The sequence below is a fragment of the Meleagris gallopavo genome, chromosome 2 (genome assembly GCF_905368555.1).
Source record: "Meleagris gallopavo chromosome 2, MGAL_WU_HG_1.1, whole genome shotgun sequence".
Classification (NCBI taxonomy): Eukaryota; Metazoa; Chordata; class Aves; order Galliformes; family Phasianidae; genus Meleagris; species Meleagris gallopavo.
In genome coordinates, this window is record NC_139405.1 from 86,765,527 (window position 1) to 86,825,738 (window position 60,212).

At 36.7% G+C, this 60,212-nt stretch overlaps 1 protein-coding gene across 1 annotated transcript; it reads right to left on the minus strand.

The window, feature by feature from the left end:
* Positions 1 to 3,876: 3,876 nt before the first annotated feature.
* On the minus strand, positions 3,877 to 36,265 carry HCRTR2 (hypocretin receptor 2). Its single transcript, XM_010707821.3, has 8 exons — positions 36,037 to 36,265; positions 23,349 to 23,527; positions 21,456 to 21,699; positions 14,816 to 14,931; positions 9,124 to 9,344; positions 7,452 to 7,573; positions 6,140 to 6,340; positions 3,877 to 4,070 (listed from the first exon to the last, which is right to left on the minus strand). The coding sequence occupies exons 1-8, from the start codon at positions 36,263 to 36,265 to the stop codon at positions 3,877 to 3,879; spliced, it is 1,506 nt and encodes a 501-aa protein (XP_010706123.2).
* Positions 36,266 to 60,212: the final 23,947 nt, after the last annotated feature.

Consider the following 60,212-nt stretch of genomic DNA (forward strand, 5'->3'; position numbering starts at 1 on the left):
CTCACAAGTGATATCACCTGATACAGATATCACAAAATCACAGAATTGCAGGGGTTGGAAGGGACCTCAAGAGATTGCTTAGTCCAACGCCCCTGCTGAAGCAGGTTCCCTACAGGTCACACAAGTAGGCCTCCAGACAAGCCTTGAATATCTACTCACAAGAAGAACCTGCAACCTTTTTGGGCAACCTGTTCCTTTGTTCAAAATTTTAGGCCATTAGTCCTTGTCCTAATGCTACACACCACCAAGAAGAGCCTGGCCTCATCCATTTGCCTCCTGCTTCCCTTCAGATATTAATAAACATTAATCAGATCTTCTCCTTCCCAGGCCGAATGAACCCAGGTTACTCAGGCTTTTCACATACAGGAGATGCTCCAGGCCCTCAATCGTCTTTGTGGTCCTCTGCTGGACTCCTTATAGGAGATCCTTGTCTTTTCTGAACTGGTGAGCTCAGAAATGGATGCAATAGTATAAATGTGGCCTCAACAGACCAGAGTAGAGGGGGAGGATCACCTCCACACTCTTTTTAATGCATTCCAAGGTATCACTGGCCTTCTTGGCCACAAGGGCACACTGCTGACTCGTGGCCAACCTGTTGTCCACCAGGACCCCCAGGTCTTTCTCTACAGAGCTCCCCTAACCTGTACTGATGCATGCAGTTATTCCTCCCCAGGTGCAAGCTACACTTGCTTTTATTAAACCTCAGGTGTGTCTGCCAATCTTCCCAGCTTTGTAACATCAGCAAACTTGCTGAGGGTGGATTCTATCCCTTCATCCAGGTCATTGATGATGATGTTGAACAAGACTGTCTGTTGACTGGGCCAAGAACTGACACCTGGGAAACATTGCTAGTAACACGTCTCCAAACAGACTCTGCTCTGCTAATCACTACTCTCTGAGCTCTACCACTCAGACAGTTCTCAATCCACCTCACTATCCATCCTATTCATCTATTCTATTCCGCATTTTCTAAGTCTCATCACAAAGACGTTGTCAAAAAAAAACAAAAAACAAACAAAACAAAACAAAAAAACCAACAACAAAAAAACAGTGTCACACTCTTTGCTGAAGCCCAAGTACACAGCATCCACTGCTCTTCTCCTATCCAGCCAGTAATGACAACTTAAAAGGCTATCAGGTTGGTCAAGCATGACTTCCCCTTGGTGAATGTATGTTGACTACTCCTGATAATCTTCTTCTCTTTCAATTGCTTGGAGATGGCGTGCAGGACAAGTTGTTCCATCACCTTTCCAGGGATGTAGGTGAGGTTGACTGGCCTAGTTTCCCGGATCCACATTCTTCCCCTTTTTGAAGACTGGAGTGACATTGGCTATCCTTCAGCCTACAGGCACTTCTTGCGTTTGCCAAGTCCTTTCAAAAATGAGACAGCAGTTCAGTAGTCACCTCTGCCAGTTCTCTCAGCACATGTGGGTGCACCCCATGGGAGCCCATGGATTTGTTTGTGTTGATTTTGGATAGATGCTCTCTGACCAGATCCTCCTCAACCACAGGAAAGGCTACCTTTACCTCTTTCTCTTACCTCCAGGGTCTGGGATTCCTGAGTGCTAGTCTTATCATCAGAGACTGAAGAAAAGGTAGCATTCAGAATCTCTGCTATCTCAGTGTCTCCTATTACCAAAGCACCCAACTCGTTTATTAGGGGACTCACATTTTCCCTAATCTTCCTTTTACTGTTGACATACTTAAAAAAACCTTTTTTGTAATTCTTTACCTCCTTTGCAAGGAATAATTCCAAGAGGACCTTAGTCTTCCTTCCTCGTTGCATCCCCACAGGCCCTGACAACATTCCTATATTCTTCCCAGTTTTAAGTTCTTTTTCCACGTTTAATGGATTCTCTTCTTTCCTTTTAATTTATCCAAGTTCTTTGCTCATCCGCACAGGCCTTTTTCCACCTTTCTTTGATTTCTTGCTCTTGGGGATGCTCCAAGCTTGGAAGAAGTGGTGTTTAAGCACCAACCAGTTCTCACGGAGCCCCTTAGCTTAAAATGCTCTAATTTTGTAAAGTTGATGTAATAGTCAGCCTACTTCTCTTCCAGTTCTCTCAAAATTTAATTATAAGTATTAATTCACATGTCAGGAGAAGTCCAGATGCTTAAGATGCTTTTAGTTTTTGCCACATACAAAAGGCATTAAATTCTGTATCACTCACAAAATCTTGCACTCTTTTCTCAGCTATTTCTTTTTATTAATATCCACTGCTCTCTTCTTCAGTATGTTCCATTATCAGTGTAGGGTTTATCTTCAAAGAAAAATTCCAGAAAAAGGTATCTAAGTAGTTCTAAAATTTTATAAAATATAATAAAATGAATAAAGAACTAAAAATATTTGCCTCAAAAAATTTCTTTCAGAAAACCCCATGTTTTGGATGCACATTTTTTTTTCATGAAGATAATAAAGTATTTAGCTGGGTAACCATATTTTATGTACTGGCAAGAATTAGTTAACACTACACCCAACTTTACAATTTCAAACCTTAGATAAGTTTTTATTGTATCACTTGTGTCTGAAAGATATGCCTTTCACTCTGGCTAGAAAAAAAAAAAAGAAGAATTTTGTCAGTGAATAAATTTCATCTCATACTGTTCACACAAAAGAATATGAAGTTCTAACTATTAATAAAATAAGTTCTTAGTAGTGTCATAATATTTTGAGGATATAAGTAAAAGTCAGAAAAGAGAACAAAGAGGAGAAAAAATAATTGTTTTTTCTTACAAAAAAAAAAAAAAAATTAAGGCCAGATCCTCAATTTCCAGCATGTCAAAGGGTTGCAGGAGTCAAGAACTGCCAATGGCCTTTACCCCAAGTACACTAAAGCTCCAGTGATGTATCAGCTTCATTCACCAAGGAAAAATACTACATTATGTGGTAGGGAGCCCCAGGCCAAAGAGTTTCTCCCATAAATGAAAAGTAGATGAGTGAGTACTTCATCTGCTAGAGCAATGAAATATCTCCTCTAAATTTCCAGAGAGAAATACTTTATTTTAGTTGTTCAAAAATCAACATTTTCTTGGCACATAAAATTGTTAAATGTTTGTATCATTGATGCTAAATGGCAGATGAAAGATAAACTGTGAGAGCAAGCAAAATAACCAGTGTTTTCTATTTTAAGAGTATTTGGAGATCTTCTGGAGTAGCACTTGCAGACATTATGGACTAAAAGGAGTTACCAAAGCTAAAATGTCCAGTTCTTCAGAAGTGCTGATACTTGTTATTCCTAGTGGCCTGAGTAGGAATAGCACCTTTGAACGTCATGCAAGTTTTTTTTTAAGTAATTACCTTTTAGGCACTCACCTGAAGAAAAAGAGACTGGCTATTTAGTGTAACCTTTGAAAATATATGTGACTTTCAGCACTTTGAATTCATGTCTCAGAAGCATGTCTGTGCTTAGAAAAGTAGTCTGGAATCTCCCAAAATCAATCTGAAGTGAAACTTCCTTAATACAGAATTTACTACAAGTGGAATAGCAGAAAAAGAAGTGCAAAGTAATTCCAGAATACCACTAGTGCATAAGTATTCCTTGTAAATAAGTCATTAATTAATAGAAACAGGATATAAATAAATATTTGAGACTTCTTTCAAATACGTAGTATTCTTTATATGGTACATTTTAGAACATTCCACAGCATCTAAAATATATAAAAATAAATATCTACAGTATTTACAAAGTATGATACAATCCACTCTTTAAAAAGACTTGTAAAGACGTTGCTTAGCTCATACTGAGGTAAGTAGGTTTCCATAAGACTGAGAAGAAGTAGAAGAGGCAGTCGTTTTGCAGGAATCCTTTTGTCCAGTTGTTCTAGTCTGTAACACAGCTAAAAACAAATGCCATTCTCAGCTGTATTGAGCCAAAGTCATCCTTGCTGTAATTCCATTGAGGTAAGTTTAGTTACACTAGGGACAAATTTATCCCATTCTGCATTCTCTGTGTTGCCAGTGCATCCTGCAGAAATTCTCACTGTTTCATCTAAATTTGAAGACATGTTCACTCCTGGTATGTGGAGATGCAGTTCCATTGACTTCAAAGGGCTGAATGTAGCTGTAATTCCTGTAAGATAAGAATTTTAAGATGAATTTACTGCTTGTAACATGTAGTTGGCTGGCTCACTCTGCAACTGGCATTTTCTCTGAATGGTATAGAGGTGTTGATTTACTAACAAAGTAATCTGCCAGAAAACATTTCAAATTTCACTGTAAATTTTAAAAGACTTCTTGCCTGAAGCCTTAGGGGATTTCTGATGTATTAAACTTCTAAACATTTTAAATATGTTCAATTTATTAAACATGCATTTTTTGGTAAATTGCCCTGTTCCTTATCCATGTGACACTAAACAGCAGAGCACTACAGGTTCCTGTGTCAGTACAAAAGAATGATGACAAATAATAGACTAAAACATCACCTACAGTCCCACTGCCATCTGGGTTTCACTGCTGTGATCTTGCTTACGCCATACATATAGAAATGACAGCACTAAAGGAGAAGGGCAAATCTGGCTAACCTGGTCACAACATGGAAAGTAGACAGTAGTTAATGACCAACCATCAGCTGTCTATTTTGGAGAGTGCTGAAAAGCTTTTTAGGCACTATTGACTGTGTTTATAGGGTGCCAGTACAGCTAGCAAAGCACTAGTGTCCATATCAGGTTTACATGTAGAGATGGGAAGTATTACATGCTTCTGGACCAGCAACATTATGCCTAAAAATCAGGAAAAATTTCAATAGGTAGTTTCTGATACCCGTGTTTACATAACCTAATTGAATCTAGATCTCTTTTGGTTGCTTAAACATCTAGACCACTTATTTGTATGTATATATAAGCACTGAATAAAAATCCCATCCTACAATCCTAGTGGAAGAAAGTCCTCTCTTTAATATCATCATATAGAAGGAATTTATTTCTGGATTTGATTTCCAGCATTATAGTATAAAATCCTTTATACTCTTAAATGTGGAGTATGCTAATCAGCCTCTAGCTGATGCTCCAGAAAAGCATCCAGCAGAAACCTATTTCTGGGTAATCAACACTGATGGATTGAAATTGAACTAAGTAAGTCACCTGGTGAATCTTCTACAGTAGTGAAAGGCACACACCTTCAGATGTAATTAATTCCATTCCTTTTAGATACCTGTATTAAGAATTGATTACCTGTCCTTGGACATACCAAGTTCTCTGTTATTGGTATACAGCTATATAGTCCTAACCTAAGATAACTTTTAGACAAATAGTGCTCATATATCTAGGAGAGCAGGGATGAATTCCATCTCTTGTAAAATCCCACTAGAATATAACATATAATGTATATATATGTAATAAGAAATATAAAATCATAATTTATATGTCATTTTCCACTTATACACAAGACTAGAGAATTGCACAGTCATTTTAGTGTCTACATGAAACTAGCGAAGTTTGAACAAGTTCAGCCTTTCATTTTTAACTATGCTCACCAACCTGTATTGGAGAAAAATCAAGAGTGTCTTCTCCACTGATTCTGAATACATATAAAAACCTATCCAATATGGAAAAGAACATAAAATGTGAGACTAGAAGTTCATGCCAATTTCTTATTTGATCAGCTCAACTCACATCAGAACTCTTGGTGAGCAGATCATTTGAAATAGCCAAGGACACTTGGGTATTTCAAGCTGCACTTTTTTTTTTTTTTTTGGCTAATACAGGTATCTGTTACAAAATGTCCTAAAGCTTCATCTAGTTAGCTCTAATTAAAATATATCTGTTTATAAACAGATTGTAACATCACAGAAAATTATTTTCACATCTTCAGCTATCTGTTCTGTGTTTACTTAGGAAATTAAAGAACGCAGAGGTCCAAAGAAAATATTTAAATGAAATATTTTTACTCTATGCCTTCTCTAATTGCAGCTCAGATTTTGAACGAGATTAAATGAAATTTTGATTCATAAATATATTATCAAATTTGCAGCATACTCTGTAAAATATATTTTGTAACTTACTTTTCTTACTGTAAGTTCTTAATTGTGAACACTTTTTCTCATTATACTCAAAGACTGTTCTATGCACAATTAGATTTTACTAGCACAGCATCAGAAGACATGGGAACAATGATACTGTCAGTGGGTAATTAATGCATTACCATTTGCCGTAAGTGTGTTTATGTTGGTCAGTACAACATGTTCTGAATGTTTTGAAACATTGTCAAAATTGCTGATCTGGGTGGTCAAAGATTTTCGACTCTCTGTACTGGCACGACCTCTTGTGAGTCGTTCATCATGGTGACTGTGAATACCAAAGACGCAACAAGAAAACGCTGCTTTAAATTCTTCTCTAAACTTCCCTGTCAAACAGAAGAAAAGAGTAATGACAAAAAATTATACTGTAAACCATATTTCAATCAACTTTATAGCTTAGAAAAAAAAGGACTTATCTAATGCAAAATTAATCCAGAACATTAACATGTTTTTCTATCACTACTGAAGCAGCAAATGACATTTTAAACAGCTTGGAGAAAGACAAAATACAATCTTCATAAGAAGATATGTGAGGTACAGTATGAGGTCTAAATAATTATTCGCAAGACAGGATGGACAAAGTAGAATGACCTATGAAATTAAGGTATGGATAATTTGTTGATTAACAACACATTAAAAAAACAAACAAACAACTAATTGAGCAATAGTAGGCTTAAATGACTGCATCATTACTTTACATGTGAAATGAGAGAGTTTATTCTGTATTTCAATTTCAATAAATTTTTAAAAATGTATTCAACAGCCTATTAGTCTGCTTTCAGAGCTTGGGATAAATTATTTAGATCATCCTCACACTAGACACCACACACACATATACACACACACACACACAAACCAACACAGAAGGAATATGTGTAGTGAGGACTACCAAATTTTTTTCTCCCTGCTGTAATATCACCAGTTTTGGTCATGATTCTGCAGCTCATAGCCGAATAAGATGAATAACAAACTAAGACAAGCATATACTAGTAAGTAAACAGCATCCTGTCTGGTTCTTTAATGTTGAAACTAATTGGCACAGTCTGGCCCTACAAGTATTATTAAATACTTGCAAACTCCAAAACCTGAGAGCTGCATACAAAATGCCAACTGGGGACAGCGCTTGGGCTGTGCTAATTCAAACATTACCCAGTGATTTAGGAGAATGGTAATTGTTTCAGTCCGAAGTCATGCCAGTCACTTCTCCAACAGACTAATGGCATGGACAGTTGAATTCAAGCATTTGTACTTGGGCCCTGGCACTCTTTTGATTGGTTATAGGTAGATAGTCTGAAGATAATGGGATTCATCAGGGAACAGGATCTAGCTCTCACTGGAGGAGTGCAGCTGATGTTATGCAGTCATTATTCTTATTTACTATGGCTTATTACATTTAAACTATACATTAAATTTGAATTCTAGATAACTGCAACTTACCGCTGAGGAAGTTATAAATAATAGGATTGGCTGCACTGTTTGCATATACAAGCCAGTGTGAAAATGTGAACCAGGCATATACGGTTTCTCTGTCATCAGCATGATTAAACATCCCAAAAACCCTAAGGAAAAAGAAAATCAAACCTGAAAGATGGCAAAATTAGAAATCATATAAAAAGGAGTAATTGCCAAATTCTAGCCTATTTTTTCCTTTGATGACTTATTTGCAGTATCACTGAAAAGCTGATTCAATGCTGTTGTTTGCTTGAGAGTATAAAGTCCTCTCCCTATGGCTCAGCATCTATACTTGGTGGTTTTGCACAATATAAAGCAGAAACACTTCGGAAAAGTGCAGATACATGACTTTTCTGCTATGTAGCAACATCAGTGGGTGCTAGATAAGATGGGAAATGTTGTTTTTGACCCATTTGTATAACTGGAGTTTTCAGCTCTTGGACCGTTATTCAACAGGATCTCTGTGGAATGACTTTTCTGCTATGTAGCAACATCAGTGGGTGCTAGATAAGATGGGAAATGTTGTTTTTGACCCATCTGTATAACTGGAGTTTTCAGCTCTTGGACCATTATTCAACAGGATCTCTGTGGAACTGGCCAAGAACTGAGGTATGGAGGCCACAATAGCAGCTTTCGTACTCCAGAGTAGTGTGCCCTGATTCCTTATGCGCAATGTTTTCATTTTAAACATACATCTACCTGCAGGCCTACTCTACCAGTGTAGTGGAAGGAGCCTCTGTAGTTCCTCTATGGTTTAGACCACATGGGGCCTGAGTTGGAAATATTTCTTTATTTCTGTATTGCCTACTAAGTGATCTGAGCATGAAAAGTGCTTAAATCAGATCTCAGAAATATGTCAGAATTCAGTGAGATGTATTCTAGCCTCCATATCCAACTTTAAAAATCAAATATTTCTCAAGCACCGACAAAACAATGTTTTTTTTTAAGGATCCTTTGCCTCTTGAAGACAGCTGATAGCTTCAAGATCAAACCTTCTGCTATATGTCATTATTTATCAATATGTCAGTGGTCTCAAGAGATGTAATTGTATCAAAACTTATCAAGCTCTGCACAAAAACAGAGTGTAAACAATTACATTTCAAATGAGAGGGAGAGAAGAGGGTAAAAAGTTATAAAAAAAAAAAAAAACACAAAAAAACAACAAAAGCAAAACCCCAAAAACAACAGCTTAATGGAAAAACTGAAGGATTATCCTAAAAATAGATTCAAAACTGGGTTTCAAAACAGTACTTGATGAAGCTTGGGTAAAAGTCCTTGGGGCTAAGCCATTACACTATTTTCTCCTGGCAGCTTTCAGCTGCTGTTTTAGGGAAGTGCACTTCCAGGGTTCATTTACAGAAAACAAGCTGTACTCCCATGTAAATGGCAAGTTTTAATGAGAATTTAAGATAGATCACTTTCATGAGGAAGAGATTACTAATAAGGCTTGTACAATCTGTCCAAGATTTTCAGTACTGTAGATAAGTCAGGTTCATTTTTTTCTTGCAAATATATGCTTATTTTCAATCTCTTTATCATGAAATAAGTAGGCTTTGTCCTTCAAAAGTATCTGTCAGAATATTAAGATTCTCATAACAGAGGATTGATTTTAGACAGAAAACTTTACCAAGTGTTTACATTTTGGGATAAACTTTACCTTTTCAAGATATTGAGGATGCTAATTGGCAGATAGCAAAGTGCAAAAACCAGGAGGACAACCATTAGCATACGTGCTGTTTTCCTTCTTGCACGAATCTGTTTTATTTCAGCTGCCACAGCACTGATCTTTGACTTTGTTGACTGTCCCAGCCCTCGTTGCTGTGCTGAGGACTGCAGAGACTTCCATTTTTTTTGAACAACAGAAGAAGTTCCAGGGATCTAAAAAGGACAGAATAAGGGGCATCCTTATCATTGGCACTTGAAAAACGAGCAATGTAAGTAGTTTTAACAAGAAAAATAGACATATTGACATGTCAAGATAAGCTTGTATGGAGAAGTATTCTGTTTTATCATATTAATTTACACAGCTGGGAGAAACAAATCAGATTTTAGACAAATTTGAAGGAATGCCATTTGTCCAATATACCAACTTAAGCACTAAAATTATCCTTAGTTACCACTTGATTTGCCTTGTTATCTTCAGATTCTCATAATTAACAGCCCTACTTCTACACTTATTTTGCTATGAAGGTCTATGTTAACTGTTATCTCATATGACCGTATTTTATTCTATTAAATATATTGCTAATTTAGGCCATGACACAGATTTCAGTGATTAAAAACAGGGATATAAAACCTACATTAGCCATAAAAATTTCAAACATGAAATCTTGATGACAGTGAAGCAGTTAAAGAGGTTATAGCTAAAATGTGGATCTTGTTGCTGGATATGCAGTAATGAAGGAGGATCACAGAAGAGTGTCAAAACATAGGAAGAGTTAAACTGATTATAGACAACACTCAAGGGCTAGATGTAGCACTGACCTACTAAAAAGATGTCTGTCTTTGCTTTTTGTCCTTGTACAAGCCTTGTACAAGTGAAATAAAGCAATTTTGTTTCAGTTGTTCAAAATTACTTTGTGTATGCAGCCACATGTGCAAGACTATGGATGGCAAGGATTTTCTCAGAGAAATCAATGCCATTTATAATATTTTCAATATTATGCGTTGTAAAAACTTCTTGGGTAGAAGCATAATTCTATAATGAGTAATGCAATTGTCTACAGGATGATGAGTCCCACGAGTGTAAAATGGTTCTCGTTTAAAATTATCTGAAGAATTCACATCCTCTATTATAGAATTTTAAAATTAGATCTTATCCACTAACCAGAAGGGAATGAAATTTTGGATACATTTTTCAGGAAAAAAAAACAAAAACAAAACAAACAAAAAAAAAAAAAACAAAGAAACCAAACAAACAAAGAAACCAAGTTAAAATGGAAACACTTATTCTAAACTAAAAATATGCACATGCAGAATTGTTCTAGAATAGCTATTATGTATTTTTCCATGAATAGCTTCTTTGCATAGAGAAGCCCTTAACTGAGCATCTATGTGCACCATCAAAACTGATTTATAACTATTGGATTATCTGGCAGTGTTGTGTTAACACGAACAAGAAAACAGCAAAGCAAAACAGAGAGAGATACATAACCGTTTTGTTTTGTTGTTGGTAGTTTTTTTCTTTAAACAAAAGTCTGTATGAACACAAAGCAAAAAGGGAAGGGAGGGAAGGGAAGGGAAGGGAAGGGAAGGGAAGGGAAGGGAAGGGAAGGGAAGGGAAGGGAAGGGAAGGGAAGGGAAGGGAAGGAAGGGAAGGGAAGGGAAGGGAAGGGAAGGGAAGGGAAGGGAAGGGAAGGGAAGGGAAGGGAAGGGAAGGGAAGGGAAGGGAAGGGAAGGGAACAAGCCTTGCACTTATTCACTTTCTTCTATTCATTAAGTTAAATGAGGATTCCTACTCATTCAGTTAAACCAGAAATGCTAGTTTCATACCTGGACATATCTTGTTCTATTTAAAGGGATTTAATCTATTTAGCTGTGAGGTGTAGTACTGCAATGTGTACTTGCCATGCACTACAGAGATGGCATACTAAGATTCTGATTCTGGTTTATAGGGGGTATTCTGTATTCCTGTTCTTTTAACTTTGAAGATTTTCCTTCCTTTTACCTTTTACCTTTTTTTTTTTTTTTTTTTTTTTATATAGCAAGAACTCATCAGATAATGGAGATGTAAGCACTAAAAATTCAGCTAAATCTCTACTCACCCCTCCCTCCTGATGATGCTGAAGATTCACAGGAAGAGTTCTGTGACCATCTTTCTTAATAGATGCAATTTCAAAGAAGATAAAGAGTAGCTTGTCTCAGAATAGTGAATGGCTATTTCTACAGAAGTGTTAGATATGAGTGTGTACATGGCTTGTTCAGTTTATGTATGGTCTGCTCAGGTAGAAGCAGCTTTTCTGCTCTGTAAGCAGTCTTCAATAGCAAGATATGATCAAAAGTAGGGACTGTATACAATGTACAGTGCCACTGTACATCAAAGTGACAAATCTTCAGAAGTTTGCATTGAGAGCCTTTCCACATTTTCTACCTATCTACCCTTTATCTTTGTCTTTATTTTGCAAAGAAGTGGGCCTTGCTACTTATAGTCCAATAACGAATGATAAAGTAAGAATTTTATCAGAAAAAAATACCATCTACCCATAGATGAATAGTTGAACTAGGACCATCTAAGGGACAGAACACTTCAGAGAGGTCTACATATACAGAAAGATTTACAAATCAGTATTTAGGTAAACACACACATGTCTTATGTATGTACAAGTATAAACACATTAGTGAAATACATGTATTTTCTTTGGTTACTGAATCAGTTATACAGTTAGTTGTATAGTATACAAGTACAAGGTGTGCTGTTATTCTCAGATGCACCTTTCCTCTATCTCCTCAAATTATTACCAAGGGATTTACAAGTAAACTCAGTCTCCCCAAATGTAAGAACAGCTTGCAAAGAGTTGGAAGGTGTATTTCAGCTGCCAAAATAAAAATGGGCAGGACTCTTGGTTGTTAATATAAAGACTTTAGTGTCAATGCATTTGGACATCAATAAAACCAAGTTTACAGGACTTGATAATATGAATTATGTATCAACTCATTTACCATAAGCCACTCAGTCCTATTTATTTGTTTAGATGTCACTTCTTATCCACTTAAAATCCACAAGAGAACACTGTCACTAAGACACTACTTCCTTTCTAATAAATAAAATAAATTACTCAAAATCCTGGTGTTTGTGGCATGATTGTTCTTCCCTTTGCACAGATGAATCATTGAATCAAAGACTGCAAAGTTTATATGTGAAGATCTGCCTGAAAGGCACAGTCAGTAATTTTAAGATCTCTTGCACAAAGTACAGAAAAGATACTTTGTAAATTTCTCTTATCTTTAGTCATCTGAATGTTAATATGCACAAAACACTCCACTTAAAAGACAAACAAGCAAACAAACAAAAATAACAAAGAAAAACATCAATGAACCTTTAGAAAAACTGTAAGGCACAGAAGGAATTTACTGTTTGTGGTGTTTTTTTCTGTCACATACACCTGGGAGGCATTGCACCTTGCAACAAGATCATCATATTTAACTAAAGTTCTCGTAAACAGCATCATTACTTAACTGAAGATACTATCAAATAATAAACTTACAGTGCTGCATTGATTTGCTCTACATGACTGATTATGGCACACTTTTTGCATCTAGTAAAATGCCTGATGTCTGCAGCCAACTTGCAGTTGGTAATAGATATGAAGTGGTTTTAATTTTACTTACTGCAGACTGTTGTACATACTGCTACCATGTAAGCTAGGAAACAAGGTGTCTGCAGTGTCACATTATTGATAGTCGTAGATGTATAACAGTATTTGTCCTTTTGCCACCAAAAAAACCCTAAATCCCTGTACACTTTTTAGTGGACAAGATGTATAGGGAGAAGAAATACTGAAACAGAACAACTAGAATAACTGAGGAAAAAAAAAAAAAAAAAAAAAAACAGAAAGAAAACCAACCAGAAACACCAAAATGGTTTGTTTCTAGTAACTTATCTTCTGTTTTTAACTTTAATTAGCATTTTCAAACTAAGTTTGAAACTTAGTTTCAAAAAAAAACTTTTCTAAGTTTTCAAACTTTAAGTTAAGAACAATTGCTCACATTAACTAAACTAACAAATAGTTTTGGATTACAGGAGGATTGTAAAGAAAATACAGAAGAGAAGGTTAAGGAATACAGTGGTAAGTTCTTTAAGCACCACAGGACAGAAAAATTCACAGATAATTATTAAGCAATAAAGAACATCTTAGGGCTATGTTAGACTAAACTTCATTTAAAAAGTAACCCAGCAAAGACTTGAAGATTCTTATCTTGAAACTATCTTATTATTTAAACTTATTATTTAAATTTCTAAATGTAAGAAATTAAAAGTAAAAATGATAAACAGTTAGATTATACTCTAGTTTAACCAATAAGTATTTTAAATGAGAATAATTCCTATTCCAATTAGATATCAAAATGCCTTAAAGACAGTTTTGTTTTTTTTTTAAATATATTTTTAATATATTTTAGTTACTTGAAAGAGATATTTTTTGTCACTATATGGTTTGATTTTAATTTTTAAGCATATATATCTTTAGAAATCTGAAATTCACTAGAGATTTTCACAATGACTCCATCTGATCCAATGAGAATATGCTCTTGATATGGTAGATAATATACACTGGCCAGGACAGCCTCAAATTCAGACAGTGTAAGACATGGTTGTGAAAGAGAAAGGGTTCATGTCCATGTCCTGATAGCCACTGTCCAGCCCATTTGAGAGGGAGTATCTTGCATTATCTCTTTAATAGCATGAACTGATTGCCTTTCATAGAATGATGGGGCAGGGGATGGTGGGAGGCTAGAGCTATAGATACATCCTGGACAAAGCAGAAGACAGCAGAGGGAACTGCAGATAGATGTATGATAGATTACGGCACTGTTCACATCCAAAAAATTATTCTCAAGCAACCTGACACCAATTCAAAATGTTGGAGGGGGAAAAGCATTTCTGAAAAAATTTACATGATTTGTACCACTTCGGTTTGCATGTTGTATGCTTGTTTATTTGATATTATTTTGTTCTATATTTTTGTTTACTTTTCTATATTTTTAAAATGAAAATTGAAAAACTAGATGTTCATGTTATAGATTATGCCAATTATTTCTCAGTAATTCACGTCTATCATTACTGATGCTAGCCAGGTTAACATGGCTCACATCAGACAATTCCACTCTCACAATTCTGATAGATGAACTTTCTTGTTCAACTTATGTTCAGACTGGACCTGCTCTGAAACTGAGACTTTACAGAATGAAAAATACAAAAGCAACTGTACAAACTATTAACAAAATGAGGAACTGATTATTCTAACTTTTGGCTGTTACAGAAGAATTCAGCAGTACACAACCACCATATACAATCACCTATGATTTTTCAATATTTCAATATAACATACGAGATCTTTCTACGTTCTAAGTCTTTCAGTTGACTTTTCCTCTCCTTCTGTCCCTCACAGAAGTCCTTCACAGACACAAAAAAGAAGAGTTTTACATTCAGCCTGATTGCCTTCATTTTTGAATTCTCATTTTTTATCCAAAGTAGCTGTAAGCTAGCAATGTTGTTGGACCTGGTGAGAATGTAAAAATCCATGTAAATCAGATCCTACATGACAACATGGAACATATATGGAAAAAGGGTTCATATGAGAATCAGCCATGGTCATAAAAGCAAGCAAAGAGAATTAATGCAAGTGACTTACCTGGCGACACCACAGCTTTCGAAATATTTGCAAATAGGCCAAAACCATAAGACACAGTGGTGCCATGTATGTCACCAGGAAAAAGCATGTGTGATACATTTTGGGGTAAACCTCAGCTGAAAAGATAGTTAAAAAAAAAAGTGTATTTAAATATAAGTACAAGTCAAAATAACTTTGTGCCATTATTCATACAGATATCCATGTCTATTTCAGACACAATACGTACTAATGGAAGATGCATCCAGTAATCTTATTATCAAGATTTATTTTTTAATTGCTTCCATTCCCACTGCCTTCATATGACATGATTTCTTTACATTCTCTACATGATTCTGAAGATTTGCTTTTATTAAAACAGTGAGCATTATCTAAACAGTAACTAACTCACTTTAAGTTGCCTCATCTTTGACACTTTTAACAAGCTGTCTTTAGTTTTAGAATCAGAGATGACCATTATGGAGAGTGACAATATGTTGCAAAACTTTGCACTGTATGAGCAGTTAAATTGCATGATAATTAATGCGTTACATTTTGAACTAGAAGGAAAAAAATAAGTGATTATATTAATTTCTGAAATTTCCCAATTTCAAAATTATGAGATCTCTCACTGAAACTCTGTTGACTGTAGTTCTAACTTCAGAAATATATATCATGGAAGTAGAAAATTGCTATGTAATTGGAACTATATACCATACCAATGAGCAAAATCTTGCTTTTGTTCACTGCTAGTGAAGGCAGTAAAAATATTGCCATCGATATTTCACAGCATTGATGGATATGTGTTCAAACAATTCAGATGAGAAGTGTTTGGCTCCTTACTTGTTTTAAGACTCTGTAGCAAATCATCTTACTAACTTTCACCTGAACAGCTGCAACTATGAGCTCTTGTGAATATCCCTGTGGGAGGCAGTCCATTTGGGTCTTTTTAAAAATTATTTTATTGATTGATTGATTGATAATTAGCAGTAACTTGAGTTTGTATATTTTCTGATGATCTCAAAATTGTTAAATTGTTTTTGTATTTCAGAAAAAGCAACCTCACCACGGACCAAACAGACAGGGAAATATTAACATCCAGGCTCCACAAGCAGAGAGATTAAGGAGAAACTGAAGGCACGTGGCTTACTGGGATCACAGGAGGTCAGAGCTGAAAGCACATTCCTGCTATTCAGGAGGTGCCACCCGCTTTCTCAGTGCTCTGCAGGCAGCCAGGCCCCATTCAGGTGGAAGGACAGTGCATATTTAAAAGGACATCTGGAGTTTATGGCTTCCAATTTACCATTCCAAGTAAAGTGAAACATTAAATGAGCCTAGCTATCTACAAAGGACTGATGAACCAGGTTGGAGGAAAATCCTAAGACTTGCCTTTGAAGTTTAGCCACCTGGAAAGTGCCAGCTGCAGAACATCAAAGGAAAACTGTCCCTCCTCCACCCACAGCAAAGCTCTTTGTAGAACTTTTCTCTAAGAAGCATGACTCTGTTTAGCTTCTCAAGCCAACAAAAAGCTTTAAAGCTGTTCGACAATCACAGCAGAAAGGAGGAGGAAGGGCGTGTTTGGGGTGCTGTTCATTTATCAAGCAAGTGAGTTGCAGGCTCCTTGAATGAGAGCATCAATCAGTCTGTGGGACCTGGCAATACATCAGCTGTCTGATTGGAACCACTGATCCTCTTACTCTAATGCAGAAAGCTGTTTTTGCCATCCACAACTGACTTAATGGACTGTGGGACAGGGCAAAGATAATTCTTTGCCAGAGTAATCATCACTTTAATAAGAAATTAATGATTCTCACATCACTGGCTACTGTTCTGCCGAAAAGAGAGAATGGGACAAAAAGAAAACAAATAGTCACAGGGACTGGAATTGAGGTGGGACTGGCATTCCTATATAGCATGCTTATTCCACCAAATAAATGGCCAGTATCCTACAGTTTTTTTTTGTCTGTTGCAGGGGTTACTAAACAAACTTCAGACTTTATTCTGGTTTCCTTCTCAGATCTGCGTTGCAGTCCCAGATTTTAGTAAGTAGGTAATTTAAGTAAGTAGGCATAAATTTGAAACTACATCTTCCAGTTTTGCCAGAATTTTATATGTGAATATATGTATACATATAAACTGAAAACAACCCAGACTCAAAAGGTTTTATTATAGCTAGCAAAAAAAATATTCCTGTCAGTCATAAATGCACAATTAAATTTGTACCCATATCAACTTATCAATTATTATTTGTACCCATATCAACCATATCACAGAATAGGGAAAAATAGCAATTTTTTAGAGCATCCATGGAATATTTCCATATTTTCTAATCTCAGGAAGATGCTGATGCATTTTTGGACTTACAAATATGCAGAAGCAAAACAGCTTAAAAAGTACACTTTTAGAATAAAGCTCAATAAGTAAAAATGTTAGAAAGTACCTGCACATAGTAGAGAAAATTATATTACACAACACAGTTGCTTTCAAAGTGTGTTCCTGTGTCAGAGTACTTACAACTAGTTAAATGCTAAAATAACATTTCAAAGCAGTTATATTATTCTTGCAGTATCAATCCATCACAATGCCAAGCATGATTTCAGTATTCACAGTAATCTGGCTTCCTGCTGCATTAAAACATTCCTTACGTTTTGCTTTAAATTCTGCATATTTAAACCACTTAATATAGTTCAAAAATTCTCACTACTTGCATTTATTTTGGACATAATAACAAAGTTCGTTTGCGTTTTTAGTATCACTCACACGGTGTTCCAGGTCATATCTAACTCAAGTAGCTTCTAACACTATGCAACAGAGTTGTGCCTGTTCAATAGCTGCACAGTGCTCTTAAATAACTTACAGCATTGATCAACATTCAGGGTCTGTTTGTTCTTTTCTACACTCCAGGTAGCAATACAGGATGTACAAACCTTCATGTAACGATGCAATTTCCAGCTATGTTATTTTCCAGAATTAAGACAGTATGTTTTTCTACTATTTTATGAGTAATCTAGGAGGAAATGGAACACAAAGTCTTCCTCTTGTCTCCATTCAATCATATAGTATTTGGAAAGGATTATCTCCATATCATATGCAAAGAGGTTGGCTAGTGCACTTTGGCTAACACCCTTTTCACGAACAGCTCTAAGAGAATGTGTTTAGCTGGCTTGGACACATTATGAGCTCATTTTAATATATGTTTCTTTTATTTTGGCACTTTATCATCAAATTCAGCACACAGCAATTACAGACTATTATAGAACTGTGGCCAACGCTGGCTCCTTAAGTGAGTTGGATCCTTCTGCACTCCCAAATAAAATATTGTTATTAGACAGTACTCAAAATGAAAAACCCTCAGCCTAGAATTGGCAATGAATTTTATATTCAGGAATGCCAGAAGCAATTAAAAAGGAATTGCGTCTTGTTTTAGATTGAACTATTACACCATTTGCAGTCACTGGCATCTGTCCAACCACATGTTTGAAATCTTTTTATTAGTCAGAGTGGCTACTATTTGTTCTCCATTTAGGAGCCCAAGTGTCACAGTATGGTTCAGACTTCCAGACACTCACCAGACTAGTACAGTTTTTAGCAGCTGAACCTAAGTCTGGGTACAGTGCTGTCTCCTGCTTTGGCATTTCTGACATTTTCCTGGACTGTTCCAGACATCCTCCTGTCTGTTAGTCCCCCATAGCACCTCATGTTTCAACGGTCCTAAGTTCCCAGATCTAGTATAGAATTCTGAAATACTTTGGAAAGTGTCATCAAGCACCTCCTGTTAAAATTTCAGTCTTGACAATTCGCAGTTTAACATCCTTGGGATATAAGGTGCACATGATACTCTGAAAAGATTTCATTAGATGTATCTTAATTTTAGACAACATAAATTATTTCCAGTTCTAAATGAAGCAGTTAGCATTCAAATATAAGCATTTTCCTCTTCACGCAATTTCATTCTCCTGTAGAATTTGCTCTTGAGTGCCTGCAGTTTCAAGCACATGTACTCTCTCTTTGCAAGTATGACTTCTTAGGAACAAATTTCCTTCTTCTTCAACCTCCTCCTGGTTAGATCTCTTTCACCTTAGATACTCTATAGTCAAAAAAGGCAAAATAAAACTCAAGGAAAAATGCAAGTGTTCTCATGGAAAATATTAGCTCTTTAATCATTCTTCTGTCTGCAGTGCTCATCCATCTTTTCTAATTGATGTCCTCTTATGCACGTTTTGTTTTTCTATTTGGGGGTCTTTGTGATTTCAAACCCAGATTCTCAGTAGAAAAGTTACATCTTCTATGCAGTGGCCCAGATAACTGTCTTTAGACAATTCAAATTGTATCAAAATTATTTATGACTAATGATACTCCATTCTGCATGATTAGAAAGAGATGTATTATATTTTATCATCATGGCTAATATATAGTTAACTCTACATTTACTAAGACATATCATGATTTGAGCAACCTACTTGTATCTTAATAAGCAGAAAGGTCATCTTCTCAAGTTACTAAGGTAAGCTATTATTACGAGGTGATTAGAGGATTATTTTTTAAGGGCATAAGAAATGCACTAGAAGAATAACTAGCAATAATGGCACTTTATCACTAGAAGAAGAATTAATTGAAAAGGCATCAGGATAAAAATAGAATTGTTATCTTAAGTAAAATGAAAAGCTTTCCCATTTCAGAAAACTTTAATGGATTTCTAATGTGAAATTATTTTATGCTCAACATCAATTAAAAAAAAATATTTGGAGTGTTGACTCTTCAATCCTGAATCCAAGCACAAAAATACCTCAATTCTGCATGCAAGAGCTTGCCTTTACTGTTCCCATTTCATCTCTCCTGATGTCTGAGTAAAGGCTAACAGCATCACCTGAAGATAAATAGATTTCACTTTGGATATATACACTTCATTGGAGTAGAGCCTGGGAGCTTCTTTTATATAATGGGTACTTCAGCTCAGATGTATTGCGGGCTGCAAGTATTCTCATTCAGTACTGAATAAGACAGTTTTTGAAATAGTTCCACACTTACTATGGATTCAAGTCTGAAAGACAAATTTTCCTGTTGGAAATCAAGAAGAGGCCAATGGAGATCTGGGAATTTTGAGATTGTGTTCCCTGATGAGATACTCTCCTGACTCCTTAATTAATTAACTACAGTGCTTTCCATCATTTTCAATTCCTAGGTTGATTAAAAGAGTCTTTGCTTCCAATCTAACCTTCAGGTGAGGAAGTCATGGATAAATAACCCCAGAATGATTGGACACATTTGTACTCAGAGTGAATATTGTGAAAGAAAATAGTCACAAAAAATACTGCAGATTGGGGTTCAAAATACATAGGCGAATAAAGAACAATAGAAGTACAAATGTGCCACTCCAATAAAACACCAACTACAATACTCCCATCTGAACAGGGTCTTACTTTAACCTACATACTGTCTGCACATCTTTTTGTGTGGAATGACATCCAGCTAGCTAATGGCCGTATCTGCCTCATTGCCTTGTCCCAGAGGACTAACAAGGATGAAGAAGATAAAGAACAGGGAATTCAAAAGCCGTTGTCTTCACATTAATTCCACAATGGCCATACAGAGGCTATTAGCAGGGGAGTAGCACATGGAAGCACCCTCAGCAGTTCAAGCTGCTTGAACTTATTTATCACAGTAATTAAGTAGAAGTGGTCAAGTTGCAGTTCATTATAATTGTTCACAGGACTGGAATCATCAACAGACACAACTCTGATGGAGAATACAATTGTTATATAGAATGTCTTGAGGCTATTAAACAATCACGTGTTTTGGCAAACTTGGCTTTATTTTCCTGTGTGTATTACTGATGGTCACCATATCCAGTGTCAAAGTGATAGCATGTAATGCATATGTTCTATTAGCATTGGAGTTATGCCAAGGCCCACTAGAGTTGAATCTTAACCATTCAAATGAGTGTCTTACACAACTTGTTATGTGAGCTGAGACAAAATGGAAGAAGATACTCCTAGGCAATACTTATAACTTCCTGCATTTGAATTCAAATACAGAGGTAGTTAGATTCAAAGTTAATCTCAAAAGACGGAGTAACACTTCCTGGATAGAATAATTTGTAACTGATTGTAATATTAAAGTTATTTGAATTATCTTGTCTATGACAAACCTAAATTGCTGACTAACTTGATACACCATACCCATGACATCTCTGTTAAATTCTGTTATGACATGCAGATTGCATTGAAATCACAGGAGATACATATAAAGACCTAATTAAATATTATCAATTAGCAAAATCAATGTATCAGGTAAATAGGAGATCTGTTTTTGTGTAATTATTTCTGAAGACTGAATTCTCTAAATCTGCAGCTTCTATCAGTCACTGGGAATTATATAAGCATAAGCTTTTAAAAATGGGAATATTTTTACCCTCTGGTAATCATTAACATGGCCAAGACATTAGGCAGCCTCATTCATTTCAACTTGGTTTCAAATGTACTTTTAGTCTTAGCAGTATAAAAGAAAACAAAAATTCAGAGTATTTCAAAAAACAGTAGTTCTAGGAAAGATTATATAATTATGAACATTGTTTATGAAACTTGACTGCATTTTAATATGTTCTGATATTTTTGTTACATAACAACAGGAAAAATTCAGTCTTTATGATCAGTGACACACTCACCTCCCCAGTGTTCATCACACACTGTGAACAAGGTGGTTTTATTGGCTAATCCTGGGAACACGCTGCTGCACTCCATAACAATAGCCTGAGGAATCATTATGATGCAGGACACAATCCAGATAATTATAATGCTGTTCCTTGCACGCTTGGCTGTGCTTTTAAACATCAAAGGGTGACAAATTGCATACCATCGATCCAAAGCAATGCAGCTAAGTGTTAGTACAGACACAGAGACTGAAACTGTCTGAAGAAAAGGAAATATTATGTAAATGTTAATGTAATTATTCAGTTTTAAAAATGATTTCAATTTTCAACATTCCTAGCTTTCTGTTTGAACATACTAAATGGAAATTATTTTCTGAAAAAGACTCTGTTTTAAGTCATTTATTATGGAATTCCAACAGATATACTCATCTACTGTAGAATCAAATAGAAAAGAATAGTTTAATTGGAAAGTACCTACAAAGATCATCAGGTCCATCTGCCTGATCACTGCAGGACTAAATAAAAATTAAATATGTTATTAACAGTATTATCTTAGTGCCTCTTGAACACTGACAGGTGTGGGGCATCAGACAGCTCTCTAAGGAAGCCTGTACCAGTGCTCGACCACCCTCTCAGTAAGTACATTTTTGCTTATATCTATGTTTCTATGTCTTACATCTGTATACAATGTACATGTTAGGGTTCCACCCAGAGTAGGAGTAACAGTCCTAGAATAAATTTATACAAACAATAAGTTCATACAACTTAGAATTTGCAAAATATGTGAAAACTTTATTCCAAAAAATGGTCACGCAGTTTGATCATTATTTCTTTTATGAACAACTTTTTAAAATGAGCTTTTTCTTTCTGCTATATTTGATTATCTGTACTACTGCTTTACTTTTTCAATTTTCAAAGGAACAATGGAAATCTAGAATCTCATGAAAAAAAAAACAACAAGCAAACCAATGAACTTAAAGCAGACAATGTGACTTTAGCCTTCTATTCAGTATAGCAAATAACCTATCACTTTGGTTTTATTGTTCAGTAATCATTTCATTTTCTCTTCAGATTTTCTCCCATTAGAATGGAGGCTTTGAAAGTCTTGTGCTTTTCATCTTATACAGTAGAAGACATACTTTGGAAAGCTGTTGCCCTTGACAATGTGGATTTTCAGCCTGAACATGCAGATCTCTACTGAGAACACAGATCATGCTTGGTGCACAGAGATCATCATCTACATGCATTATAAATTTTTTGATTTATAATGACAAAAAAAGGCCAAATATGCTGCCACTCTAGTATGCCCAGTGAGTTCACCTGAGCAGCTATACTCAGAAAAGGTATCTGTCAATCATACACGTGCAAATGATCTCATAACTACTTAAGTCCATTGGTAATAAGTGGCAATAAGACAGAAGGCTTGATTAAATATATTAAAAGTAGCCAATATGATTGGCTCCCAGGACACTATGACTACCTTTAAAGAAAGAAAAACAAGTCATTAAACATATATGTAGGCATAGAGTCTCTTCAGACTTCTTCAGAAGTTCAGATTCTACATCCTGGATACTTGTGTAGCTTTTTAGGTCCCCTTACAGAATATAATTCTGTATATAATTCTATTACTATTTTGTTTCATATCTCTTCTGAATTGTTAAAAAAGATTACAAAAAAGTGAAGAGTATTAGACAAACGATCCAGAACGTGCCTTGCCCAAGTCTAACAATGTTTGCAAAGCACAAATTTATTCACAATTGGAACAGTGATTTCATGATCTGTAGGTATCCTGAGGTATCTACTTCAGTAGCTGTGACAGACTTGCATTATCACCATGAGCGAGATAATGTAGTGCTCTCTCTGTTGAGTAACGTGGACACCATATATACAAACACAGTAAAATAATACCTGTAAGTAGGGAATTGCTTTGCAGAGGTGCTGCCCGAAGAACCAAGTTTCTGTGATGTCCACCACTAAAGTTGCTGGAAGACAAGTAATTGTGACCAGAATGTCAGCCAGAGATAGATTCACTATGAAATAGTTGGTGACTGTTCGCATGTGATGATTCTTCCACACTGCAATACAAACTGAATTTGGAAAGAAAAGTTAGTGAGCTGGAAAAATTTTTTTTTTTTTTTTTTTTTTTTTTTTTTGTTAGAATTAAGGAAATGTTGTCCCTTGTTTAAGGGACAGAACATTTGAGTATGTTGTTTGGTGTAGAAGTTGTGTGTTTTCTTTTAGAGTGGAAAAAAAAATTGTTCATGTAGGGAGATTCTCAATAAACAGTGAGTAGTTTTGCACAGACCACAGCAGGGAAAACATCTGATGTATAATAAAGTAGCTTATTGTACTTCAAGTACTATTTTCACTGAGTATTCTTGCAACATTCTTCATGTTTATTTTAATCCATTGGCTCAATTCCATGACAATAAATACCTATCTCTGGAAAGGTTTATCTTTTTTTTATGCTATTGTGCTGCTTGATTCAAACTGCTGCATGGAGTCTTATGAACTCTATCAAGAAAACAACAATTTAAAAAACTATTTTGCTGGACATAATGTGTCTATTGCATATGTAGAGAATCTGTAGCATTTGCCTGGGGAAAAGGTATCTATGATTTGAGGTAAGTAAATGAATACAATTTTTGCTGTGTTAAGAGCAATGCACTTTAAACGTGGTATATTTTTGACCATGATTATTGTAATCAAAAGCACTGTGTAGAAGATACTTTAAAAGATGTGCCTTTAAATTTTGCTTAGTGTCTTTTCTCTCTTTTTTTCTTTTTCAATTTTGAAAGGCTTTTTCAGATGAAAAAAATCCCTTCTTTATCATGGATGCAGTAAATTTATAAGCTAATACATTAAAAATACCAAGATTGAGTCTGAGAAACTTGCCTAAAATAGATTTTGTAATAATTTTAATAGTTAGCTCCTCAGAGATCGTAACAATCAATAGCTTTTGAACATTGTAGATTTATCAAAAGCTCTTTAGAGACTCATACTCAGCATTTTCTTGAAATACCACAGTATAATTCTTGTAAGAAAACAGTGCAATTAACTGCATATCAAAGATTCTTCTCCTATAAACACTATTTAACCCATCATACAAATCTAAATGAAGAGTCGAAATCTCCTTAATCTGTCAGGATATAGCACTATGCTTAATTTAGAAATACTAAACAGATCACAGAATGCCACAGGAAAGAGTTTGAAGGGTTCTCAAGAACTATAAAACAGAATCAGCTAGAGTTAAACCATTCTCTTATTAAACTAACACAGATGGAAATAAAATACAGCATTGAAGTCACATAAGTTCTTGTGATAAGATGCTTCTTCAGATCCTAAGAAGCATGGTGTGCATGAAAACTTGTGATCATCTCCCAGCTAATATCTGTTGTTCTAGTAAAATATATTTCTTCATGAATCTTGTCTTGCTTAAGTCTTTATGCCAACCCAGCTACACCAGAAGCACCAGTAAGCCACTACTGGCAAGTTTGCATTTCAAAATCTGTTACAAGTGAAAATACTACAGCTCTCTTAAATGTGCTGCAATGCTGAGCCATATTTCCTTTCATAAAAAGAAATTAATCTTTTGATACTTAATCTACTTCTCTTCTGCTGCTCTTTATATAACATTTCTGTACACAGGCAGCAAGGACAAATAGCTTTCCCCTTTGGCAACTCTTCACATATGTAAGTGGGATATGATATATAATGATTGTTATTATACCTCTACACAGTTTTCTTTTCAGATTGTACAACTTCAGAACTGATTTTTTATATTTATTTATTTATTTATTTATTACTGCTGATGTTTCTGCAAACATCCTCCTTGCTGCTCTCTGGATGCTCTTCAGATTGGATCACATCTTTATTGTCAGACTGCGGTGATCGAAACAGGCACAATACCCACTCAAGTCCTTACTAGCCCTTTAGCAAGAGCTAATATCGGACCATTTCCTCATGATGTCTAGGTTTAAGTATTTGGGGGTAATTTAGGACAGTGGGAGAGGGAAGAGAGAGATGGCCTTCAATTTCTCTCAGGAAAGGTGATTTTATCAACTAACTCCTTAGAAGTTTCTTCTAAAACCCCTATTGTGTCAATATAGATGTTCTTAATATCTTCTTGTCAGTGGTTCTGACTTGGTTTGGCCTAGTTCCATGACTAAATGAGGTGGGGGGACTCACCCCGAGATGGGTCTAAAAGCAAAACAGCAGCAGTGAGATAAGGGAGGAAAGTAATTAACTAAATTTGATAGTGGAATGTGAGATGGCACAATATAATACAATATAATTAGTTTAGATTAATTGAAGTTACAGATCAAATAAATTGAGATTTATTGATTTACTGAGATTGATTAAATCATGGTTTTGCAAATTCCCTCTGCAAAGCTCTTTCCTGCCCTTAGAAATGTATCCCACAATATTCATTTCTTATATTATTTTCTTCCTGGATACTGAATTTCTGATTTTTGTTGGATATTTTATTTTATTTTGCTGTGGCCCTAGATATGTGAAAGGCAAGACTTATAAATCAAAAGCTCAACGTATAAATATTAATTGTATTTACTGCTCATTTCGGTGGTTTAAGTTATCTACTCAAGTAACTATTTATCTACCTCAATAAGATAATTATAACTATCCAGAGCTTTATTACTGCCACTTGCTGCATGGGGTTACTAAAATTATCATAGGATCATAGAATGACTACAATTATAACAGACATTATGGCAATGCAGATTCAGTCAGCATGTAACAGAGGAGATAATCCACAAAGTTAACTAATGCAAGTTCCATTTCACTGACAACAAACTATGCCAGAAATCAATTTGTTGTATGTTGAACGTCATATTCAGCGCTTTCTACAAGTGTCAGCAAACAAAACCTCAGAGGGCTAAAAAGAAAATAAATAATTTTCAATCTCTGAAGTAAGGGAAGTAAAGCACAGAAGTTATCGAAGGCCATAACTTCGATATCGAAGGGATAAAAAAATTAGACTCCTAATTCACAGCTCTGTGCTGTGCTGTGCTAGCTTAACTAAGGTGGAATTTAGATGAACTTCAGTACTTGCTGCTCCTCAGGGAAATAAAAAGGACTGTGCTTCTTGCTACCTAGGGAGTAGGAGTGTGCAGGAGGCAAAACCAGTACAAAGAAAGTAGGTCTGAATTCCTCTGAATTCTAATTTACAGGGCCAAGAGACTCCTGAAAAGTGAAAAAATAATAATTTACAAACAGAGAAATGAAAGATAATTTCTGTATGTTTATGTGTTTACCTTTCTGAACTCATGCTTTCTTACCTGCACAGCCCATTTTCCATTCTTTGTGTGATGCATAGTGCAATAGCAATTTAATTAGCATGCTTACATACTACCTTATTAATTAGGAAGTCTCCCAGAGACTTATTCCCTGACTCTATCAAAAAACGAAACAAACAAGCAAACAAAAAAAAGATATGGTTAAGAAAAACTGTTACAGAAGCCTTTGAAAAGAAAGATTTTAAAACGTTTCCCCCCATCCATTGCCCTCTGCTGGCTGAAGTACTGTGTTCACCCTGCTTACACACTGGCAATGTTTTCCTTCAGTACAAGGCTAAACAGAACTGTAAAGATTTGATTCAAGTTCTCCGAACAGGGCAGTATGATATAAGTGACAGCAAGTCAAAAGGTTGGTCAGTTGCCCTGGATGTCAGCTTCACAGCCACACCAGTGATCTAGCAGATCAATGAGAAAAGGTCTCTATGGGATGTTCAAAAAATATTATTTTATGAGAATGCAAAGTAGTCAGACTATGCCATTGAATATATTAGAAGTAATTAAGTATCCTAGCAAAATAATTTTGTATGATCTCCACTCTCATTCCATTCATCTCAAATAGCTCAACAGAGAAGTGAAGTAATGCAGATCCTGTGCAAACCCTACAGGAACATGCCAGAGAAAGATATCTCACTGAAGTATAACATCTGCCTACACAAAGGGGATGACAGACATCAGCAGCATTCTTGCTGACCTGGAGAAGAGAAGCAGTGATGAGAAAGTTAGGAACAATTTTCAACTGGAAGTGAATTTTGCCAAGGAGTATTCCAAAATCATGAAAGATGAGGCCAGCACCAGTCTTTCTAAGAAAAAAAATGGGAGACACCACAGACTTAATGGATTGCCTGATTAGTTAGAGCATCTTGTGGTGGCCCAAACTGGGCTTTTCAGCAGATCTATGAACCAGTAAAAACACTGAATAAGCTTTGAATAAGTTCAAACATTTTACTCAGCCTTGGATATTCTCAGCTATGAATGTGAGAGAGAAAGAAGGTGGGAGAACATGCATAAACGTGGGCAGTGAAGAAAAGAAGCTCACAAGCTCAATAAAAAATTGAGAGATAAACTGAGAACATTTTTCTTGTATTGTGCTCCCAGACTGAGAGAACACTGTGCTGGAACTTAACTACCTGCCTTATTTATTTGAATAATTTCTATACTTTAGTTTTTATTTTATAAAATTACTAAGGGTTCCAGCTAATAACTTTTCTACAAACAAAAATAAGCAAGCACATGCTTTTGTGTTGTTTGTTGGTTTTCTTTTCCCAACCACCAGACAAAAGAAGAGCTTTAACCAAAACGACTGCTGTTCTTGCCTCGGCCACACAGTGTCAGTGAAAGACCGCAAACTAGCTCGAGTTGGGCAGGCAGGGCTTGGAAAAATTTGTAGAGGTTTTCCCCATTGAGGACAGTTCTGCTCTAACGAAGTTTTTTTCAGCACTCACACTCCAACCATCCCTCGCCCATCCCCCGAAGGCTCACAGGAGAGTATCCAGAAGGACTAAACAGAACAATTAAAAGTAGAGTTAAAATTTAAGAAAGATACTATTCTCAGTTCATCAAGAAAACTTCATATACCTCATAGTCCTGAGGATAAGACAATGTGGTGATGGTTTTAGATTGGTATTTTTCATGTTCAGATTGAATCCCTGTTGGTTTTGTGGCCCAGGGCATTTTAATTAGAGACTGTGATTCCACCTATTCAATGAGCATAGCTCACTGTATCTGAAGATGAATATGAAAACAATACAGAAGCTCCAGCTGGTATAAAAGGCAGCTGCTTGCCTCCTGGAAGACTTACACTGCATTGAGCATATTAAACATTATGCTGCTCTCCTTCCATTGGTGAATAGCTGGTTCAGCTGTCAATTTATGCCTTACAGAAGACCTAAATTAATTTCCTAACAGTCCAGAAGTCCAGTCAACCTCATTTAATGGGTCATCCTCCAACTAGACTTATTGGTCAAAATAAAACCATAATTTCTGCAAACAGCAATACATGACCTTTCCTTACATAATTAAAGGTACAATGTCTTGCCTCATTCTTTTTTTTCTTTTTCTTTTTTTGTAATAAATTCCACCTGAGTATAAATAAAGTGTTATATCTTTGCCTCCATTATGTTAAGCTTCAATGGCTTTAGTTCACTTTAGAAACTCATTATCACAATCATTTGACTAAAAATATGGTCACAAAGAAGTTACATGGTTATAAGCACTAGTCATCAAAATTTACATGGATTTTTGGTTGGTCCTGTGTGGAACCAGGAGTTTGACTCAACAAATCATCTGGGTCCCTTCCAACTTAGGATACTCTATGATTCTGTGAAATCTCTCCCTTGTTCTTGTACATGTTATGACATTACATACTGTGCATCAAAGCCTCAGTGGTGGAGCATCTATCAACATGATCATGCTGAAATGAAGGCTGAGTAGATAAGCTACACAAAATGAGATTCTTCCAGAGGTCCTGTAGAAACAATAAATAAATGTATACTGTTCAGTAGAAAAATCTATCACTGAAATTACTTTCATTATGTTCTTTTCCTGATTGAGAATTCTTCTGCTTTAATATAAGTGTCTAAAAATTTGGTGCCTAAGTCCAAGCTTATTTTATTTATTTTAGGAAACCTAAGAGTCTTTCAACTTCATTGAAAATCTTGATTAAGGGGTACAAAGCACTGTAAGTAAATTGCAGAGGATATATAATTAGGGGTTTTTTAAACCAGCAGTGAGAACAAAAGATCTAAAACAAAGAGATTTCTGCTGTGAATAGAAAGATGATATCGAGTTCCTATGCTGTCAATCTCTTATCCACTATTAAGCTCTGAACTCAAACATTTTTTCATTTTTTTTTTTGACCACTCGCCCTATCAAAAAAAAAAAAAAAAAAAAAAAAGATCAGGGCTACACTGAAAAAGTAATAGAAAGAGTAATACAAAAAACAGATACTTTTGATACAGTGGTTATTGTAATGAAAATATTGACAATATTCCTCCAGTTGGAAACAATGCCCAACAGAGAAGAACTATCCTTGAATATATTAATTGGAAGCAGAATAGATGGATTATGTTCTAGGCTGCACCTACAAAGGAATTACATACCCTGTATGTAAGGTGACAGCTTCTCCTCATAGGACAGACTAGACACCCATCAACAAATCACCGAAGAATGACAAAAGGAGCAAGTGTTAGGTGTGCAGCCCATGTATCACAGATAAACAAGTCTAGATGTGCTGTTTCCTTTGCATTTTCTCTTTTTCTCATATGAGTCTAGGAAACACTGGAACAATAAGAAATATAGCTGAATAGCAATGGAAAAATGTAATTGTAAGACATTTTCTTTATTGTCAGCCTGGCTGAAATGTACTATTGTCTCCCACAGAAGACAATGAGAGTCTACATTAAACAAACAAACAAGCAAACAAAAACATATACATTGCACAGTTAGCAGCAATGTAACTTCTGAGGTGTTTTCTACCTACCAAGAGCTCTATTCGACTCTGGCTTTTAAAAGAGTTGGAATTGCTGGCTGTCCATTTCTGTATTTTACATACTGCCTCATTATTACAGTGCAAGAGAAGAACATAAGAACTAAATTCTGCTTGCTGGAAGCTTATCTGTACAAATTACAATTGGGAGTAATAGCGCAATCATCTAATTGGCACAGAATTCATTTTCTAACTGAGTCGCATTAGATAATCTTGGGCAATTAACAGTCTAATGGAATGGGAGTTTTTACTGGAAGGTCAGCTACACTATGCAAATAGTTTGCCAAATATATTAGTTTTGGTCAATTCTGGATGAAGCAGAAATTATCTTCACACAGTTTCCAGAGTTCACTAAATGGATTAACGCAGACTGATCAGTTTTAAATTGCCCCACCACACACAAAGATGCATTTATACATATTTGTCTATCAATAGTAATGATAAAAACCTACAAAATCCTTACACATTTAATGTTAGAGATGGAAGGACCTTTAATGTAGCTGTCATAGTGCACATAATATTATGATAAAAAATTTCACACTTCACTATGAATCAAATTTGAACCTGTGTGGTTTGGTAAAATCAAAGTGAGCTCCAGAGCTGAAAAGCTGGGCAACTTTTGAATTATGTATTTCAAAATGCATCTGTCAGCATAAAATGGAATTGCATTAGGAAAACTGAGGGAAAGGTGTGTTAGTCCCTGTTCAGCTCCTGGTAGACTGGCCTTTGCTGTTTTTGGAAGTCTTGTGGAGCTGGATAGAGGCTGAAGAGCCATGATGAGTTATTTTCTTTCTTCCATATGTATATGATTCTTTCAAAACCTCACTCATCAAGGCATTAAGCAACATATCCTGACGCCCTATAACTATCGAGACTGCATCTATTTTTCGACTAAGTAGCAGATCTAGTCTTCAGATCTATCAGTCCTACAGCTATGGGAATGTAAAATTAAATTAGACGAGTTTTTCTAGAAGAGTTCCACATGTTTATCAGGAGGACATCTTGAAAGTAAAAATGACACAAAAGCAAAAAAAAAGCAACAATAATGTTTACTGTTTGCTTCCTAGGCAATCCGTCAAATGCATGTGAGTATGGAAATTCTGACTACTGTCTGATAGTTTGTTCTTCTGCAGGAGCTGCTGAAATATCCATCACTTAAGTCAAAGCTTATGGTATATCAAATAATATCAGATAGGAGTTATTTCATCAGCAGTGCTGTAGAAAGCAGTTGCTGGATGGCAGATGAGTCTTAAAGTTTTAGTTTCTAAAATGTTCTTGTAGTTCCAAAAGTAAACAAACAAACAAACAAACAAACAATAAAACACAAGACTATGAAGAACAGCTATGAATAAGACAGGATATGGGAGTCCATGTGAAAAGGAAACAATGTTTGTTTCTTTTTCAGTACCTTTTGTTGGTGCTGACCATTGAGACTAGGTACTTTCCCAAGTTTTCTGATTCCAGTCCTCCTACTTTGTCATCAAACGAGTCTACAGCAGAATTATTGTTTTATATTCTGGTCCACATCAGAGGGGTGGCCAGCGGGGAGAGGGAGTTGATTGTCCCCTTCTACTCTGCCCTCATGAGGCCCCATCTGATGTACTGCATCCAGACGTGGGGCTTCCAGAACAAAAAGAATGTAGAAGTGTTGGAGCTGGTCCACAGTAGGACCACAAAAATGTCAGAGGACTGGAGCACCTCTCCGTGAAGAAAGGCTGAGGGAGTGGCACTTGTTTATCCTGCAGTAGAGAAGGCTCCAGAGAGAGCTCCTTGCAGCCTTTCAGTACTTGAAGAGAGTTTACAAGCAGGAAAGGGACTGACTTTACAAGGAGTGATAGGACAAGGGAGAAAGCATTTAAATGAACAGAGAGGAGATGGAGGTTAGATGTTAGCAGAAAATTCCTTACTCAGAGGGTGATGAAGAACTGAAACAGGTTGTCCAGAGTAGTTGTGGATATCAGCCTGCTCTAGAGGGTGGCAACTCCGGCCATGGCAGGAGAATTAAAACTAGATGATCTTTAAAGTCCCTTCCAACCTAAGCCATTCTGTGATTCTATAATTCTATGAAAATCATGGCATCATTTACAGGAAAACATGGTTCATCCAGTTCTGCCAACACATGAATGTATGCATCGATCTCAGTATTCCTGATACCTGGGGATTGATAACAGAGCAATCGCTGAGACAGTTGCCTATTGATAGCATCAACTAGAAGTTTGTTGTTAAAACCATACATTCGATTTTTCTTCTACACTCAGAAAGAAAACAGTCCTAAAAATCAAATAATAGTAAGTAAGCATCAGCTGAATGCTGTTGAGTTTATGACTCAAACTGTGAACTCTTTGAGGAAAGGACTACAGTTGGGTTCTGTACAGATATCGCCATAATATGGCAGAAGAGATTATTATGAAAGATGGTAAATAATAGAAATATCCAGAGAAGACTAGCTCTCTGTCAGTTAGGCAGGATTTCATTCTAAGTTGGAAGGAGAAACAAATATCACTAAGTTCTGTGAATAAATAAGGTTTCTGAGGCCTCTGGCTGATGTTCTGCATGGTCTCCAACCCACAAAAGCCAGCAGTGCTGAAGAGCTACAAGCTGGGTGCTGGCAGGTATCTCAGGCTCTCAGCCCTTGCCAGCTGCAGGGAGACTGCCAGAGAGCCAGCAACCCGGTTGGCAGGACAGTAGAAGGCTGCTTGTGTTGTGCCCTTTCTTTGAACATATCAAGTGATCTCTGCTGTACCATTTGGTTTTGATGAGTGTATGCTCCCTGAGGGAAAACATTTCACTAGAAAAGTTCTGACCTACTTGAATAAATACGCTAAATGAGAACCACTCCCATTCTTTATCTGTGCAATTGCAGTTGAATGTGTGGGGCTGGACATTACTTATTTATCCCTCTTAGTCTTATTCCAGTTTTTAACTGCTGCAACTACTTCATGAAGAATCTTTGTGCCAGTAACCAGAGTCCTCCATGCATCCTAAATATATCTTTCCTTCTTTAATTTCCTGCATTTCTATTTCAATCATTGTTTTTAAATAAAGAAGAAGTAGACAATTAGTTCAAAGTCCACTGTTGAGAAGTCCTTTGGCTTCCCCTTGCTTTGCAAAGAAGTTGTAATTTTGTTTCTGCGTATGGTAAGGGAATGCTTTGGTCTTATATGAAAAACAGAAAGTCCTCACCCTCAGTGACTGTTCTGCTTCTGCTGATAAATCATGTCTAAACAAAAAAGAAAATAGGACAAAACATACTGATGTTATCACCATGATTTCAGTTTATCTGAATGTCTTAAAACCTTCTTCAAATCTGTTCCTTTTTAGTGGCTTCCAGTGAAATCTCTGGTGAGCAGCTAGAGTGGACGCACACAAGAATTACTGATGTGAAGAACTTGATTGCTGTAATCAAACCTGCGTTCAAGCACAGAGGCTTGCTAACACCTTTCATTTTAGCTGGTTTGTGCAGCAATTTGGACAGAGTATGTCAACTCTCCTAATTAAACTGGAAGCTAAATAGCAATGCAGACCTTGCTGTATGCTACTATTAGCAGGACAATTCCTGCAGAGCAGATCGGCCAAAAGCCCAGTAAATGTCAATCAAAGTTCAAGCTTTCTACCTTGGCTGTTAATTAAGTGTCAGAATGCTTAAATGTAGTTCATTACTAATATCTAAGGGTTTTGCTATGCTTTCCACTTGCACAAATGTCGTTCTGAGAGCACAGTGAGTGACCTAATTCTATGTGAATGCACAATTGAAAATGACAACCAGATATTAAGATTTCCAAGGGTCTTTCCTGTATTCCAAAGTGCTAACTGAGTGAAACATGGGCAAATGGAAGCAAAACTCCGACTTCTCATCTCACACTAGTCCAAATGCATTAGTCAAATCTAAGCAGAGGAATACACTGCATCATTAAGGATGACATGATGAAGCACTAAAACTTTACTATACTCTACCAAAACAATTTTTAGCCATTTAAACCATATCTGGTTTATTTAGAGAAGGTCCAAGACTAAATCACAGATTAACCCTATGTAAGAATTTTCCATGCAGGAATTTTCTGGAGAGTCATCATTCTCAGATTTTCACTGCTAATTGAATAAACAAGGTTTCACAAAAATGTGTTTGGCAAGACCACATCAATTTCTGTCCTCAAAAACACATAAGCCTGCAATCAGCTTTCTTGCATAAAGATGAGACAGTGTTCAGCTAATGAGCACCTACACCTCCAGATCCCAGTAAGTTGGCAGTGAACAGGGGCAGCATTTTGGAAGAGTGAGGTCTGTGTGATGCACAAAGGCTTGGATAGAAGCAGTCCTGTCGAAGGAGAGGTGGGCGGACAGCTAAATGCCAGCTTTCACCCCAGGCACAAAGATAAGGCAGGCACGACGGGGAGGAGCACCGATATTGCCTCTGTTTGCAAGTGAAAAGAGAGGAAATCTTTTCTCGTGCTTCAGGGGAAAAAAAAAAAAAAAAAAAAAAAAAAAAAAAAGGTAAACAGGATGAGAGCTCCCATACCCGAAGATCTGACCTTGAATATTGAAAGGCAAGAGGACAGCCTGTTTGCAGAATGGGTAGAGGGAGGCGGCTAAACACAGACAGTTCTAAAAGCTGTCCTCTTTCAGGATCAGACGGAAGGCACTTTTCTTGATAGTACAAAGCACAGGGTCTGTCTTACACTGTGAGCACAGAGCAGCAGACCAGCACGCACTCTGCTACACAGCCTTTGTGGTGAAGGCTCCATGGGTTGGCCAACGTACACGCTCGGTGTTTATCGGCAGCTCCAGACAAAAATAGCACCGTCAGACTATCGAAAGAAAAGAAGAGCCGTGCAAAACGTTGTTTTTGGCTGAAGCTTTATTCGCATCGTGTCTCGAGAAGCCTGGAGCACCGGCAGAGCGCATGACGCGCTGAAATTCATGAATGAAGGGCCACATGGCAGGGCTGGGCGCTAGTGAGCCGCTCCGTTCATGAGAATGTCAGCGATGGGAATGAAAAATGCAAATGGCCGTGACTCCGCTGGAGCAGATTCTCACGGCGTACTCCGCTCCCTAGGCGCACGTTCATTCACAAAGACGTTATTTATCCCGCTCAACGCGTTCCGCCGAGCGCAGAGACCCCCGCGGCCATCTCCCCGGTGCCGAGGCGAAGGCGGCTGTCAAGAAGCGGTCACAGCTCGGGCTGGGGACGAGGAGCAGTGCAGAGCGGCTGACCCCCGGCCCTCACATCGCCCCCGCCCGTCCCCGTCAGCGGTGCCCGCGGGAAGCGGCGAAGCCCCCCGCCGCCTCCCACCCGGGTGCGTGGGAGCGGGGAGGAGGCGGGAGAGCAGTGGGAAGGAGCCCGCCCCCGCCGCCGGGGCTGCGCGAGAGCCGCCAACCGCCGACCTGAGGGCAGACGGCTGCCCCGGCCCCTCGCCGCGGAGCGAGGTCCCGCTGCCGCTCCCCGGCGTCCGTCACCCCGAGGCCGTTCCCCCGTGCCTGTCCGTTAGAAAACGCGCGTCTCTTACGGACAGCCGTTAGAAAATGCCCGCGTTTGTGATTTCCAGCCCGGGGAACGAGGGCAACCGGTTGAGAGGCGGGGCCGCCGGCGGGGTGCGTTGTTTCAGCACCTCACCCCGCGGACAGCGACGGAGCCCGCGGCGGCTCGACCCGGGTCGCCTCGCCGAGCTCCGAGCTCCGACCCGCCCCGGTGATCGCAGCCCCTTCCCCGCAGCCCGGATCCCCGCGGTTTGCAGCAGGGAGAGGCGAAATCTGCCCGCGAGTGAAGGCAGGTTGGACAAACTTCGGGAGCCAGACTCACCCAGCACGTTCCCGACGAGAGCAACGATGAACACGACGATGTATCCAGCGATCAGCGCCCATTCGTATTCCTTGGGATGCAAATACTCCTTCCAGAGGTAGCGCAGGAACTCCTCATCGTCGTAATCTGCGGATGGGGTTAAAAAAGGATCCCTCGTTTCGTTCAGCTCTGGAGAGGTTGTCCAGTTCCTGCACGGAGGCGAAGCGTCCTCGGGCTGAGTCCCGGACATCCCTGGTGGTGATCCGGGGGGTTGGAGGAACCCTCTCAGCGCTCCACAGCTCTCTCCCGCCCCTCCATTGAGACTTGTGATTGCCAGTGCCAAGCGGGGTGTGGGGAGAAAATGACGCGGGAACTTCGGGAACCAATGCGGGACCAGGCTGGGGCTTCGAGCCGGCCCCACACGCCCGGTTGCCTTTCCCCGGGCGGGCAGGGTGCGCAGCCTCCGCAGCCGCGGGGAAAGGCATCCAGACGGTTGCATCCCTCTCTTCTGACTCCACTGCTTCACTTTTCAGCTCTTCCGCGTTTGGACGTGAAAGGGCATCTGTTGGAGACACCTGTAGGTGAAAGGACGTGAATTCGACGTGCTGCTGCAGAGGAGACACAGGATGAAGGGAGCCATTCAAGATGAGACGTTCGTGTCTCTTTGCGAAAGTTGTGTGACTCTACTTCCAATGAATAAACTTAACACAGAGCCAGATGTTTATGAACACTTAGCTCTAGTGGGCACTGGCTAAAACAGATGAATGGGAAAATCTCAGCTGATATAAGCATCATTTCCATTATGAAATGACACATCTCACTCAGTTCAATATCTACATGCACCTCCAGAGGAATGTGAGTCTGCTTTGACTGTATCTCCAATACATAAACTTAAGAGAGAGCCAGATATTCATAAACACTGCAGTGCTTAGCTCTAGACAGTGCTTTAGCTTCCTGAATCCTTTGTAAGCGTAAAGCATTCCCTAATGCCTTCAAAGACTAATCCAGCATTCTTCTACCTGGTATTGCCTTTAGGCACCTATTTCTATAGACTTGCTCTCTTTGATATAGCTTTCTTTCCATAAAGTAAAGAAAAAAAATCCCTTTTCTGTCCACAGGAAAGTTACAAGAACCTTTTAGGACAAAGATATTAAAGAATGAGATATACTTGGATATAGAGGTAAGATCAACACCTCACATAGACTAGAAAAGTAGATATTGCAGACCTCATAAATAAAGATTAGACACTCCTCGACTAATGAAAACAGCTGAGGTTATATCACTAAGAGTATGAGTACTGGGAAGAGATCTAAGGTCTCTTGAGAATGTGAAAATGCAGGTGTACTTGGTGCACAAAAGGAGACGTTTATGGAGTTTCTCATGGTCTTCACAGCTGACACAGAGTTTGGCCATTTGGTGATCAGTAGAAGGAAGCCACACACATTCTTCAGCTTGTTTCATATATTAAAATGTTGGTCCATAATTTCAATGTTTGCTTCCAAGTAGCCGTGAAGTAGTGTTTCTGTTTTTGTTTTTTGTTTTTTTTTTGTTGTTGTTGTTTTGTTTTTTTGGACTGAGTTCTTTTTTCTTCCTCTCCCACCAGTAGTAAGGAATTAAACTAAAAAGACACAAATATTAAGAAACAACATGGTTTTGATAAAAAATATATCCTAGAGCGTTTTTTTTTTCTAACTAGATTGTGAGTTTGATTGATAAAGGCATGAATGACCGATTATACACACAAATCTGCACACAAAGCTGCACAAATGTGCTATTTCTAGAGTGCTGTAAGACATTTGCTTATATTGGTACAGTACGTTCTGATCAAGTATACTGTATAATAAAAAAATTGATATGCCACACATTATAAAGCTTAAAAATTCCCTAACAAACAGATTCCAGAATGAAACAGTAAACAGAGCCATCCTTGACCTCATGTATTTCTGCTGTCAGTTCTGGGTTCTGTTGCACTCATCAGACAGTGATCTTCCAGAAGCCGGCAAGTTATCAAAAAATTAGAGATAATCAGCTACACACAAACACCATCGTGATTCTGTAGCTAGAAAGCTTTATGTGATAACTGATAGTACAAATAAGTATAACTGTAGAAACAGATGAAAATACATAGAAATAAGAGAAAAACTCAACTGAGCTAGAATGTGCTTCAGCCACAAAAATCTGCTGTGGAAATACTTCTCAAAGTCATTTTAGCAGTATATTTTAAAATCAAGATTGAATGCTTTTCTAAAAGATAAGTGCCAGCTGAAATGGGAATTAATTCAGAAAAGTTGTCTGACCTGTAGCATGCAAGAGGTCAGACTGGATGATTAGAGTACTCCCTTCTGGATGTCTAATTTGAGAAGATGTGTTAGTAAAATAGATTAATTTCATGAATTTTATCACTGACTTATCTTTTAATTATATTATTTATAACAAGACTAGTGCAAGAGTTTAAATCTGTTTCTTTCATATGCAAGTGAACAATAAATGCACAAAAGTAATTCCTATTTTGTTACTCTTTTCTTTTTTTTAATTAACATTTAATTAATTGTGTTTTAAAAACTCCTACAAACAAAGAATTTACTGGCTGTCCTGCACTTAAAAGGAAGATAAATTCAGGTTTATCTCTATTAAAATAGCGATCTAATGGAAATGCTGTCTAGTACTTCATTTATCTGAAATCTTCACATACACTGATATCATCTCTAATCCATAATTTTCCATCACTAATCCCCAATACTGAAATCATCAGCCCTGAAAGATATGCCCTGTGGCTTTCAGTGCCACTTATTATATGATATTAGATAATGTGAATATAGATCAAACACAATTCTATGCTTTGTTGCATCTGATAGCTAAAAGGATCTGACATTCATAGAGAACAAACCAACTATAATTCAGCATCTAAACTTAATGGCTTGTCAAGCACATTTTCTCCCTCCATAGTAAACATTCTATTGTTGATATATGATTTTATTAATTGCACAAATGGGCAGCAGCTTTTCCTATGTAAAAGACTAGTTTCTTCATTTTAAAACTGATTTTATTCAGAGGATTAGTTTCATACTCTTCTAGTATCATATCACATTTGGAACTTTCTATCAGAGCAGAATTGAGTTGAAAGTTTTTGCAGACTTCGGTTTAGAGGAAGCTGAGCCTTAGGATCTCTTGGCTGAACACTTAACACGTATTTTCATTCTTGGGAAGCAAGTCCATAAACATGTCTGCTGAAAAGAAATAGACTGCAATATTGGCAGTAGTGATGAATTGTGTGAAAATGTCCTTCCTTCCCATTTTTCTTTCACTACTCTGATTTAACAACTTTTCTCTGCCTCTTTTCTTGCTGTTATGAAATATGCCATGATTGCTCAATAGAAAAACAGCCTTACCATTTATTTGCTTGAGCAATCCTGCTCAGTCATATACAGTGTTTTTTCTGTGAAATCCCTTTGGTATCTTTCCTCCTGTAGTGTTATTTCAAGGTGGAACTACTGCTTCCCTGGCAGCAGCACTAAGTAGTTCTTGAAAGAATTTGGACTATCAATCAGCTAAATATTACAAAGAAGGAAAGATATTAAATGGGTAAGCAGGGAGAAGTTGAGAGCAAGAGAGAGAGACAGATGGAAAAGGCCAGGTTTGGAAACCTCTGCAGCCATAAAATTCGGTGGGGTAATAAGTGTAATAACTACCAAGTAGAAGGTGCAAAGAACCATAAAAGAAGAAATAATACTGTAGGCTTGTGAAAACAATGGAATTAATCAGAAAACCCTATAAATGAATGTAATGATGCTCCATCATACAACACTCTTATAGCACCACATTTTCTTTAGGTCCCCGTTTGTCTTATCATTAATTTGTTAATAAAACTGTGGGCTAAAAGAGCAAAACTAGCTTTAGCATGATTATTATTCAAATCTGCTGCTGAATTTTTTGAACCACCACTGATACAAAAAGTACTTGGCTATCAGCATTGTTTAGCCAACTTCAGGCATTTTTCTCTTTATGTATAGAAACCAGAACAGGATCCTGCTTTATGCAATTCAACAGCATGCTAAACTATAGTTATCCAGATATATTAAGATTACCAGCTAATCTCTACTGATTCATTAGCTCGTAGCACCATTACAATGAGGCAAAGTCAGGGTGACTTGCTCTAATTCTAGCAATGATCAGATAAGAAAAATTGGCAGCTGGCTAATTAATACCACCATCATTATTAATATCTATCAACACAGAAGGTATTTCAAGAGAAAAAAAGTCTGATTCCGGCCTTCCAACTTGGTACAATTCATAAAAAATATATATTAGTGTAAGGATACAATTCCTCCATGCTTCACTTGGGCGTCCTTATTTAATGCCAAATACTGAAAGGAGTTCACAAAACCGTTCATTTTGATTAGGAAACTGAAAGAGTTCCATGTGTAATATTCACTACTCCATTAAGTCTACAAACATTTAAAAGCAAACACACTTAATTATCAGGATACAGATCCAACCTCGATGGAACAAATTACAATACATCTTTCCTGAAGAGGTCTCTGAAGTATATATGTAAGCTGGAAGAGGGACGATTATGTGCACCTTTTCATTAGAGAAGATATGCCCAATGACAATTTCAGTCAGCAGGATTAAATAAGTAATAACGAAAAAGCTCTTTACCTCATGTTTATGTGAATACCAAAACTTGTTGTAGAAACCAAGGCAAATTTTTTACAAAATTATTCAATTTGTTACAGCTTCCCCCAAGTGCTTGGATGGAACTTTTCACTTGAGAGAAGTCAAATAAAATTCAACTCCAAATACAACTTTTTTTTTTTTTTTTTTTTTTTTTTTTTTTTTTTAATAATTTCCCTAGTATCTATTCCTGATCCACTTAGAAGTAGCACAGGGTCTTTATTGTGATCTGAGACAAGATAGGTATGTTCACACAGAGTATTTTGAGAAATAAGAAGATAGAGGCACAAAGATCTTTTTGATCATTCTTTTTTATAATTATTTAAAGGAAATAAAAGTCTTTGATATGCATCTATGTATTATATGAAGATTTTAATGTCAGAGCTCTGGATCTATCCTTTGCTACATTCAGAAAGGAACGATCTATGTTCTTCAGAATGAAAATTCCAAGTAGGCAGTGTGGATTAATAGTGGGAAGTGAAACAGTGACAAAGAAGTTTTTAAGTAATGTATCACTTTCAGTGCTATGAAAGGTAAATGACATTGACTTGCATGACAAGCTTTGACCTATATTTTCTGTATTCAGATTCAATGACGTACTGCCACTCCGTGACATAATATCAGACCAAAAGTACCACATTGCCTTTATGCTTTCATCAGGCTGTTTCTTCATTTTCTAATTTCTCAGAAAGCAGATCATATTGCATGTGATCAAAGATTGCTCTAATTGGTGTTACACCTCTGACAATGGTCAGAAATAAGAGTTTAAAGAAGAAAATAAGAGTAAGGCAAGTTTACAGTGATACTTTCCACCACTGCAACTTTCCAAATTTGAGCCATCATCAAGTTAGCAGCTTCCTGAGGAAAAACATTAGCTGTCTGGTTAACAGGTGTTACGGTTTATGTTTAATTGTTTTCTGAAGCCATCTAAACATCTGGCTTCTACAGTAACTAGAAACAATGAATTCCACAGTTTATTACACTGTTATTCCTTTGCTACCCTTAAAAATGTTGCTGGATAATTTTCTTCAAGGTTGGTTTTTTTTTTTTTTTTTTTTTTTTTTTTTTTTTAATATGCTACAGAACAGAATATTTCCCTTTCCAGTTTTTCATTACCACCTGCAATATTCTTTTTGTCTGCCAAGTTTTAAGAAGTCTTATTTATCTTAATCGTTACTTAAATGGATCTCACTTTCAGCAGTCAATTTATTTTTGTTACTTAATTAATCGTATCAGAAAGAATTGTTGTCTTTTCTATGTATGCCTCTTCCTAAATCAATGAACATGATGACTGCTACAAGTCCAGTTCTATAACCTTTTTTTTTTTTTTAGTTTCATCAATGGGTTTAATTTCCAACAACAACAAAAAGTCTTATTAGCAGTTGCCTTTCGTATAGAATCATCAAAACTACAGCCATTAGTGGTCACATCCATCTCCCCAAGTATTGAATATTTCATTTTGTATTCATCTGTTATTGTTAGTTACATGTTTCACTAAGACTTACCTTGCTTGGCTGTGCATCAAAGAACAGTATCATTATTATTCATTATCCAATTTCCTATTAGATAGCTGCTGGTTCAGATATTTGTTCTCCTAAATATTGGCAACTAAAAAGTCAATCTGCAACACGAAGAAAACAATACAATAAAAGAAGAAAAAAAAAAGAAAAAAAATAACAAAACAAACAAACAAACCCAAACTGACATAAACGAGAGGAAATGATAAAAATCCTAAATAGAGATCAACTCTGTACTGCAAAATTTATCTCAGCCTGAATATCAGATAAGACTTTTAAACCCATATTATTGTAATAGTCAAGTCACCTTGCATTTTATGAGTCAAATCTATCTTCAGTTCTTATGCCTGAATACCAGAACTTATGATTAGTGAAAATATTTCTCTCTTCCCTTTGCCACTTGACAGCTTTAAAGACTTAGATAATTATATTTCTGTCTACTATTAAAATCTTTCTGTATCTAAGATTTAAAAGAAAGAAAGACATGTATGTACTTTGTAAGATGAACCTATTATCTAAAGAGAGGAAGATGTCATTTAAGGACCTTGCTGCCGCAAAGGCAACTGGGAAAGAATCAGTTCTGTGACCAGTCTTATGCAAACTTACTCACCTCCTGTGCATCTGGCAGGAGCCTGAGTTGGCTCAGCCTTGTGTCAATACAGACACGACCTCATTTACAGTGAGGGACAGGAAACCCTTCAGCATAGAATCATAGAATCATATCATATCCTGAGATGGAAGGGACTCATAAGGATCACAGAATCATAGAATCATCAAGGGTGAAAAAGACCTCCAAGATCATTCAGTCCAACTGTTCGCCTACCACCAATATTTCCTCACTAATCCATATTCTGGAGTACAACATCTGATCATCGGGTCCAAGTTCTAGCTCCACACAGGATAATCCAGCGTAGGAACCTTGCATTTTCATATGTTATCAGCAATCTGAAAGCTGTCAGAGTAGTACACGTAGACAAATTATCATAATTTATCACACTGCTGTTATGCTTTTGATCACCAGAACAGAAGAGGACAAACATTTATTTTTCCATGAAGTTGACTTGAGATGCAACGCTTAACATGCTTTGAGTGATGATCATGAACCTGGAGACTATAGCAGACTTGAAACCGTAGGACTATTCCAACAGCACTTCTGAGGGAATACAGAAGTCTATGCAATCCTTCCAGTAATTTTTAAAGACAAATAATCCACTTTTTTTTTAGGCTCTCAGACTACAGGTCATAAGATATTTCCACTCTACATAGTATTAATCTTACCACTTCTAAAGAAAACCCAGACTAGGATTTTCAGAGGTTCTTAAAGATATATGGTCTCATAAAAATGATTTTGATCACTTAGTTATATTGAGAAATAAAACAATACACTGCAGATTGGCTAACTATAATTGTCTGTTCAAGTATTCTCACATTCAGAACCTGTAAGTATCTCATTTAACATAGTTGAAGGATCAAAGAGGCCTTCATTGTTTTCAGTATTCATTTCTTGTAAGTATACTTTCACTCACAGTTGGTTCATGACTAGCTAAGGTCTGCAGCTAAAGATGTTGTGGTAGAGCAGAGCTTGGAAAAGTGTTACATGGAAAAAGCATTATTCACTTTTTTTCCTTCCAAATTTCCAGTCTCTAAATGTTTACACCTCCTCAGACATTTCTTACAGTTTCTTTGGTGGCTTTGTCTTCTGAATTTCATAACTACAGGTGCTCTAAGTCTAGATGATATCTCTTGGAAAGCACAGCTGAGATCTTAGTGTTTTCATTGCAAACAGGATTATATGTAAAGTACTTCATGAAGATTTAGAATGGTTATAAACATCATTGTAAGTTGGTTGTAACCACTTACAGAAAACTGTCATCATCTAATCCACCTTCTAAATCCTTATCTGCAAACTGAACTCACAACTTCCTTCCCATTAATGTTTGTGACAACATAAAATGAAAGTGCTATATATGTGAAGGAAGTGAAGGATGGTAAGCTGAGCATCTATGCTAGTATGATTTACAGAACTCCTGGTACTGCTGCAGTGACTGAAGTCCATACTAAATTAATTAAATCTATATTGAGTCTTCAAAAGAATGTCCTGTCCTTCAGGTTTTTGTTTTGTTTTGTTTTCTTTCTGTAACTTTTATTAATAATTCATGTAGCATCAAAATAATCAGAAATGAGCCTGGTTGCAGAATATCTACTCACTTCTACAGAGGCCTGAATACCTAAATGGAGTTGATTCCTAATCTTTTGTGAGAATACGTGTATTTTGTTTCAGGAAAAAGCATAGAATCGTAGAGTTTGATGGCCCTATCAGGTGAAGTAGAACTCACTACAAGTACCCAAAATACATAGAAATAATAGTAAATTAAGATCTCACAATCAGCAATTAAGAATGCTGAAAAAGCTCACAGAATGTGTTGCATTTTTCCAAACCTTTCCATCTTATCTTAGAATCATAGAATCATAGAATGGCCTGGGTTGAAAAGGACCATAAAGATCATCTAGTTTCAACCCCCCTGCTATGTGCAGGGTTGCCAGTCACCAGACCAGGCTGCCCAGAGCTACATCCAGCCTGGCCTTGAATGCCTCCAGGGATGGGGCATCCACAAACTCCTTGAGCAATCTGTTCCATCCTCTAAGTGAAAAACTTCCTCCTAATATCTAACCTAAACCTCCCCTGTCTCAGTTTAAAACCATTCCCCCTTATCTTATCACTATCCACCCTTGTAAACAGCAGTTCCCACTCCTGTTTAAATGCTCCCTTCAAGTACTGCCACAATGAGGTCTCCTCGGAGCCTTCTCTTTTCCAAGCTAAACAATCCCAGTTCCCTCAACCTTTCTTCATAGGAGAGGTGCTCCAGCCCTCTGATCATCTCAGTGGCCCTCCTGTGGAGCCATTCCAAGAGCTCCACATCCTTCCTGTATTGGGGCCCCCAGGCCTGGATGTAGTATTGCAGTTGGGGACTCACAAGAGCCGAATGGAGGGGGACAATCACCTCCCTCTCCTTGCTGGCCACCTCTTTTTTAATGCAGCCCAGAACACAGTTGGTCTTCTAGGCTGCAAATGCATACAACTGGCTCATGTCCAGCTTCTTGTCCACCAGGATCCCCAAGTCTTTCTCCACAAAATAAATTACTTTTTAAAATTTTTATTCCTCTTGCTAGATAATAAGAGTGAGCTAGATCAAGAGATGAATAATCTACATTGTATAAAGATCTGGTGTCAGTGCGTCTGAATTTGTAAGTTCACTGCTGGTCTCTAATTTTTATGTATTCACAGTGAGACAGTACAGAGAATTTTAAAAGAATATAGTATCATTAAATTTATCAGTGGTGTTGTCTCACAAGTAATACTGTTGGATGTGCTAGTCAATCTATCATTCAAATAGCACACTGCAGATTCTGAAGATCTTTGTTAAAGGGTGGTGAGAGTGATAAAGACAATGAGAATGTCTTTGAAAAGAAAATGAAAAATGAGGATGGTTTACCACAGAAACCAGATCAGAAAGGATATCAGTGAATATATGCCAAATAATGAGCAGCAAGAGGAAATCAGCCTGTGTATTTCTGCTCTATTTAACTCATGGTGCAAAAAGAAGAAATAACAAAGTGAAATTAGTAGTGAAATATGGCATAGATCCAATAATTTTTCTTCCAACAAAGTTAACATAGCCTGTTTGAAATGTTTGGATTTTGTGTTGAGGGATATGGTTTAGTGAGAACTGTTGGTGATAGGTGAATGGTTGGACTGAATGATCTTGTAGGTCTTTTTCAACTGTAATGTTTCTGTAATTTCTGTGATTCTGTAGAATTGATTAAGTGCTGATTAACATTTAGCTATTTTAAAAAAACTCTCATCATTTACAAAAATAACAAGAATTTTCATGGTTTTCATTGTATATTTTAACAGAAACTTTGGCTTATCCTCATTCTTCATGTTTTCAAATTTTCCTGCTTGAACTTATGCAAAATTTCTGAAGTTTCCCATGGAAAATTAAGATACCTGGGGTCCTCTTGCTCATGTATTAATGCAATATAAAATCTATGCAATAAATGTGTTAAACTCTACCTTTAAACAAGCCAAATTTCTTGCCTACACAAAACCCATCTAGTGTGAATACACAAAGTATCCACAGATAAATTACACATTTACTACTGTCAGAAAATAACAGGAAAGACAGATGGTTACTGTTGAACTGACTGCAGTTTTCTAAGTTACATTCAGTCCAAAATAAAATTATTTAAAAGAAAACAATTTAAGAAAATTACATCACTTCTTGAATATAGCATTGTAACCGCCTCCTTGGAAAAGGGGATGCATATCCCCTTGCTTTGATGGAGCTTGCATTGAAACTACAGCTCAGATATGCATATTAAGGCGCAAAAAAATGTATCTGCACAGTGTATATAGTCAAGATAACTTCACAAACTTCTAGTGACACCGTCATTCACAAAATCTCCTTGTTCCTCTCTTCCACGGAGAAAATGTAAGACCAACATTAATAACCTAGAAGCCGACTAAATTATTCTACAGTTATTCAAGATACTTACACAGAAGCAAGTTTCCTTTTTCTATTCCTAAACTCATTAACAGAGCTTAATGCTGTAGATTGAGGGCACACTGGATAGCAAGCAATGCTCCAGAGAAGAGGACTAATGCTGCCTCTTACTGTGCATCAATGTCTCCTAGACAACTAGTACTTAACTAATTATCCAAAAACTATGGTCTCCTTTACTACAGACTAGGGACAAGCTAGTCAGATCATATATTTCCTCTCCATGAGGAGAAACACACTTTAGAAGGAATATCTGATTATGTGAGCACTGTGAATAACGTTTTGGTGGGCATTCATTCATAAGCAGCTAAGAAAAGAATAATGAAATTATTCTCATTTAAGCAATAATAATGAACTTGAATCCTTGAGAAAGTTTAACTCTGTATCCGAATTTACAATATTCACAAACTTACTATTTTTTTTCCATTGAATTCTGTGTATTTTTACTGTAAGACAAAGACTTATTAAATAACCATGGTAAATATAATAAATAAATAAATACATAAATAGATGGATTAAGAAAGTGCTTAATACTCAAAACTGCCATACCTACCAAAATCATTTTATTTCTTGAATAAATTATAGTTTGAACAGACATCTGAAAAGTATATTACACATATAAAATGCTACCAGAAAGCGATGTGTAGCACCCTTCCTGTTGCTCACTTCTGCTGCTTGTGTTCTACTAAAAAGTCTTTGACCAGTCTCTGAAAAGTTCTGCTGTTTAGAGAGGAATTTGGCTACAGACCAGCAAAGTATTTTCAGTCCACTTTTTTACTTGCTTGTCACTTGAAGAGTTTGTGCATGTGTTTAACCAATATGTAATGTAATGTATGCATCTATAAAATAAAACAAGGTCAGGGTGTCATTTTTGGCCTTGTGTTAACATGCCACAAGCTAGCTACATCAACACTACTTTGCTCTTGGCTTTGAGTATCTTTACCTTACATCTCTTCTGGTACTGGCTAAATCTATATAAAAGCTAAACAAAATCTGAGCTATATTTAAGTATGATTTGGAGGCTGAAATAAGGCAGGAGGCATTTCCAACAGGCAGTTTTCGGAGCGTTACCTATTTTCCAATAAAAGAGTTTATCTGTGCTGATGTGAGTCATGTCAACTGGTGTCATCAAAGGAAGGCTCCTGGCTTGTTTTAGGTGCCCTGGATCCTCATTGTCCTTGAAAATGCATGTGACATTTTTGTTTCTGTAGTCAGCAGGCATTAAAATGGTCATTGTCACCTGTTCTGAAACTCTTATCCATGAAAAACTTCTGGTAAAAGTGTGTTTGGGATTTTGTGAAGAATTTTTAATCTAAATCAAGGGTCATTTGCACAGTTATCATAAAATAAATAAAACCTCTCTTCTCCTTGAAGCATAGGAACTACATCCATGCCCTTATTTTTCATTTGATTGCAGCTGGTACTCCCAGATGACCCAGTAATGCTCAGATCTTGGATTGATGATGGTTGTAGCATTCCCTGTGTCTTGCAGATACATCTGAAAGGGAATGAAGGGAACAATTGGCTACCTATTCCAGAGAATTCAGCTACAAGTCCTTCAGTCCTTGGCATGGGCTGTTGTTTTATATATTTTTTTCTTGCTGGAACACACTTTATTTACTTAGTTAAGATGGATTTTCCTAGGAAGAGAAGTGTCCTTGATGTTTTCTGTGACAAGTGCTATATGCATTATGGTTGGATTGAGATTTTAGTTAAATTAAATTAGGCAGTGCAAGTAATAAATCATAGCAGTTATAAATCAATAAAAGCCCATGAAAGTTAGCACAAACTGCCTTTTTATTATTCCAAAAGGCTAAATTTATAAGAAAACCACAGTAGCCTAGAAAAAATAAGAATACACAGCTAAAAAAAATGGCCATCCTTGAAGAGATAATTGTGGGAACAGACATGAAAGAAAAGTGTGGGAGGACAAAGAAAAAATTAAAGAGATGTGCAAACCTTTCTAATGACCCAAAGAAAATCATTCACACAGTTGGAAATCAAACTCATGGCTCCAAATCCCTAATCTTGCATCTTTGACACCAGACGTGCACGTGAGACTGTGACCGAGGTATTCTCTGAAGACATGAGGCATCCACAAGCCCGAGCATTTCAAAATACTCTTTATATCTAACATTACAGTTTTCCCTTCCAGTGGGTCAGAGCAGAGCTGTGACTGTGTGCTCTGTAATTTTGGCTGCTAGTCAAAGATACCTGCTGAGACTTACATTACTAGAAGGTTACTAAAAAGGCTTGAAGAGACACTGCTCTTCATCTGCACCTGTGAAGGCTTCTCACAGACTCACTTTGGCTCCCTGGAACATAGGGGAGTCCCTTAGCGATGTCTAAGTCAGGTTTTCACAGGGGTGATGCTTAAATGTTACACATCCTAAACACTGGTACAGAAACCCACTGTGTTTCAAGGCAGGCAGCCAACTGCCATTGCCAAAAGCTCACAGCCCTGCATGAAAGCTTTCATCTGAGTAAAGGAGTGGTATTTATCATCAAAGTGAGTCCATGTCTATACTTATAAATTAGTATTCTCGACACAGTTCTCTAGCAGTTGCATCCATACTATTTAAGTCTTATACTCTTCAAATGAAGGCACCCATGTCCAAACTGTTCATTAGTGCAAGCATTGGTAGTTTGAATGCAAACAGCTCCTGCCAGTCAGTATTCCCTGCAAGCTTGATGTCATTCTGAATGAAACTCAAAGAATTAGATTAATTAACTGGCACACTTCTGCATAAATATTTCAAGTTCATCAATTATATTCACTAATTATTCACATTTGACTGGAGAAAGGCATGCGGCACAACATCATATGAATATTTCCTTGGATGCCTGAGCATGACTAGATGGATCAACTACTGCAAAAAAACCCACCAAAATTCTATTATGGAGTCATCCAGTAATTCATGGAGCAAGGGATAGATCAGTCCATTTAGCATTATTCCACTTGATCACAGCCTCAAGGCCTATTCAAAGCCAGAAGCCAGAATTGCACAAGTGTGCCAGCAGATCTAGTTAAGTACAAGGAATTGCCTTTTCTCCAGCAGTACCCATAAAGTACTTCTTAAAAAAAATAGGAAAACTTCTAAAGGTCCTGACTCACAACCATTAGGGTTTGGTTGCTGTCCAAGCATTTCAGAATTTTTTTCTTGGGTGACAGAATAGATGGTATATGAACGTTCTGCAGAGCCACTTGAAAAGATTGATTTGGCAGTTGATTCATTTGTAAGGAAGGAGTATTGTAAACTGTGCTATAATCCATATATTTCTTACATTTAAATTGCTTACAGGAAACAAAGGACTATTATTAAATTAATTAAAGGATTTTAGTTTATCTCTTATAAAGATGTGGGCTAAATAAATGAGTCCACCATGAGAGGTCTTATCTTAATAGGCACTGGCACAGCTTGAGATAATGCTGGTTTCAGTCATGTACATCTGCACTATAAAATCAGATGATAAAATTGCAATGGAACAGCTCAAGGAAAAAAAAAAAAAGCAGAAAAAAAAAAGAAAAACTCTATTTTACTTTTATTTAAACCATTAAAATATTTTTTTCCCTGAAGTTTCCTTAAAGTTTCTCAGTATCTAAATTTCCAAAAAGACAAAACAGAGTTGAAGTTCTGTTAAGTCACATTGCCAACAGACAGCTCCAGGTTCTAAGAGAATGTACATTCTACATTTAGCACATTGAGAATTATTTGCCCTAGCCCCAACTTATCTCAAGGCGACCCTGAAAAATGAGAATGCTTGCATGGGTGCAAGTGACAAACTTACACTATCTGGGACAAATAGGAAAATAAAACCTGTATCTTTATTTTATGAATGCTTATTTATAAAAGACATAACAGCAGATTAAAAAAAAAAAAAATCAAGAACAGAACCTAAAGTGCTATATTTCAGACTGAAAGTGAAAACTTACTACCCACAGGTCTTCTGTATCAGGCAATCTCTCTCCTTTTTTTTATAGCTGCTTAGATACAAAGATATAAGATAGTATGTTAACTCATGAGAAGCTTACCAGAATTTTCTGTCTGGGGAGGATTTGAAACATTTCCATCATGCTAATGACAGGCAAATTTCAGACAAAGCACCACACTATTTCATTTGAAAATAAAATTTTTTCTGTGTATTAGGATACTGCCTCCAAATGGTCAACTATAATAAAAATCAAAGAAAGATCTCACCTAACATCCCCACATAACTTATAATCAGGGTCAATGCGTGGTCTGGGCACTGGAACTTGACTGTTCATAATACAGTTGTTAAAACTGTCCTTGACCTGATTTTAAGCCATACTAAATAATTCTTTATCAAACAAGTCTTGGGAATAGTTCAGGAGGTAGCATAGGCAAGGGAATATTCCCAATAGAGTATGTGAATAATGAATCCTCCTGTCTTGGAGACAGTTTAGGACTGGAAGATTAACTTGGACATTGTTACTTTACTAACATAGATGTAACTTGACAACATATAGAGCATATCATGAATATAAATTTATTTAATTTATTTTTAAGTACTCTGTCTAAAACCTGACCTTATCTTCCATTTGTACTGGCAGCCAGAAAAATTAGCTTCCAGATTCCCTTTGAATATGCAAGCAGCATCTGAGAATGATAGTCAAGCTGATAGTTAAGCTGCCAAAGCTGGAGGAAAAAAGATTGCCTGATCTCAGGGGAGCTAACTTCATCATTAAGCTAATGTCATTTAAGTATGATAAAAAACAACACTTGTAATCCTCTCACCTGCTGCAGAATTGTATTTCTGCAAGAAGAATCGAGCAGTAGCACATCTGCTAATGTGTGCTAAATCATTTCCTTTATCCGCTGACTGACTGTCACATATTTGTACAGAACTGGTTTCCCAGACTAGCTAGTGAGAATTTTCTGATTTGCATTATTCATCACACTGGTCGGTAGATGGGAAATCCCGTCCCTTTTGAGAAGTAATGAATTATAAATCTAAGATTCTTCATCCTACTCAATTTTTTTTTTTTTTTTTTTTTTTTCCTGAGCAGAGGAGGAACAGGACCTTGCTTCTAGTTTCTTCTATTTTCCTTTCAGTGCATTTACACAGCTCTCTTCTTATGCCCAAGTGCATTAATACTTTTCTTCTTGTCTTTTTCTCTTCACATGCATGCACTCTTCTGAACAGGCTGCATGTCTCCTCATTTGCAACCAAAGGTAAATCTGTCACAAATTATAGCTCATCTCCACCCTGGCTGTTATTTAGGAAATCACTTCTTAATTTATGTAGCTTGACATCAATATATGAAAGTTTTATTTGTCACAGTCGAGTGGTGCAGTTGACACAATAGAAGGGAGGGACACCATCCAGAGGGACCCAGACAAGCTTGAAAAGTGGGCACGTGAGAATCTAATGAGGTTTAAAAAGGCTAAGCACAAAGTGCTGCAATTAAATCAGGGCAATTCTGGGTATGAGTACAGACTGGGAGAAGAACTCATTGTGAGCAGCCTTGTGGAGAAAGACTTGTGGATCCTGATGGATGAAAAGCTGGACTTGATCCAGCAGTGTGCTCTAGCATCCTGGGAGGGCAACAGTGTCCTGGATGGCATCAAAGAGGGGTGGCCTATGAAGATGGGTTGAGGGAGCTGAGTTTGTTTATTTTGGAAAAGAGAAGACTCCAGGGAGATCTCATTGTCACCTTCCAATACTTAAAAGGAGCTTAAAAGGAGGAGGGGAGGCAACTTTTTACATTGTCTGATAATTACAGGACAAGGGGGAATGTCTTTAAAGGAATAGAGAGGATATTTAGGTTAGATGTTAGGAAGAAATTTTTTACTCAGAGGGTAATGAGGTGTTGGAACTGGTTACCCAGAGAAGCTGTGGATGCTCCATCTCTGGAGGCATTCAACGTCTGATTGGATGGAATCCTGGGCAGCCTGATACTGTGACTGCCAAATCTATATATGGCAGGAGGGTTGGAAATAGATGATGTTTCAGGTCTCATCCAATCCAAGCCATTCCATGATTCTGTGATTCTATGATTGTATTTCACAGAATTTAGTATTTGAGATAGAAGAAGGCTGAAGTAGACATCATTCTGTTTAAATTGGGCTTGCCACTTGATGAAAGACCCTTCCTTTTGCAGTAACAAATAACAACTTCCAAGACAGGAAATATGCCTCCATGTGCCTCTCATTATTTCCTTTCTTTAGTCATGATGTTAGAAAGCTGCTGGAAGTTTGATGAGAGATAAATTGAATCAAATGTTCAATGCCTGATAATTAGAAACTAACACTATGCAGAATAGCTGTAGAATGGCCTTTGGTGCAGGGCAGTATTATATGGGTTTCTCCAATAGTAATGCCTTCTGTATATTTCCGCGGAACCTACGACAGGTACAAAGAGCGCAATAACACTCCTTGAGGGAGAAAGCTTTCAGCTGCAAAACACTATTTTTCAGCACAGTCACAACCATTAGCTATCCATTTTCACCAGCGGTGAACAAGAGCTCTTCATTTAGTGGTGTGTCCCCTGTATATAGCTGTTTGGAACAGAGATTTTCATTCACTTCACCTTTGCCAGCATAATAAAAGAGTAGGCATTACATTCAGAGCAGCCCTCATATTTATCCCATATACCTCGAAAGATAGAACAGTGATGCTAGATTATATTTAGTAGATAGTGTTCTCTTAGCACATACATTATTATCTATGTCACAGTGGTCATTTCTATCCAAAGTAATTTAGATGCTGAACTGAGACATCTAAGTCAGGATAATCACCTCTTAGGGTCTGAAGAGAGGGAGAGAGGAAGGCAAAGAAGTCTCCAGAGAACCAAAAGCAAATAGGTTTGTCTAGGAGCTCTCTTACAACAGAAGAAACTTCAAGGTTCTGTGATTAGACTTCATCATTGTTAATTGCTTAAAGATAAGTAGAAAGTTTTTACCCCAGTATGAATCTTGAGTGGATGCCCAATAAACATAAAGCTTTGCTGTTCTCTTGGTATATTTAGCTTTGTAAACTAATCACAAGATCCAAGGCTAGACTAAACACCCATAACTCTGATGCTTCTCAAAAGTAAGAGTAGAACTTCATAGTGTCACCAAGCTGATTCTTTGTTCAGGTAACTTCGTTAAGATATTTTGTTAAGATAATTTCCTACTGCAGTATTAAAGAGAATGTACCTCAGCATTCACTTTAGAAATTTACGCTTTCCATGGTGTACATAGAAGATGTACTGTCATCACTTTAATTCACAGATTTCTTTTTTTTCTTCTGTTAATTATTTACATCAAAGTTTAAAGAATTGACCAATTACATAACCTTATTTTTGCATCTTGTAAGGTTTGAATCATTGAGTCAGAGCCACAGCCTTCATTTTTGAATGTACAAGGCATGCTCTGAAAGTAATACCTTCTATTTTATTGTGTTGGCCCACAATGTCAGTGGCAGATGGTGGCGGTATGGCTGTAGTGAACATTCCCACCAGTTCATTCACCATTCATTTTGTTGCTGCGTGACAGATGGCAGCAGAGAGGCAGTCTGACAGAATGGTGTCTAACATGGAAGGGCGTATGAAGAAAAGGTGGGGAATTGAATTCCTCCACATGGAAAAGGTTATATTGATATTCATGGACACTTGCCAAACGTTTTTGAAGTCTGAACAGTGGATGTGAGAGCTGTGAGGCTACGAGTGGTGTGCTTAGGGGTGCAGAGAGTGACGTGAAAGACAAACTGTGTTCTGGATGTTCATGAAAAGGTGTCACATCATAAAATGAAGAGCTCATCTCATCTGTGCAAGTGAGTTAATGATGGTGACTATATTGAAAAATGTTTTGTGTTTTGTGGCTGGGAATTTGCTCTGTCAAAGAGTGTTATTTTGTGCGTGTGTTGTAATTTCCATGGAAATAAATAGGAGACATTGTTTTATAGCAACCTATGTAGCATTAGGCATATTTGTTAACTGTAAGCATATTCTAATTTTTACATGTGAATGAGATCTACTACAGACAATTTTAGTTGGCATATAAGACAAAATATGGTAAATGCATTACTTAGTATTAATAAACTGATTCAAAATATTTTGATTATTTAGAATTTATTAATTCTTTAAAATGTTAAATAATGCGTGTGGCGTATTCCTAGCTGGTAACTAGTCCTTTACTAAAGAGGCTAAAAGTTATTTTGCCAGACAGAAAGACGTTACCTATTCCAATTTCTTGATTGTTTTGCATCTATTTCTAATATCAAGATAAGAATTTTGAGCCTGTTTTTCTCAATATTTTTCTTAGGTTTTATTTAGGAAATATTACTGACAATGAATTATTTTGTTAGAAAAAAAATATGACAGTTGAGCTAAAATAGGTGCAGATATATTCTGAACAAGAACGGAAGTAGATATCTCTCATGTCTGAGAGGTTTTCATTATTCTTTTTGTCTGCTGCAGTCAACTTGTTCTGCTCCTGAATCATGAGATCATCTTAACCGTAAAGATTGGTGAAGAAAATGGTCTGTAATTGGATGCTTTGAACAAATTTAAACACATCCACGACTGACAATGCATTTGAAAAGACCTATGATCTGCTAGATCCCTGAAGGTAGAAAACTCTTCCTTATTAAAAAGCAGGGAAGTACAAATACAATGGTAGCAAAATGAACAATTGAGGAAAATAAAATAGAAGCTTCCAATATGCCTGCAAATCTTTGGTTATTCATTAGCATAGCAGGATTTCTTCTTGACTTACCAGTAGAAGCAATGCTTTGTGCTTAGCCATTTTTCATAACAAACATTCATATCAAGAAACAACTGCTGTTCAGATGTTTCAGAGGGGAAAAATTTGCCAACTGCAATGTTTGTTTCTGGGCATACTTCTCAAAAGAGTGTCATGAACACAATGAGTTAAAAGGAACACAGGTAGCTGGCAGGGAATTATGTTAAAAACAAGCAAACAGATGAACAAAAACAGCATAAATAATATATGGATAGATATATTTGCCTCTACGATAAATAAAGTATGTCTTAGCTTCTTATGTCTTATAAAGGCTGAAGAAAACTTGAGAATATATGGATTCTTTCACTTTTTATCTTGTATCTTCTTAACAGAATGAATTGCTGAAGTTAGCAGTATAAAAATAAGAATGAGAGACTTAGCAAATGAACAGTCTATACGTTCAGCTGTGATCTCCACTATATGAAAATAAAATGCTTTTTTTTTTTTTTTTTGCTGAAGAAATGGGAATGAAGCTCTCGTTAGTATTGAGTATACTTGCCTTTATTTTTAAAAGTCTCTCCATTTTAGAAAATAAAGGAATGGAAGACCAATGTACAGGCATATGAAGGAAACAGAAATGGAGATTTGGCTAGGAGATTTCATAGAATAACTATGAACTTTACTTAAACTAGACTATTTTGTAGCAGGTTTTTCCTCTTCAATAGCATGAGATCATAGCTAGGGAGGAAGAGTAGTTGCATCTCCATTGAACCTTGACTATTCAGTGCTGACACAATAAGAGACACAAATCAGTACAGTTTAGCACATCCTTAAGCTATCATTATTGCTAGAGACCTGCTTTGAATTATGCTGCGAAAAACCTAATAAGGTCAGCTATCGTTAGATAAAAAGAAATTGATACAGCAACTTCTTCAAAGCCCCTTTCAGACGCCTAAGCTTTGGCAAACGAGGCAGGAATGAATAATCTGAGGGATCATAGAAGTTCTTGGTGAATTCAAATTTTGAACAAAGAAGAGAAATGTATTCAACCTCTGAAGACACTGAAATTCCCTGTTATTTTGCTTATTGAAATATTTTTCCTTGTTCTAAAATTTTTTGCTACAAATCTTGAACAGCTCGCAGTGAGCATTTATTTGATGCTTGCTATTTTAAAACTAAATTCTATGTGTAATACTACACATGGCATATGACATCCTTGAATGATGTTTTGTATTCCTGTTGGGTTACTTCATCGTACAAAGCAGAAGTTTATACCTAGAAAACCAAATTGGAAATCTCATTCTCTAAAACTCACAAGCTCATAGTCACTGGGCACGTTCCTTGTAATTCAGTATCCAAATCAATCACTGCGCGTGATCAGAAGTAGTTAGGTATGGAAAGCTAGTTATTCTCTCCATCTTATTCTAGTGTAATTTCATTACACTAGAAGAGAGTCCAGAAAAGGAGCTTAATGGGTCTAGAAACCTCACAAAAATGCTGAAATACTAAAAGATAGGCAGGAAATACTAGCCAATAGCCAGGAAATACTAGAGAATAGGTAGGAAAGAAAGCATCTCATATTGTTTTAGAAACTGATTTTGACTTCTAATGAAAACAAAGTAATGGGCTTTTAACCACTGACCTGTCGGTAATCAAATCCAACACATTTTAAAGTTCTGAAATACTGTGTAGTAGTGACACTTTAAAAGATCCTTCTTCAGTTCCCTCATTATTGCTAAGATTACTTTCATCTTCATTGTGGTCATGCTGCATTCTTTCTCTCCAACTAGTTTTTGATATGTGAGCATTTTATGTTTATTGATCATATTATTTCATGTTTCTCAATTAGCCAGCTAGTCTTACTTGCCCTCTTCCTTCTAAATTCATTACTGAGGCCAATTTCAATTACAGATAGGCTCATGCCATGAAATTCTGATCAGGCTTTTGACTAGGCAAATCCTGGTCTCCCTGTGTTCATTTCTCTGGCTCAAAAACTATAATAAAATCCACTGAAGACAGTCTTTCCTTTATAACAGGTTCCAAAAATTTGACACTAGATTAATGGACATTATATTAACCTCACACAACATAAAATCAAACTTTATAGATTTACTAAAAATCTTAATTACCTGACTATGGACATCATTTGCTAACTCTTTCAATGTCTGGAGACTAATAAATACAGTAATTCTACCTATTTTTTCCTTAAATTCAGTATTTCTATTTCAGTAGTCTTATTCCCAATAATAAGCAAATATATTAAAACATCAGTTTCACTGAAAATCAAGAAAAAATATTCCTTTGTTTCAGCACAATGTCTAGGTTGTCTTTCTTCTTTTCACTATAGGACCAGATCCACTTTCCTTTTGTTTGTTTGTCTATTGGTTTTGTTTGTTTTGTTTTTAATGCCACTTGAATGAACAGTGATTCACTGATTTTGCAACGTGCTACTCAGCTTTCTTTATTAACTTCTATTTTCTCATTAACCCTTTTAGGCTTTTATTTGTTTCTAATATTCTGTGGAATAGTTTTTTAGTTATGGTGACAGAGAATGTCTTTTCCTATTAATGTAAGCTAAAAGCATCGCAAAGTTTTATATTCTGCTGAACAAAAATTCTACATGCCTTTTTATGGCTAAGTCTCTTTGCAGCCTGACCTCAGCTGGCTTCAGTGAGTCTTCTATCAAAAACATACAATCTTCTTTTTCCTAATCATTTCACTTCACAGATCTAATCTAGAACAAAGTAAATTACCAGCTTAAAAGGCACAAGGAATGATGTCTCCAACTTCTATGAAGAGGTGAAGAGGTAAGGGACAGGAATCTGTGACTGATGGTAGACAAAGGATGGATTGATCTTAATGCACATCCTCAATTTTAAAAAAGTATTGCATGGATATAAACTTTTAGCTAGAATTACTTTCTTGCAAAAACAAAAACACCAAATTAAATCAAAGCAAAATCAACATAGTTTTAACTATCTTTCTTTCAAGTGAATAAGCTTTTGATCACTCAGTTTAACATTAGAGTTTACTATCAAGTCTTCACTCTCATTGCTTTCTAGTTTGAAATAGCATCTTTTCTCATGAATATCTAGTCGCAGTCAAAAACTGATGTTCTCCATAGGGTCCAGATTAGAAAATCTGGACAGAAATATCTCTTTAACAAAATTTTATTTTTTTTTTCACATGAAATCAATCATAAAATGTTCTACAAGCATTTATCTTTAAAATACGTTTTTCATCCCCAGATAGATCCAGATGCAGATTGTACTTTTTGCATTTTATTATCTATATTGCTCTAAAGTTTATCACATTGTTAATGCACAGTTTAACACCATCTTGGCTTTTATTTCCATTTTTCCAAATGATACATAAGTATACATTTCATAAATATATGCATATAGTAACTCCAGAATGAATTGTTTTAGTGTTTGATTGTATCAAAGATATTTTAGCATGTACTTATAATCATTGGCAGCTTTCTTGTTCCTTCAGCAATTTTCTATAATACCTTGCAAAATAAAAAGGAAGCTTCCAGGACATCAGGATTTTAGCTTCCTTAATGTCATTTTTTGACCCATCTTTGATAAGATAAAATGTAATAACTGTAACTGTGTGAGGTAATGAAGCAAGGCTAGACATTCAAGTTTTGAGGACTAATTTAAATTCAGTGACTGAGTGTGACTTTTCACACTATGTAAACTTGTTATGATTCAGGTACCACACTGATTAATACTGTTTTATTTCTACAGAGTCACTTCAGCAATTTAGTTTTTACACTAATTTCTTGTTTGAAAATATAAGGATGACATATAGATGAATGTTGTTAGATGTTGATGTACAGTAAGTTTATATATGTGCAGATCCCCAAGGCACATATCCAGCACTGTCCTTCTGTAATCCTGGAGTGGTATCCCCAAGATATTTTCACAGATATACAGTTCCAGTATATTGCTTGAGAGCTACTGTGAAATGTTACGTGTCTAAGAGTGAGTTTCATAGGAGAATACAAGCTGAGAAAAGGTAATGCATAAGCTAGACAATGCCAAGATGTACTTCCAAAATTTAAGTTCTGCTTTGTGGTTAGTTGTCTCCCTGGAGTTGAGCTATGTGTTTATGTGAAGAAGAAATGTACATGAAGTGTAAATGAAGGTGAAGTCTCCTGATTTCAGGCGCCTTTTATGTAAAGAAAAAATCATTCTTTAAAAATGAGGTGAACCAACATTGTAAAATAATTTTTTTAACCAATATTTAGTGCAAGATTTGCACTTGTGGTGCCCCTTAGTGTGAAGAGTTTTCCTTGTACTTGCTGATTTAACCTGGCAAGTAGCTGGACATCACACAGCCTTTCACTCAATTCCTCCCCGCCCAGTGGGATGGGGGGGAGAATTGGAGAAAAAAATGTAGAACTTGTAAGTTAGAGATAAAAACTGTTAATATGACAGAAAAAAAGAAAATAGCAGTAATTATAATAATGTATTTTTCATATTTATTGTATTTAATGTGTTGTTCATATTTATGTACAAAACAAGTGGTGCACAAAGCAGTTCCTCACAGTACTGACTGGAGCCCAGCCAGTGCTCAAGCAGCAGCAGTGCACTCGGCCAACTCCACTGCATGTTTTTTCATATGGTGTCATATGGTATGGGCTTTCAATTTGGCCAGTTTAGGCCAGCTGACCTGCTTAAGATTTGACACATTAAGACACAATCCCTGTTGACACTACTGTACAGGAGAGACTGCATAACCCCCGGG

Excerpts from the sequence above, each read along its gene's own strand:
- HCRTR2 (XM_010707821.3), bottom strand. The coding sequence starts at position 36,265 with ATGTCCGGGACTCAGCCCGAGGACGCTTCGCCTCCGTGCAGGAACTGG. Across the intron at positions 9,345-14,815 it reads GAAAGCTGTGGTGTCGCCAG|ATCCCTGGAACTTCTTCTGT; the intron begins GTAAGTCACTTG and ends TGTCCTTTTTAG. Across the intron at positions 4,071-6,139 it reads AAACACACTTACGGCAAATG|GAATTACAGCTACATTCAGC; the intron begins GTAATGCATTAA and ends CTTATCTTACAG.